The 72089-nt window shown below is 43.9% G+C and overlaps 1 protein-coding gene and 1 long non-coding RNA gene across 2 annotated transcripts in view; one reads left to right on the top strand and one right to left on the bottom strand.

Annotated features, from left to right (window-relative positions):
- LOC143273319 (uncharacterized) overlaps window positions 1-573 on the bottom strand; it is a 4717-nt gene extending 4144 nt beyond the window's left edge. The window contains exon 1 of the long non-coding RNA XR_013051315.1: window positions 1-573. This exon is cut by the window's left edge and continues 3855 nt beyond it. This is a non-coding gene — a long non-coding RNA (uncharacterized LOC143273319).
- Window positions 574-31288: 30715 nt separating this feature from the next.
- On the top strand, window positions 31289-47274 carry Nudt7 (nudix hydrolase 7). Its single transcript, XM_006974064.4, has 4 exons — window positions 31289-31445; window positions 33459-33612; window positions 42468-42626; window positions 46661-47274. Exons 1-4 carry the CDS (start codon window positions 31339-31341, stop codon window positions 47021-47023), a joined length of 783 nt encoding a protein of 260 aa, XP_006974126.2. The 5' UTR covers window positions 31289-31338; the 3' UTR covers window positions 47024-47274.
- Window positions 47275-72089: the final 24815 nt, after the last annotated feature.

Consider the following 72089-nt stretch of genomic DNA (forward strand, 5'->3'; position numbering starts at 1 on the left):
TGGGGACTCTTGCCAGCAGCCAGCAAGAAAATGGCGACCTTCCACCATAGGGAACTGAATTCTTCTAGCACTAGAAAAAGCAGAGAAGAGGACAGATGATGGAAACAGATGATGACAATGACATTGTCCTGTTAATTTCCTCTTGGCTGTGATGAAATACCTGACAGAAGTCAAATTATGGGAGCTTTATGTTGTCTCACAGTTGAAAGGATGTAGTGCATTACAATAGGGAAGACATGGCAGTTGGAGACCTGTTCGTGGTGGCAGAAGCTTCCTGCGGGGTTTGTCACACCTTAGATAATCAGGAAGCTCTCAGCTTGGGCAGGAAGTGGACCCAGAAATAACCCTCAGAGGCCCTTCCCCAGTGACTCACCTCCACCAGCCATGTCTCCCACCTCAAAGTTTCTACAGCCTCTCCTACACAGTGCCACAAGCTGTGGCCATGTCTGTGAGGGATTGTCTGGACTGATGATTGATGTGGAAGGGCTTAACCCATTGTAGGTGCTGTCATCCCTAGGCAAGCGGGCCTGGGCTGTATCAAAAATTCTGATTTTCCAGACGAACTTGGATTTCAGAACTCTGTCTCTGCATCCTTTGTGTGTGTGTGTGTGTGTGTGTGTGTGTGTGTGTGTGTGTGTGTGGGTGGGTGTGTGTGTGGGTGTGGGGGGGTGGGGTAGAAGAGTGTCTGTGTGTGGGGAGTGTCTGTGTGTGTGTGGTTGTGGTGTGTGTCTGTGTCTGTGTGTATGTGTGGAGTGAGAGTGTATGTGTCTGTGTGTTGTATGTGCTTCTGCATTCAGTAAACCCCGGCTGAGTGCTGAGACCCTGCTTTTCCTGCCTTCCTATTCTTAAAATCTAGAGAAAATGAATCTGTTCCTACAATCCTAGAGGATATCACCCTAACATTATCAGTCTTCACAGCTCTGACCCTGCCTCTGCGCCCCCTTTGAATACCAAACTAAGACTTTCACCCCTAGGGAGCTAAGCTGCATCCCTAACAATGCTGACAGAACCACTCAAGCCAGCTTCAGAACATGAATAAAGGACCAGTGTTATGACATATTGTGCAGGGGACCCCCCCCCCCCAGATGACTGGACCAGGGTGTCCCACTCTTGGGGGAAAACATGCCATGCACATGTAGCAGTGGGTGGCAGGCAGCAGCATGTCCTTCACACCCTAGGTGCTGCATCTGCACAGAAATATAATGAGTTCATTATAATAGTGAAGAGAAAGATAGGGAAAGATAGAAAGAAGAGAGAGGAAAAGGGGGGGTCGAGGGTGCACACCTTGTGGGAAAGGAGAGAAAGAGAGCAGAAGAGAGAGAGAAAAGGGAGGGGGGTTCCTTAAAATGAGCTTTTATGTCAGGATACAGGATGGTGCCAGGGGCAGGATTTCAAGGGATGGGTCAGAATATTAATATCCCTCCATTATGGTTATTATTTTTTTAAAAAAAGGTGAGTTATAGAAGCAAGTGGGGGAACAAGGGCGCTGAATTCCTGAGACTGCTTCAAGCTGACAAGGAGCAAAGTGGGAAAGGGGAACCAGGAGTCACTCACAGCAGAAGGTCTCAGGAATGTTCCTAGAGGGGGCTGAGAGAGCAGGTTACAGCAGTCCTGTTCCAGGAGCTTGTGGGGAAATGGCACACCAAATCAGGAGCGTAGAAGCCATGGCATCTGCTATTTCTCTGGAGGTCAGGCAGGCAGGAACAGTGAATCTGAGAAATATGCTTGAAAATAGGTGGGGTCAAAAATGGGCTCTGGAAACTGTTAGTTTTCAGCAGACAGGATTTCTTGACACAGTGGCAGAAGTTTTCCCAGGAACCTGCAGGCATCTGTAAGACAGCTGAAACAGATTTACATCATAGCAAAAGGGTTAAAAATCTTTAGAACCATTTGTAGTCAATGCTGTATATCTGAAATCTGTACCGTGAAGTCTGTGAATGAGGCATACCTGTCTGTAATATTAACAGGAAACATATCATTGAGCTATCAAGGTGCTTGTAATCTTGGGATTGGGTTTGTTAAACTGATACCCTAGTGTAGCAGTAGCGCCTGCGTTACCACTAACCGTTCACCATGTCTGAGCGAAGGGCTGCGGATTAAAAAATAGAGACAAGAGACAGCGAGTCATTCGTACGATTGGATGTCGAATGCCGTTTATTGAAAGAGGGAGGAAACCTTAAATACAGGCTTACAACACAAATGGAGGATCCCCTGAGGGCAGAAGTTCGCTACCAATGGTCTACATTCTAGACCCAAAGTTCTGCATTCTTGCATCTAAGTTGTTTACACCAAATACAGGATGTAGGAACAAAGAACCTCCGGTAAGCTCTCCGATGATCCTAAGGTGAGAAGGACACCGGCAGGGAATCTGAATAGGAAGGACACCTGGTCAGGCAAGCAAGGCTGCAGCCACTCACAGTCGGGGGTCAGGGCCCATGGCGCCCACAGGTCCCCCCTTTTTATTAAATGAGCTTCTGACTTAGGTTGCGTGGGACCAGCAGACCACCTTACCCGTCATAGAGACACTTGCCCAGGCCACACAAGTGCTCTGTCTTAGGTTGGAGGCAGCGGCCCAAGCATTACCCGTCTCTGAATACTCATTATCATACAGACTCAACCATGTGAGCTGTAGAGTGACTGCCGCCAAAGATCTCAAAGTGGCACTGGGCTTGCAATCTGTGCGACACAGAAAAGACCAGCAGAAGTCCTAACCCACCCATAGCCAGAGGGCTACAGGCAATTGAGCCATTCCCTATTTAAACGAGCCTTACCGCAAATAGGAGTCCTGTAAGGTGGAATCCTGAGCAAATGGAACTTGAGTTTTAAATAATTTACAACTTACAAAGCCAATTATAATGTATAAAAGTGGAATTAAACTTATCATGCCCAATAAGAAGAAAGATTAACTAACTGTGGTAGCTACTTTTGCTGCCAGGGTCTCCATTGTGCTAGCTGTAGTAACCAATTATGAAATAGCAATCCCAGAAACAATAGCAGCAGTGGCAACAGCGATGTCAGTGTCTCTTCTGGAGCGTGTGAGCATCATCTGTGTCTAGCTGCCACGGTCCACTGGCATGGACACGGCTCCAGGAACACGAACCACCAAGGCCCATTTTTCTTGATCCCAGCACTACTTAGGCTGGCAGGTCTGCAAGAGAACAACTGAGAGACATAAAGAAAACAGAAAACAAAAACAGCAAACAAGGAGCAGAACTAATGGCCTCAGTAATGGCTACATTCAGGCTCACAAATTTTGAGGTATCTTCAGAAAGGCTAGATGAATTTCAGGAGGCAAATAAATGTTGCACAGAGCCATTCCTGAAAAGTAGGTACTACACCAGCTTGAGGGGGGTTGCAAAATGCGAAAAGCTTAGCTGGCATGCTACTGTTAGCAAATGAAGTTCATTGACCTTCAGAGTTATCCTTGATCTCCAAGGTGTGATACATTCTCAATGTTTTTTGAAAAAAGTTACCATACATTACCTTCTGAAGAATCCAACCACATGGCTACAGTTCCTAGGCTTACAATAATGTTTGCCAAGGCTGGCCATATTGGGCTCTCAATCCCCATTGGCATCAGAAGGGGAGAGTTTTTTACGAAGGCCCAATAGGTCTCTGCCATGTTGGGATTCAGCAGCAGCCACAGAGCGTACACAGCGTTCAGGAACCCACAGAGGAATTTCATTGTCCTGCGGAAAGACACAAACAGATCCCCGGGCCCACACCAACACTGGATCGGGTCCCCTCCAAGTGCCAGTAGAAAGATCTTTCCATCGCACCAGAGGATGATTTGCAACAGGAGCCCTCCAGTGCTTATCTGCAGCAGATACTCCAGCAGAATCCACCGATAAAAAATTTAAAATATATAAAACAAGGGAAAGAATAGAATGTGGAGAGGAGAGATGAGCCCCTAACTCCCCCCTTTTTACTTTAGCAATATAAGTTTTTAAGGTACGATGGCAGCGTTCTACTATAGCCTGCCCTTGAGGATTATAAGGAATACCAGTCTTATTAACAATAGAAAAATCTTGGCAGAATTTTGAAAATCCCGTACTACTGTAGGCAGGACCATTATCAGTCTTTATGCATTTTGGCACTCCCATGTAAGCAAAAGCATGAAGACAATGATTCTTTACATCCTTAACCTTTTCCCCTGAATGGACAGAAGCAAAAATTAGAGAAGAATATGTATCAATAGACACATGGACATGTTGTAATTTTCCAAAGGAAGGCACGTGTGTGACGTCCATCTGCCACACATGATTAGGTAAAAGTCCTCGAGGATTAACTCCCAAATGAGGAACAGGTAAAAATTCCACACAAGTAGGGCATGATTTAACTATCTGGATGGCTTGTTCCCGGGTTATGCCTGTATGATAACGGAGAGATCCAGCATTAAGATGATAACGCTGATGCAACTGAGTAGCCTTATCAAAGGCAGAACAGACTAATGTGACAGCCATACGAGTAATGGCGTCAGCCCTCTGATTACCTTCACTTAGAGGTCCAGGCAATTGAGTATGAGCTCTGATGTGGCCCACATAAAGGTTATGTGAGCGAGACCATATAAGTCCTTGTACTTGCAATAAGTATTCATGAATGAAAGAAATGGATGGTATGTAGGCTGTTGTTTCCAAAGGCATAATGGCATGTGCCACATATTGACTATCGGTATAAATATTTACACTCTCATCAGAAAACATCTGTAAAGCAAGCAACAGCGCCTGTACCTCTGCCACCTGGGCAGAAGTGCCCTGGACTTTTATTCTCTTTACTATGTTACCAGAAACCACCACAGCAAAACCACGTGAAGTGCCATCAGTAAATACCACACAGGCCTGAGGAATAGGAGTCATTTGTACTATCTTGGGAAATATAACAGGATGCAATTTAAAAAATTGACACACATCATTGGAGGGGTAGTGAGTATCAAACTGACCCTGCATGGAGCATGTCAATATGGCCCAATCATTATCATTAGCTTGCAACCATGCTACTTGAGACTGGGTGTATGGGGTCACCACAATATCTGGCTCCTTACCAAAAGTTTGAACACTGATCTTGATTCCCTTAAATATAATCTGAGCGACAGCCTGTGGATAAGGAGTGATGATTTTTGCTGGAGAAGCTGGGGAATGTACCCATAAAATAGGACCTGTTTGCCAAAACACTCCAGTAGGTGAATGAGTAAAACAAAATATCAAATACAATAAGGGAGAATTAAGATCTATATACTGTACGTGAGCCTGTTTCAGGGCCTCTTGCACACGTTGTAGGACTACACGTCCTTCAGCTGTTAATTTACGGGGAGATGAAGGGTCAGGGTCGCCCTTTAAGACATCATACAAGGGGCGAAGCTGACCTGTTGGAATTTTTAAAGTGGGCCGAAGCCATTGAATATCTCCCAGAAAGGTTTGGAAATCATTAAGTGTGCGTAGCTGATCCATGCGCAGAGTAATCTTTTGTGGGCGTATACCCGTGCGTAACAATTCATGACCTAAATAATGATAGGGAAAAGATACCTGTACCTTTTCTGGGGCTATCTGTAAATTAGCCAAGCTAAGAACCTCTTGTAAATAAGAAAAGGCATCAAAAACAAGTTTTTTATCTTTAGCAGCCATTAATATATCATCCATATAGTGAATTCTATAAACACCTGGAAAAGCTTTTCGAACTGGAGCTAGGGCCAAAGACACATAAATTTGACATATAGTAGGGCTATTGGCCATTCCTTGAGGCAATACCACCCACTGATATCTCTGATAAGGTTCCTTAAGATTTTCTGAAGGAACACTGAAAGCAAAGCGAGGACTGTCCTCAGGATGCAAAGGAATGGTGAAGAAACAATCCCTCAAGTCAACCACAATTAAGTGCCAATGCTTAGGAATTGCCACAGGGGCAGGCAGGCCAGGCTGTGTTGCTCCCATGAGAAGCATGGTTTTATTTACAGCTCTAAGATCCTGTAACAGCCTCCATTTTCCTGATTTCTTTTTAATAACAAATATAGGTGAGTTCCAAGGTGAAGTGGAAGGAATGATATGTCCAGCATCTAACTGCTCCTTAACCAATGCATACGCAGCCTCCAATTTTTCCTTAGCAAGGGGCCACTGCTCCACCCATACAGGGTCATCACTCTTCCAAGTGATTTTTATTGGTTGTATTATTGAAGGCTGCTGTGCAGTGACCCCTACGGAAAAGATCCTAATCCTCTAGTATCGCCAGGACCCCTAGTGACACAGTTTTTGTCTGCCGCAGGGAGCGGGTCTCCTTGCAACATTTTCCCTAAGCCTTTGCCCGGGCAGTAGCCCTGACTCTTCAGCATCTGTTGTACAGGCTGTGTAGTAAGCACCGCTCCCATGCCATCCAACACATCCCGTCCCCACAAGTTCACTGGAATGTCAGGTAGCACAAAGGGTTGAAAAGTTCCTGCATGACCTTCCTCATCCTTCCAATTTAAAAGTAGCTTGCTCTGTAATGGCGACTGAGCTGTGCCGATACCTTGTAGGTGAGAGGTAGAATCTTTAAGGGGCCAAGCTTCGGGCCAATGTTTTAAAGAAATAACTGAAGTGTCAGCGCCAGTATCTAAAAGACCCTGAAAATTGTGATCATTAACTTTTAAATTTAGCATGGGTCTTTGTTCTAAGGTGGAAACCCAGCACGCTAGAGGGCCCGTAGAGCCAAATCCACCCTCACCTCTGTGTGGTTTAAGAAAAGGATTATTAGTATGAAAGCGGGGCATCAAAAGCAGTTGTGCTATGCGAGCACCCTGGGGAATAATAGTCACCCCTTTACCAGCCTCAACCATGATTCTAATTTCCCCTTCAGAGTCTTCATCTATCACTCCTGGAATTACTCTAATACCTTGCATAAGAGCGCTACTCCTGCCCAGAATCAGTCCTAAAGACCCTGCAGGTAGTGGACCCATAACTCCAGTACCGAGAGCCTGGGGACCCATCTGAGGTGTTAATACTGTTCTGGTGGAGGAGCAGAGGTCCAATCCTGCGCTTCCAGGGGTGCCTCTGATAAGGTCTTGGACAAAAAGGGGTTCCTTCGAGGAACAAACTGGATGGGATGGTGGGAAACTGGGGATGGGACAGGTGTATCCAGGGCTCCGTACACCTGGCTTTGGGGGGTCCGGAGCGGACCCCGCTGCCCGTTTCCCGACGGCGGTAACCTATTTCCCTGAGCATCAGCCTTAGATCGGCACTCATTACTCCAGTGATGCCCCTTTTTACATCGCGGGCAAAGTCCCGGTGTCTTTGCCGTTGCTTGGGCTCCAGGACAATTTTTCTTAACATGACCTTGCTGGCCGCATCCAAAACAGGTTTTTGGGCGGTTTCCTCCAGAATTAATCCCCCTCATGGCTGAGGCCATTACCTGTCCCATGATGTGATGCCCATCTATATCTCTACATAGTTTAAGATAATCATTTAAGCTCTTATTTTTATGAGGCCTAATGGCCTCCTTGCAATATTTATTGGCATTTTCAAAGGCCAGTTGCTTTACTATGGGCATGGCTTGATCAACATCCCCAAACACTCTCCCTGCTAGTTGAAGCAGGCGATCTACAAATTCTGCAAATGGTTCTGACGGCCCTTGAATGACTTTAGATAGTTGTTCACCAGCAGCTTTATTAGGTAGCCCTTTCCACGCTCTGGTAGCGGCCACACTAATCTGTGCATAAACTGCAGGATCATACAAAATCTGTGCTTGTAAAGTGGCATACTGCCCTGAACCCGTGAGCATCTCAAGATTACGAGCCGGGAAGCCTGCAGCAGCATTTCTATTAGCTGTAGTTTGACAATGTTCTTGAAACTCACTCCTCCAAATTAAATAATCCCCCCCAGAGAGAGCGGCGCGACACAGCTGCATCCAATCGCTAGGGGTGCAATTTGAGGCAGAAAAAGATTCAAGTATAGCGATGGTAAAAGGAGCATGGGGCCCATATGACATCACAGCTTCCTTGAGCTGTTTGATGCTTTTAAAATCTAGAGGATTGTGCTCCCTTTGTCTCTGCCCTTGAGCATTTTGAGTCTCTATAACCGGGTAAGCAACTCCCCCCGTCAATCCCTCCATGGGTGCGGAAGGAAGGACCTCCGTGTTGCAAAAGTCAGGATTATAGGTTGGAGGTCTATCCTTGCGAGAAATCTGTGATTTCCCTCTTAGGCATCTAGCATCCTTTTCTGATCTGACTTCTACATCATCACCCTCTAAAGATGACTCTGCAGAATCGGAAGACGACTCTGCCGAATCAGAAACATCAGAAGTTTGAAGGGTTCTGAGAGCCTCCTCTATCTGAGACTCCTCCAACACAGTTTTAGCTTCATTTAAATGTTCTTGGACTTCAATATCATCACTAAGCAATGCATCCTTAACCAAGCGCCACAAAGAAAAAGTAGCTAAGGATACGGAATCAGGTCCTTCTTTATGCAAATATTTCTGTAAGTCAACCTTGACCTGTTCCCAATCTGGTATATTAAATCCTCCGGAGACCAGAAACCAAGGACTAGCATTCTGGAGGATTTGAACAAAATCTTTAGCCGTCTTGCTCTTAATGATAGTGCCTTGCCGCCTCAACAGTCCAATTAATTGTTCCTCGAGGAGCGACTGTGAGCTAGCAGCACCCATTCCAATCCACTCTTACCGTAAAATGCCGGCCGGCCTTCCAAGAGTGTCCGTCAGCTGTTCCTTCTTACTCAAATCTCGGTCGGAACCTCCATCTGTAGCAGTAGCGCCTGCGTTACCACTAACCGTTCACCATGTCTGAGCGAAGGGCTGCGGATTAAAAAATAGAGACAAGAGACAGCGAGTCATTCGTACGATTGGATGTCGAATGCCGTTTATTGAAAGAGGGAGGAAACCTTAAATACAGGCTTACAACACAAATGGAGGATCCCCTGAGGGCAGAAGTTCGCTACCAATGGTCTACATTCTAGACCCAAAGTTCTGCATTCTTGCATCTAAGTTGTTTACACCAAATACAGGATGTAGGAACAAAGAACCTCCGGTAAGCTCTCCGATGATCCTAAGGTGAGAAGGACACCGGCAGGGAATCTGAATAGGAAGGACACCTGGTCAGGCAAGCAAGGCTGCAGCCACTCACAGTCGGGGGTCAGGGCCCATGGCGCCCACACCCTAGTCATCAAACATAGTCAGATCTGAGAAAGATAAATTTAAGAAGTGAGACAGCTTTCCAGCTACCTAGGCAGCAATCCAAAGTCTCTCCATGATCATTAGGGGACAGAAGCCCCACAGGCCCCACTTGTTCAGCTAATAAGCCCAGAAGATCTGACAATTTTTTTTCCTGTGGAGTAGAAATTTGGGGAAACTGACCCACCTTGACTTTGCAGTATGGGGCAATTGATCCTCTATTGTTCCACTTATTCACAGTCTGGACTGGATTTCAGCTTTTTGCTGTCTGTCTGGCTTTGCCATAAGCTTCCAGGTGGAAGTTTTTCTGTGTCCCTCTATCTTCTTGGAGAAGATACAGGATGCTGCCAGGAGCTGACATGTCTCTCTATCATCAACAGCTTTTATATTAAATGCCATATTCTCAGATCTCTAAAGGTGTTTGAGGACTGAGGGAACAAAATCTGTTAGATGTATAAATTAAATTAACTTTGAGAGCATGTATAAATTAAACTTGAATGTATAGGTTTCCCAGTTAGTTACAGCTTAATGAGGTTAGTAAGGACAGGGAGACTTATATTCTTAAACCTGAATAGACCTTGAGTAAGGAGAGACATTTTTAAGCCATTGGCAGTGATATCTGAATCTTTTAACATTTTTAAGGCCCTGTGGCTATATTTCTTTTACTTTTTCTTTTTTTTTTTTGTTTGTTTGTTTATTTTTTGTTTTTTGAGACAGGGTTTTTCTGTGTAGCTTTGCACCTTTCCTGGAACTCGCTTGGTAGCCCAGGCTGGCCTTGAACTCAGAGATCCTCCTGGCTCTGCCTCCCGAGTGCTGGGATTAAAGGCATGCGCCACCACCGCCCGGCTATATTTCTGATCTTTGAGTACAGCCAGATTATAATCCTGAATGACATATAGAAATAATTATTTTTAAGGTCATATAATACCTCTTTTGTTCGGCATAAAGAAGGACAAGTGTCTTATCTTATTGCAGAACCATTTTAGCCAATAAATATCAATAGACAATATTGGGTCCAGTTTCCTGATATATCAGTGGTCATTTGGTAGCCAATTTGTTCCCCTATGTCAGGGTTTCCATCCTTAACCTAGCCCTCCAGCCTATCCTGAGAACAGGGAGCACAGAATGATATATTCTCCTCCATAGCTGCTTCAAGCTGAAATGGGGTGCAGGCTAGTCAAAGGTAAGGAGGGAACCCAGGCAATGGGGTATTTTATCAGAAGTTTGTGGTCATCTGACCTGGCTATAGAGACAGGGAACAATTACATTTGGCAGGGTGGTCCACATCACATAGACCAGAGTCTCTGCTGGCATCTGTAGCAAGGAAAGCACTACAGGTTGTGGTCCACACCGCTGCTCCCATGTTTCTGCCAGGCTGCTGAGATGCAGACTAGAGATGAGAGTTAAAATTTGTGAATTTATCTGGAACCTTTTGGCCCATGGTCTTAGTGATTGGGAATGGGAGACCAAGAGGGAGAGAAATACCATCCTCAAGAATGGACAGGTGAGGAAAACTGAAAACTCATTTATCTGGAACTCACTTGACTTCTGTGAAGTAGAGCCAATGATTTCTTTTGATCCTGTGAAGTTTATATGAATTTTTATTTTATAAAAGGACATAAAAGTTTTAGATATATTTAAAAAAAATTATAGATTGGGTCAAAAGCATGTACATACATCTTTTGTTTAGAGAGAGCCAGGTACAGATTGGACAAGAGAGAAGTCTTTGGCCTGATGAGAAGTTTAAATTTATATTTTTATAACTGGTGTTTATATCCTGAATCATATCAAGAGACCTAAAAACTGCTCCCAAGGAAAGGTTCAAGATCTTTCAAATGTTTTCTTGCAATATCAAATATGAAGTACATGGCATTTTAAAAAGATTTCAAGTCTCTTAAGCATTACTATTGCCACATTATCCCAGCGTAGGGGCATGCTGCCCCCACCGACAACTGAGTCAGGCAATGAAATGAGCTGGCAAGTTGGCTATATCACCGCATGTGGAGAGGATAGGTCTCTAGGCTCCTCTCGAGCCTGAGAGAGGCAGCTGGGGAACGTCAGGCCAAGACCAGAGGACTTTGCTTGGCCGGTAAAACAATGTGTGGCATGAGGCAATTTCCTGACCTTTCCCCCATATAGACAGCCTGAGCAGCGGGTGCCCCACCCATAACTGAGTCAGGAAGTGACTTCCTGGTGCCCTTAGTAAAGATGGTAGTGAGGTCATATGACCTTTCCCCCTTTTACCTTAGCCAAGATGGCATCTGCCTGACCACGTGACAGCCCTTATCAAATATGGTGACTGACCATGGGGTCATGTGGGTGTTTTTGTTTTTGTTTTGTTTCCAAAATAAACTGAACAGGTAAGGAACATATAAACTGAAACATATAAAAGTCAGTCAGAAAGAAATATAGGTGGCCACATCAATCATACATTCCCATTCGCACACAGGAAATAGGCTTTTTAAAAGAAAGATAGAGAAAAGTTTTTCTGGGAAACTTACGGTTAATGAATTGGAGCTCAGAGGTCATGCTGTGGAGGGGACCAGGAAATGGAGTAGCAGTGCAGCCAGGTGGGAGAGAGGGATTTCCCCCACCCACCCAAGCCTTCAGCATGGTGAGAGCAGCCACAGAGGAACGGACCCAAGACATGAGTCGGTCGGCAGTGGTGGGGATATGGGGCGATAGGCACATTTCCCATAGTGAGGTAAAATCCAGTGGGCTGACCTCCAGCATCCCAGAGGGTCAGTGAGGACCAACGGATGGTGCAGGATAGCCGATGGACCATCATACCAAAAGCACAGGCTGTCTCCATATGCTGCACGAAAAGACACGTGGTACCAGTGAGCGAAACAAGACGAATCCTTACTTGTGGGAAAATGGCCAAAAGGGACGCTTACTGAAGTGGGGGGGGGGGGGGGGTTACTGATTATGCTGGTGTTGGATGAAGTGAGTGTTGAAGGTTCCAGGGCTCCTAGCGTGTCTCAGACTGCTGGTAGGCAGGAGAAATGTGCCAGGAGGACTTCTGCCGAGTCACTAACCCCAACATTATGATATATTGCGCGCGCGCATGTGCGAGGGAGGGGGGAACCCCAGCTGGCTGGACCAGGGTGTCCCACATGTAGGGGAAAACAGGCTGTGCAGATGTAGCAGTGGGCAGCGACACGTCATTCACAACCAAGGCACTGCATCCGTGCAGAAATGGGTTTATTACGAAAGAGAGATGAAGAGAAAGATAGGGGAAGATAAAAAGAAAAGAGAGGAAGAGGGGGGATCGAGGGTTCACACTTCGTGGGAATGGAGAGAAAGGGTGGAAGCAAGAGGGGGGGGGAGGTTTTTCCTTAAAATGAGGCTTTTATGTCAGGACGCAGGGCAGTGCCAAGGGGCAGGATTTCAAAGGAGGGAGGGGGGTGGTCAGAATATTACCAACCAGTGGAGACAGACTGTCAATCACCAAGATGTGCAGTAGTCAGGTAGCAAGCAATGTGAATCCAGAGAAATTTCAAAGTCACGCATGCAGCCTGTGACAGATTATTAAAACAGTTCTTCTAAAATGACTTTTTAATTGCAAAAAAACATCCTAGCCTCTCTGCCTCGACGAGTTTTGGGAAACATTTAGAAAGTGTTTGTGTGTCCTAAGAGAAAGGCTAGTATAAAAATTGCAAATCACTAGCACTTGGGCTGGCAGGATTATCCCCCAGCAGGCAGACAATCAGAAAGCTGCTTCTAATCTGCTGGGGTTTTCACAGCTGGGGACCTTTTATGCCTTATTCCAGGATGGAATGGAAATGAGCGCTGTACGCCTCTTCTTTTCCCTTTCACGGCCCATTTATCATATCAAAGCCCATTTGTCTGCATACCAGCCTCACCAAATTAGGTAAACAGGGTTCACGGAGGAACAGACAGCTGTTAGCAAGACAAGTAATCACAAGACACAAAGCTTCATTGCGGCAGCTGCCACATAAACACAGTTTTCACAAATATGGCAACTAAGACGCAGGCAGCTAATGGAGGGATCATCAGGGATGCTTATATTGCAATGGAAACCAAACCCCTGAATTCTGTAGGTAGTCAAAAAGGCTAGAGTGATCTAGCTCCACCTTCTTCTCCTAGCCCCGTTCTCCCTCTGCCCCTTCCTCCCTGCAGCCACCTGTGTCCTCAAGCTCCTTTGGAACTCCCACAGCTCTAGTACTTTGCTCCTCAACCAGCAGGACCCATTTGAGTTCTGCTTTCTGAGTCTACCTGTTCTGTTTAGCCTCCATCCTTTATGTCCTCTTGTCCAGCCTGCGCCTTCCCTGCTGATGTGTAAAATGATAGACTTATTTCTGAGGCCGAAGCAAAGAGGGAGAACCACTCGGGGCTATTTGATCTCTGGGTCTAACATCTTCTGCCCTGTTTGCTGCCTCTGATTTACTGAGTTATATGAAGAAATACACACCTGTCCATTTAATGGACAACTTCAATTATTCACTGTACATCTTGGGACCTAACAGATTCCAGATTCTTTCTTCTATTTTGAGAAGAAGAAGAAGAAGAAGAAGAAGAAGAAGAAGAAGAAGAAGAAGAAGAAGAAGAAGAAGAAGAAGAAGAAGAAGAAGAAGAAGAAGAAGAAGAGGTTTAGGGGTGGTATAATATGGCCAAGACTACAGAGCTAACAAGTAATTGTGTGAAATAAAAATCCAGGTATTAATATGTTTTCTGCACCTTGATAGTAAGTTTCTCCACCGACACAGTAAGACAGATCAAGCCAAATTGAAAAAGGGAAAGAATGGGTTTATTTCAAGCAAAGCAACTCCTGGGTGAGTTCTCCAGGCCCAGAGATCCAGGCAGGAGAAAACACATGTCTAAACTAAAGCAGGAGCTCAAATGCCCTATAGGAGGTAATGACATGTCCTCCATAAGCTGGGTTTGTGCTCAAGTGTGGTATCCTTTAGGTGGGGGTTGGGGCTCTGGTAACTTCAGGGGAGGAGCTGCCACAGCCCCCAAAATGTGGAGCTGGGCTTTTGATGCCTTTTCTTTGTTGGAGATTTTCTGAGGGGGCAGAGTTTGGAGAGAGAGAGATGAGACTTTCTCAATCAAGCAGAGTGAGCTGGGGATTTCCAGCCAAACAGGCATGACTTGACAACGGTGAATTAGGTTATTTATTTATTTATTTATTTATTTATTTATTTATTTATTATACTAAGGATCTATCCCAGGACCTGATGCACACTATCATGATTTTTCCTTTTATATATAACTTGATACTGGACCCAGGATTAAATGCATTTCATTCACGATTCATTTAATCACCCAAACAACCCATCGAGTGAAGCCTAAACATCATTTCTATTTTCCAGATGAGGAAAAAGCAACTCATAGGTAGGACATCTGCCCCGGGGCCACAAAGCCAGAAATGGGACCGAACCCAGATCCAGACACCACACTGTTCTTTCTGGCCTTCATTCTTGAGCATCACTCCACCACAGACCACTATTGAGATAACCTCTCATTTGCTGAGGTTTCACCCTGGACAGTGGTCACAATTCAAGGTTGCTGTTTTGATTTTCTTTTCTCCTACCTCAGTGCTGGAGATAAAACCCAGGCTTTATGCCTGCTTAGCAAGCGCACTGGACCACTAAGCTACACATCACAGCCCAAGACGGCTGCTACCTATAACAGTCCTGACAGAGAGGTGTTGGGTTCCAGTGTATCTGTCAAGTGAGGCACAATGAGGAATCAAAACTAAAATGAGGGAAACAAACACACACAAAAATGTAATACAAATCCCAGAGGGACTGAGGTCACTGGGAGGATGCTTCTAGGGAGTGTAGGCACCACAGAGATCTCAATCATTGTGGGGAATACGAGAAGATGTATGTATGCCCTTCTAAGGGCATTCCGTTCTGGCCGTTCCATGGAGACTGGGGATTGCCTAGTTTAATGAAGACACATAGGAATCATGGGGATTACTTTTACAATAAGCTTCATTATGGTTGGTGGCTGTGGTGCCAGCATAAGAAATGACCAGAGGACATCACTAAACAACCAGAGAGGGCTTATGTTAAAGGGTTCCGGAGATTCTTGGCCTCAAGTAGCTTCTATCAGATATAAACATGGAGGACAAGAAAGCTGTACTATTACAGGATATTTGCAGGGGGAAAGAGTGGGCAGGTTTGTGTTTCTTGTTTGTGGTTTGGGTTTGGTGTGTGTGTGTGTGTGTGTGTGTGTGTGTGTGTTGTTGTTTGTGTTTGTTTTTAGCTCACAGCTGTAGTTACCTGCACTGGGCTCACTTAAGACTGGCTCTATCAACAATCAGTTAAGGAAGTGGGAGGTGCTCATAACGCACTACTCTTTACCTCTGAACTATTGCCACTAGTTGATAGATTGTTGCTAGATTCTGGGAAGAGGGGCCACTAGTGTTTTCAGTTGTGGGCCCACTGCTGAGCCCACTAGGGCTCCAGTGGATACCTCCAAACCCATGATCATCACACGGATGACCCTGACTAATCAGTGGGTCACAAATCAAAATGAGTAGCCATAAATGTAAGAGAAAGATTGGAGGGGTGGACCAGAGAAGTGGAAGGTGGGAAGTGAGAGTGATCAACATACATTGATCTAGAAACAAATCTAATTAATTTTTAAAAGAGTCAATGGTGAGACTGAAAAATGCCATGTTACCCCTCACCATATAAAACAATCATCATTCATATGTATGGACAGCTCAAAGTGATAGGCTGCTGCTCATCCCAGGACTGACCCTTATGACATATGAAAAACCAGCTCAAATACTCTCCAATTTGTACCAGAAAATGCTCTCCCACTTACTTCATGTGAAATAACAAATTGTCCTTTAGCTATGCAAACAAATATTCAGATGTGTGAAGCACTAAGGAAGGCTTGATTCAGGATGACTGTGGCCGTGTTGGAAGAATTCAGCCATCATAACCAACCCTGAGGGTGAGGAGGCCTTGGATGGGAAATCATAGTGAGGGTAAACAATTGTTGCTGAAACCAGGATAGGCAGAAAGGCAGGACCAGAAGCATGGCAGATGAAACAGAGCAACACAGACTCCAAAAAATTCAACAATAGACCCTAAAGATTGAAAACTACTTCAGGAGCCCCGCACTAGAAGGGAAGACAGACTGAAGCCTCGGGGTCTCAGGAAGAGACTCCGACAGCTCACCTCAGGGCTAAATTGCCATCTTGTATATTTTTCCTGGCTTTGGGCTCATCATTTCTATGAAATTTTAATGCTGCTCCAGGCAAGATGGAGAATAACTGGGAACTTGTCTCGCCTCAGTTCCAGCCATGCTGTGACTAAAGTCATTTTCCTCTAACCCTTACTGTTTCCCATGACATACAGGGAAACTAAGGCAGTAGATCAAGCGCAAGTATCTGGTAAGTACCACAGAGCCAGGCCTGGCAGAGAGGAGGCGGCTGACAAGCTGGGTGGAGTCTTTATCAGAATCTGGAATGAACCAGGGAGGCAGTTCCCTGAGCATAGAGTGATGTGGCCAAGTCGTGGTAGGTTTCCCTTGGGTTTTCTTTCTTTTCATCAATATTTGACCAGAATGGCAGGAAATGCATATGCAGAAATGAAGCAAGAAGGAATAAGAAAAAAGACAGCAATCTGGGCAAGCAAGTAAGCCCAGGAACCTACTGAGCATAATTAGTTCACCACTTTGGAAGAGCTGGAGGCAGCAGCCTAGGGTATTGGTCCCAGCACACCACATCTGTTGGTAACCAGTTCTTTCCCTTGATGTCTTGTCTTGGGAGCATCTTCTCAACCTGCTGTGCCATTGAAATTCAAACATTACCTTGAACTTGCCTCTCCAGAGGGGATGGGAGAGAGTTGGCTTTCTAGAGTGGGGAGATGCAGGGATCCTTTCCTGCTTCATCACACTAGTTCATTCTCAGCCTTGCATCTCTTTATGTGGTCCTTGTTATCACGCCATCTAGCCACTTCCAGAGTCCCATGACCGTGCATGCACTGTCAGCATTCAGGCAAAATGCTTATTCACTCCTGGTCATTACATCCTAAGTACTCTGTGCACAGTGTGGCCACATAATCTGCGTGTAGCGTGGTCACGTAATCTATGCACATGCGTAGGGTAGCCATGTAAGCCCCTGTAGGCATGCACAGGGTGATCCTTAAAAGCAGAATCCACCTGTCCCCACCTCCTCCACACATTTTCCTGTCTGATAGGTCTGCTCTCATGCCCATCTGTCTTACCCCTCCCTTAATAAACTCTTAAAGTGGGTTTTGTTGTATCTCGTGGGCTGTTCTTGCACCCAGTAAATAACAGTCCTCAGACTCCACTTTTAGCCTCAGGCAGAGAGAGGACAACTGATGCCCACACACTTCTGGTTCTAAAAGTCATGTTGAGTAAGAAGAAAGGTATCCTAAAATGATTATAGACGTTGGACTGTGCTATGGTTTGGGTCCCTAACATCCTCTGATAGGCTTGTGTGTTTGGAATATTGATCCCTAGCTAAGGTGCTGCTGTGGGAGGCTGTGGAACCTCTGAGTGGTAGGTCACTGGGGACAGGACTCCTTGGGAGTCTATCATCCCCGTTTCTTCCTATTCTAACCTGTCTAACAGGGGTGGAGGTATTTTGATGAGACTCTTGAATTCCTTGTCTTTGCTCTCAAACTGCAGGGACAGTGGACCCTGGGAGAGTGCAATTCCCTTAGGAGTCTCATGCCTGGAGAAGAAAATGCATAATGCTTGGGCCAGTCACAGGGGAAACTGGAAAAAGATTTACCACTTACTTGTTAGACGACCTTTAAGGGACAGTGATGGGAATGGTGGGCAGGGCCACCTTCTGACCAGGTATGATTAGATATACATACCCCTGGCCCTGTATTTAAACCTATATCTCACTTCAGGATTCTAAAGATGGACTTGGGGGCACTGCTGAATCTATTTGTCTATCTTCTCAGTGTGACTAGATTGAGTAAACCTTTTTCTGCTTTTTTGCCATTAATTTGGCTGTTTTAACTGTATTATTGTGGATGGGTGGTGAAACCTGGCTTCTTGGGGGCACAGGCTGTATCTCCAAGTTCCCTAACACTATCACACTCTGCATGCTGGTCTGTCATGCCTGTGAGTGAGCCACAAGAGATATGTCTATGGCAATGGATGGAGCCATTCCAGCTGCCATGCCTTGATGTATTTTGTCACTGTGAGGAGAAAAGTAACCAATATAGAGTGCAATTGTTCCTATTCCATCTATTAGGACCCTACTTTGCAATCCAAGTTCTTCTATATCTCCCATGTTCATTGTCAAAAACAAGGAGAAAAACCCACCTCCAAAGGTAGCTGTGAAAAACAAATAATCCCATCAACGCAAAAGCAATGAATGTGAATGTCCTACACTGCCTATCGTACGCTTCTGAAACATACGCTACTGTTGCTGGTGATTTGCTGTTACTGCCCATGTCTTTCACATGGTGTAAGGAATGGACCACTCAGGTGACTCTGTCCGGCCATTAGAGGAAAGAAAAGTAGTGTCTTGGTTACTTTTCTATTGCTGTGATAAAATGCCATGGCGAAGACACCTTCCAAAAGAAAGCATTTAACGGGGCTTACACAGTTCCAGAGGGTTAAGCGTGATGTTAACGTGAAGACATGGCAGCAGGAACAGGGAACACACTGGAAATGACAGGGTCTTTTGAAACCTCAAAGCCTCCTCCAACAAGGCCACAACTCTTAATCTTTCCCAAAAGGTTCTACTAACTGGGGGCCAAGCATTCAAACATATGTGTCTATGGGGGACATTCTCATTTAAACCACCTTAAGCCGTAGCCCTAGGGCTGCTCTGGTTGGGGAGAGGATGCTATGGGGGACCCAATTTCACCCAGCTTACATTAAACTGCTACACAAGTTCAGAGGAGGACAGGGCTTATGAAACTATAAATACCTCCTTTTCCATGGGGCTAAACTAATTAGCCTGTGTCTGCCCTATCTCTACTTGGGGAACAAAATGTTGCTTTCAAATATGAAGGATTCCATTCAAAGAAACATGTTCTGCTCTTTATTCTTGTCTTGAAAGCATTGTCTGTATTCTGAATGACAAAGCAGGAGGAAAATACAGTTGGACATCCAGTGGCCTTGCCAGATGGATGACTCACCTCCTCTGTGAATACCCCGCTGACGTCATTTGTAAGGCCAGCATCCTCTGCCCTTCCAACAGAACTTCTAGTCACAGTGCATTGTGTCGCCTTTTGCTTCTATGGAGATAACATTGAAGCAAACTCATTTTGCAAGCAAAATCCTTTAAAATGGGTGACAGTGGACGCCAAAAATGTGTGTGTATGTGTGTGTGTGCACGCCATGTATACATGGAAGAGTGTGTGTGTGTGCATGTGTTTTACCCTTAACACTTTTGTGTTGGTAACCTGTCTTTAACTCCAATAAAGAGACTAGCCCACTCTCCATGCTGCCTCTTCACCAGCGAAGACCCCTTCCCTCTCTAGAAACACAAATATCCAATATCACACCCATTTTACAAGGTACTCCTGTAACTTCAGCCAGCTCGCCTCTCATCCTCCCTGTGCTGACTTCAACCTTCCCTTGTCATGTCTCAGTGCTGGGTGCCCACCCTTCCTTCACTCATAGCCATTTTCTGCATCATTGTTATTATTCTTTCTTCCTGTCCATCTCCCTCCTTCTGAAATGATTGCCTTCCTTCTAGCCCCATTGAAATGGTTCTTCACTTCAGTATCAATCAATAAACACACACTGACTACCTGAGGACACAGCAGGATGGGAACAGGGCATAGCTCCTTTTCTCTCATGAAGCTCAATTTTGGCGGTGGGGAGGCAGATTTAGGAAAACTGGGTATGTGTTGTTTCATCTGCTACTGAGTGCTAGTAAGAAAAAATGAGCCTGGCAGTGGTGGCGCACACCTTTAGTCCCAGCACTTGGGAGACAGAGGCAGGTAGATCTCTGTGAATTTGAGGCCAGCCTGGTCTACAGAATGAGTTCCAGGTCAGGCTGCAAAACTACAGAGAGAAACACTGTCTTGAAAAAAAAGAAGAAAGAAAAAATGAAAACTGAGACAGGGGAGGGAGTAAGAAATGAAAATACAGGGTTTTGTTTGTGTGCATGTTTTTGTTTTGTTTTGTTTTGTTTTGTTTTGTTTTGTTTTGTTTTGTTTTGTTTTGTTTTTTATTGGGAGTACCTCCCATAAGCTCATCACAAATTGGAAATATTAGAAGTCGAATATCTATTTAAGGGCCAGGTGTGATGGCACATATCTGTAATCCCATAACTTGAGAGGCTGATGCAGGAGAGTCTCAAGGTTGAAGCCAGCTTGGGTTGCTTAGTGAAAGCCTGTCTCAAAATACACTTTAGTAATTCATCAAACCCAGCAAACACTGTTGCCTGGCAATACAGGGCACCATAAAACATTGGTTGTCTCTTCTTGTGATCACGTGGGTCACTGGGATCTTTGTCTCACAAGTCATAGTTCCATTTCTCTTGAATGAACACAGCCTTTGCACCATTATAAAGTTAAAAAAAAAAAAACCCACCACTGAGTAAGACAACTTCAATTTGGGGACTGTCTATATTTTAGATTCTGTTTTGAAGAGCATCTGTCAATGAAACACTCCTTGATTCTCAGGGGCAATAATTCATGCTTATTTCCTGACCTTTCTCATGGCTTTCATTCAAAGTGACCTCTCTACCTGTACTGTGTACCAGTACAGACTTGTGTCTCTGGTCTTTTAGGGCCAAAAGAACTCTGCCAAGTACATTAGAGAAAATTTATGCTAAACGAAGTCAGTTTTAATTTTGTTTTTTAATGTTTATTTTATGTGTCTGGTTTTGCCAGCATGTGTGTATGTGTACCACAGGCATGTCTGGTATCTATGGAGGTTGGAAAAGTGTGTTGGTATCCCCTGGAAATGGAGTCACAGATGGTTCTAAGTTCCTAGTAGGTGCTGGGAATTGAACCTGGATCCTCTGGAAGAGCAGTCAGTACTCTTACCAGCTGAGCCATCTCTCTACAACATTGGTTCTCAACCTTTCTGATGCTGAGACCCTTTAATACAGTTTCTCGTGTTGAGGTGACCCCCAACCATAAAATTATTTCATTGCTACTTTATAACTGTAATTTTTCTGTTGTGAATTGTAATATAAATATCTAATATGCAGGATATCTGATATGTAACCCCTGGGAAAGGGTCATTTGACCCCCCCAAAAAGGATCATGACCCACAGGTTGAGAACCACTTCTCTACAGTCACACAAAGCAACTTTACAGCTGGACTTTTTAGAACTTGCATATAGGTTCTGAACATGCAAAAGAAGACATCACCTGCAGCTTTCCCCGATGCATTTCAACATTGGACAGGTAGTTAGAACACATTCGGGGAAACAAAAAAAGGGTTCCTCTTGGCACCACATCAATGAGTTCAGCTCAGACCATATAGCAAGCATAAAAAATGAAGTGAACTTCTTGATAACAGTTCATTGTTTGGGCTAACTATGAAGATCTTTTTTATATTAGAAAAGCCTCACCTAATGTGGTATGGTGTGGAATGGGGAATATATATATATATATATATATATATATATATATATATATATATATATATATATTCTTGTTTAAGAGACTGACTTAGGACTAGAGAGACAAGCCAGTAGCTAAGAGCTCCACACTGTTCTTGTAGAAGAACCGAGTTCTGCCCCTAGCACCCATATCAACAGACTCAGTTCTAGAGGACCCAATACTTTCCTCTGGCTTCTGCAGGCACCTGTACTCATGTTACCCCCCTACACACACACACACACACACACACACACACACACACACACACACACACACACACACACACAAACAAAAAAAAACAAAAAAAAACTAAAATTAAAATCTAAAAAAAGTGTCCTTTTGATGAAGCTTTCTTCTAATCTCCATTCAAACATTGCAAAAAAATGCCTTTAAGAACTTGCCCCAAGCATGAGTTTAGCCTGAGGTCTTGGTGCCCTTTGTTGAAGATTGGAGCAGACACTCCTCAGAAAACTGCAGGATAGCAGGAAACTTAGAAGCTATAATCCTGAGATTGTTTTAATACAGTAGCTACCGGCCACATGTAGCTATTTAACCTTAAATTAATTAAATGGGAGCAGATTAAAGAACGAGTTTCTCAGTCATTCTGGCTGCAGTATTTGTACTCAGTAGCTGCATGTGGTTAGCCACCGCTCTGCTAGGCACAGATGGAGAGTATAGTTGTCATTGCACCAAGTCTCATAAACTGTGATGCCAGCAATACCATCCTTCCACAAAATCAAACCCCTGCAATGACATCAGGATAACTCGCAATCTCACCTGCCTTCTTAACAATAGACACTGCCTCACACAATAGAAACTGCCTTCCCTACCCAACAAAACCATTTTGTGGCCAATCTAAGACAGCTAGACAAAGGTCATATAGGAAGCTAGAAGCCAGCAATAAGCTGACAGCATCCTTCCCAAAAGGCTAGTCCAACTTTTCTTCCCATGTGGTGATGCCATTAAGAGTTATAGAATGAGTAGGTGCACATTAAACGGCATTCCTGGAAACACAGTACAGATGGTGTGATCCTTTACTGAGGTTCCATGTAGCACCAAGCTAGACAAGAGATAGAGTCTAAATATAGGAAGAGACGTAGGTTGTGACCTGTGTTAATTCCATTTCTGTTACTGTGGTCCAGTACCCTTACAAAAGCAACTTAATGGAGAAAGAGGTTTTTTTGTTTTATTTTGTTTTGTTTTTGTTTTTTATGGCTTATGGTTCCAGAGGGGATACGTGTAGTCCATCACAGTGGGGAAGTGTAAGCATGGTAGCAGAAGCAAGAAGCAGAAATAGAACATGAAGTAGACCCAGGTTATAAAACCTCAAAACCCATCCTCAGTGGCAAGGCTCCACCTCCTAAAGGTTCCATAACCTTCCCAAATAGCTCCACCCTCTGGGGACCAAGTGTCCAAATATGCTAGCCAAAGGGGCCATTCCTCATTCAAACCACCACACCCTTTCCCTCACTGGCCTCTAAAGGTCCAAGACTTAACTGGGATAGAGTTGGGAGTTTATAGAAAGCTGACCCCCAAGATCAAGGTGAGTTCCCAGAGGGCAAGTTTCTGGTAAGGCAACCTCTGTTCCTGCCATGAAGCTAAGCTGCCCATGTGTCCTGGAAAATCCTGAGCCAATTTCACAACTAATTTCCAGGCTAATTGGGAGCAGAAGGCTCCTTATTGGGAGATACAGTCATACCATGATATGCCTGTTAGATGGAGCCTTCAATTTGATGACAAACTTCCTGGTACACTTGTCACTGGTAATTAAGTCTTCTTGACTATTCCACTACACAAAGATTACAAGACAGAAAAGCAATCGGACATCACCAATCTTCATCTTGTTTCCAAAGGTGTGCAGACAATGAATTGTGTGAACTGTGAAGGCAACACACTGACAGAGGTGTATCAGTGTATGGCTGGCCTGGCTCAGGGATGCTCAAAGTTTTAAGGCAAGCATATGTCTGCTTTATTATCACATCATGAATATTAGACATTCTTGGAAATGTGCTATGCTTCAAATCTCATTTGGAGCACCTGGAAATAAATTCCCAGTCTTTTGAAGCCCACAGCTGTTCTGCAGTCATTTCCTCTGTAATTCCTATGTAACCTGTGCTGACCAGTTTTATGTCAATTTGACACCTGCAAGAGTCATTTGGTAGGGGATACCTCCATTGAGGAAATACCTGCACCATACTGGTCTGTGAGCAAACCCTGTATTGCATTCTCTTGATTGAATACAAACCCTGTGTTGCATTTTCTATGATTGATGTGGGATGGTCCAGCTCTCTGTGGGAGGTGGGTGTCACCCCTAGGCTGCTGGTCCTGGATATATAAGAAAGCAGGCTTAGCAAGCCAGTAAACAACACTCTTCCATGGCCTCTGCATCAGTTCCTACTTTCAGGTTCCTTCCCTGACTTCCCTGGATGATAGACTACACGTTGTAAGATAAAAAATAAACCCTTTCCTCCCCAAGTTGCTTTTGGTCATAGTGTTTATCATAGCAAAAACTAAGGCATAACTTTTGATGATTACTTAAGACCTTTCTTCAGAAATTAAGGTCAGTTTCTTTTTCCTAAATCTGTGGCTATTGATGTCCAGTCTTTTAATTCTTTTCTCTTTTCTTCTCCTTCCCCCATTCTTCTTCAAGATAGAGTCATATGTATTCAAAACTAGTCTTAAGTTTGTTGTGCATCCAAGAATGACCTTGAATGTCTGATCCTCCTGCTGCCACCTCCCAAGTGTTGAATTGCTGGGATTACAAGCATTTACTACTGTGCATGCTAGAGATCAAACCCAAGGCTTCATGCATGTTAGGCAAACACTATACTGATTGCACATCCTCAACTCCTTTAGACCCACATTCCACTTTCTACTCTTCAAAAAATGCTGTCTGTTTCAGAATCATTTCAGGGTCGCAGTGCAAATGCAGTTCTTTGGACTGCCCCAGGTCAGCATCCCCATGGCTGGGCCCGCTTTGCCTATGTGTGGAGATTATTGTGTGAACTCTTTGGCTCCAAGGTCCTTCCAATCAAGGGTAATTATAGATCTCTGTAACATCAACGTCCAGTGAGATGTCTACCCAAGAACTGGCCTTGAATGGACCAAATTCATATCTTTCATTTTTAATGGGTCTCTTAAAAGATTTTTAAAAAAGAGATGAGTGAGAGAAGCTTCTGCCTGGTGTGAGCAGCAGTTAATTCAGAGACTCATAACTGATCAAAGTACTGAACATAAAGGACCATTGACCACTCAGCTCTACACTGGACATCTATATCACCCTTCCCCAAGGCTCAGGGAACATTGAGGAAGCGGGGCCAGAAAGAACATAAGAGCATGAGAATGGAGAGGAGTGAAATGCTGCCTTTTGAACATGCTGTGGCCGTCCCACCTGTGAACTCACTATGGCTGCTCAGATGTCCAGGACCGGCACACCTGCACAGGATCTAGCCAACAAGAGCAGCCAACATTCAACAGGCCATACCTATTGGACTCAGTGGGTTACAAAAATAATAATAATCATCATCATAGGAGAAGATATGAAGGGCAACGAAGAGGGAGGGGAATGTGTTATGGGGGCTTGGAGGGAGTGGAGAAAATCTGGGGTGGATATGATCAAGTTAGATTGTTTACATGTATGATATTGTCAAAGATAAATAAAAGATGCCCTTTTTTTTTTTTTTTGAAAAAGTGAGGCCAGAGAGGTCAGCTGACAAAGTACTTATCACACAAGAATACCAACCTGAGTTTGAGTGATCCTCACACTCCCATAAAAAGCCAGATGTGGTAGTACACACTTGTAATCCCAGTGCCAAGAAGACAGAGACCAGAGCATCTTTAGGGTTGCTGGCCAGCCATCCTAGATAGACTGGTGAGCCCCAGGGACCTCTCTCAAAAACCAAGGTGGGCAGTGCCTGAGCAGAAGTGACAACCCAGTTTGTCCTCTGGCCTCACACACATGTGCACACCTGCACACCCCTACACATACACCCCCCACACACACACTCACGCACACAAACTGATAAAATAAAAATTATGAAGTCAGAGCCATATTATGTAGGAAGCTCTCCACTCACATCCCACTTTCTACAGCAGTCCATTCATCAACCCTGGCACCTCTCCTGAGTTGGGCCTGCCCATGTTCTTAAGGAATGGTACCTTATGGCTGTTCTTTCTTCTCTCTGGGGCTACCATATCACCAAGGTGTCAGGGCAGGTGGCTGTTGTTTTTGTATTAAATACAGTGGCTGCCCCGTAAGCAACTGCTGTCCCAACAGGGAATTGCAAACTCCACAGCTACCAGCAGCAGTTTGGGGTGGCATGGGCCACAGCCAGGTGGGAATGCTGTTCCCTCAGGCACTAGCCCTATCATGGCTGCTAAGGGAAACTTTATCTAAATCTATTCTATAGGACTCAGGATTCAAAGGTTGAGGTAAAATCCTGCTTGTTCAGAGAGGCTGAATAGGAAATAGTTAACTTCTCTCCTTACTCACAGCTCCTGAAAAGAGGGCATCCTTCTGCTCAGCCCCCACTGAAGAACCCTCGCTACACTTAGTTCCTCCCTGCCACTTCCTGTCAGCTAGTTGCTGACTCAGCCTCCTGACCCCAGTTTAATTTTATTTAATCAAACAAATGTAACACAATCAAATTTTTTTTACACAGTTAAAATAATATTCTACAACAGGTGGCTTTATCCTCTCAACATTAAATTCCCCCCATTGGAGCTTCTGAATCAAGCCTTTGACCTTTGTAGCAGAATTATCAGAAGTTTAGGAACACATGGGTGAACTTCATCTCAAAATAAGAAACTACAGGGTCTATAGCAATTTGAAACATTTCATCTGGAGGGAAGTTTGTTAATACTGGGGAAGGGCTACAGGGAGGCAACATAACTTAGGAAGTAAACCACTAGTAAAACTCAGGAAGTCCCTGAAACTGAAACACACGTGAGGCTTCCTCTCTCTAAGGCTCGTTAAGTACTAAAGGCTGCTGACAAGACTCAGACCAGCTGAGCTGCCTGGAACACACTCATTCTTTTGTCCGGCTGCCTGCAAATGGTGCAGAGAACCCCCAAGGTTCCAGTTTTCATGAGCTATCACCCATGCTGGGGAGAGCTTTTGGTCATGGAGTTGCCTTTGGGTCATCCTTGCTTCAGTTTGTGACTCCAGTAAACACATTGCTTTATCAAGTGGGAGTTGGGGAGTGTCATCACTTTGGCGGTCAGTTTCCCATCTGAGGTGAACAGACATTTATGTCACATCCACCCAGGAAAAGTGTCCCGTAAGAGGGACTGATTAGTCCTGACAGTACCTATTGCCACCATGTTATTTTGACATCAAGGGCTCCCGATCCATTTGTAGAGAAATTCCTAATTATAACCCAGTCCTTCAGGATCCTCTCAACTCTTTCTCCTTCCAGGGGAACACTCAGTGGCTTAGGGTGAGTTGGTGGGAGTAGGGGGGAGGACAAGCCTCACACCCATCAGAAATCTATGTGACATGTATGTGTGTGTTTGTCATGGAAGCCCTCTCCTCAGCCTGCCTCCAGGACCTTGGCTATTAGTGACTGACACACCGCTAAATCCAGGAAGGAATGGAGAAGACTCACATTTCTCTGAGCATCATTTTCCCAGCGTCTTATCTTACTGTGTCTGCAGTCTACCAGGGTTCCCACCCCACTGCCCACAGCCAGGGGAATTAATTGCTTCCCCACTGTGCTGCACTCCCCTGAGTTCTGAAGCCCCTTTGCCTTGCTGGAGCTTTTACTGGCATTAGGCTAATTGTGAGTTGTGTTCTCTTCTTCAGGTGGCCTTTGCTCCTGAGGGCTTGTTAATGTTTTCTTTAGCTCAGCATCACCCAGATGGGTGGTCTGCTGGTGAAGCTGACCCTGTCTCCTGGGGTGTGCTTCTTTGAGAGGCCTGCACCTGTGGAGGGTGGCTTTTGGGGCCAACCTGACCTTTTTTCGGCAATGTTTCTCTCCCACACATTTTTTTGAATTATGTTACTACCAGTAAATAAATATGTGCAGAGCTACAGAGCGAAGTCATTGCTTCTAAAAGATGCTACCAGTTGACTTTGAGGTTCTGTTACCCACCTGAGTGCTTGCTCTGTGTGTGTACGTGCGCGCGCGCGCGCGCGCGTGTGTGTGTGTGTGTGTGTGTGTGTGTGTGTGTGTGTGTGATACATTTCATAGTGTGATGCTACAGCCACCTTGTGCTACAGCTTGCACCCTTACCAAAACCATCACAAAAGCTGAACATTTCCTATGTGTGGTGCCTGTGAGTGTGAATTCAAGTGCATATGTATGTGTGGGTGCGCATGCATTTGTGTGTGAAGGCCAGAGGACAAGCTTTACTTTCCTCATTGTTTCCAGCATCTCCCTGATACCACCTGATCTCTCACTTTGAGCCACAGGTCTTCCTAAAACCCAGATTCCTAATTCCTCTTCCTTGGGAAAGAAGGTCAATGGCCATCTTGACCTTCTTGACGGCCAATGTCTTTCCATGCACTTCTAAGCTCTACAACTGCAGCATGCTCTTTTTTTTTTTTTTTTTTTTTTAAATTTTTATCCCAGGCATACTGAACAACTAGGCTCTCTAAACAAAACTCCATAGCCAAGCTGGCGTCCGTCTGCTGTCCCCTCTGCCTACAGTGTTGTCTTTACTACCTCAGACGCCTTAGTCCAGTTGGCCAGAACTAACACCTGGCTCTACTGTTTACTTCTTGTGTGACAATGTGAGGGCACCTGGAGCCTCTTAGTCTCAATTTTCTCATCTTTGGGCAAAGAGTCAATCAATAGAAATCTGAAGAAAAGAGAATTCCCAGACAGTAATTCTCAGCCTTCAATTCAACCCTCCAAACCAGAGTGATTGTCCCTTCACACTCACAGTCTACACATTGTGAATTACTAGAGAGGTAGGTTGTGTTTATTGTCATTCCTCTAGACTGAGAGGCCTTGAAGGTCAGGGTTCCATGTCTCAGTCATGGCCTCATGCTTCTCACAAGCAGCTATGCCATGAATATTACATGAGGAGTCATTTATTTCTCCCTCATGGTCAAACACACTTAATTCACAGGCCATTTGTTTCTCTGGGGCATGGTGAAATGCATGGGCTCAGAGGTCAGACTGATATAGCCTCAAACCAGAGCCCTAAGACTCGAGCTCGATATTTTTATTTTCTGATCAGCAAAGAGAGGGTGGCAATACCATTATAGAAATAATTCTATTTATTGTTGCTCTGATGATTTTTCTGTGTGTGTGTGTGTGTGTGTGTGTGTGTGTGTGTGTGTGTGTGTTGTGCATGTGTATGCTTGCATGTGTGTCAGCGTAAGTACATATGTGCAGGTGCATTTGGTGCCCCTGAGGTTGATGCTGAGAATCATCCTCAACCATTTTCTACCATATTCATCAAGCAAAGGTCTCTCAACCAAACCCACAGAGCTCATTGATATGGTTAGTCTTACTAGTGGTCTGGTAACACTTTGTCTCCACCCTCCCAGGCTGGAATTATAGGTGGACCACTGTGCCCACATGGCATTTATGTGGGTTCTAGGGATCCAAACTGTGGTCCTCACTATCAAGAGTTTCAACCAATGGGCCATCTCCCAAGAGTTCTGCTCTGAGAATTGTCACTGATGTATGTGGAGTGCCACCATCAGTCTTATGAAAAGGTTATGGTGTTCTTGGTTTAGACTCTTCCCAGATTTTCCTGATACTGCCCAGATTAACCACAGGGTGCTGGTTTGGTGCTTTTGAAAAGTCGTGGGAATAGGAGTTGGAGAGCTGACTGAGCATTTAAGAGCACATATTGTTCTTCCAGAAGACTAAAGTTCAGTTCTCAGAAGCCATATCAGGCAGTTTGTCTGCCTGAAATTCTAGCTCCAGGGGATCTGATTCCATTTTTGGCTTTCATAGGTACCTGCAGGCATGTGGCACACATGAAAACAGACTTACACTTATATACATAAATAAAAACAATTTTTTTTTAAATCTTGGGAACTATGGTTCTACTGTTCCCTTAGCCCTAATGTGACTCTCATGAGTCCTAAGTACCCTTGCTTTTATGGAATTATTTTTACATTAAAAAAATACATATGAATTTATTTTTTACTATGTTGATACAAAGATGAATGTAATTAGTTTTGATTCATTTTTGTATATTGCTTAATTTTACATTAAATCTTTGGGTTTTTAAGAAAAAAGAAAAAGTAGAAAACATGAATTTGGGAGGGGGATATGGGAGGGTCTGGGGGGAATAGGAGGAGGGGTATGGGAGGTAGATACGATCTAAATACATTGTATTCACCTATGAAATTATGGAAGAAAATATAAATTTTAAAGCACATTATTAAGTATATGTGGCAGTCACCCTGCCCCACCTCCGAGTCTCGGTTCCCAACAGTCTTCCTGGCACACTCTCTTATCCAGTTCCATCTGAGGTGATGGCACACTCCTCTTTCTTCCCGAACTGCTCCTGGATCCCCTCATCTCTAGGCAGTTCATCCCTGATGTCAGCAGACATCAGCATCTACTTACCTCTGATCACCCTCCTCAGACTCAGCAGGTGTGCGCCCTGGGCAGGGTCTACACAGCAGCAGAACACTGGAGACACTGATATTGCTGGTGGGAACCCACATGTGAGAAACCCTGCTTTGGCCAGGAGCGAGGAGCTCAGCCTGGTTGTCCCAGCCCCCAACTCTCCACCCAGCCACCTTTCTCCCTCCCAGCTCTCCAAGGACTACAAGTCTCTGGCTTTCCCATGTGGCTATTTGATTCATGACCCTCTCCTCTATCCCACTGGTCTTTTCTGTGTGCAATCTGCATCCAGAAATCGCAGGTGCTCACAGCCAGGTGTCAGACCACTCTCCCCTCGAATTGGAAGGAGATTCAACTCTCCCCTAGCCTCACCAGTGCAGAATCTTCCTTTTTCTTTCTTCTGTCCCCTTGGCCTGACTGACCTTGACCTCATGGCAATCTTCCTGCCTCAGCCACTCAGAGTGCTGTTACAGCAGGCTCCACCATGCCTGGCTTGATTCTTCACTTAAAAAAAAATTTGTTGTTGTTATAAAGGCAGAGGGCAGATTCGAGGAGTCAGGGAGATAAGTGAGATGGGGATGTATGATGTGAAATCCACAAAGAATCAATAAAAGTTAAAAAAAAAAAAAAAGATATTTGTCACTGGGCTTGCAAAATGGTTCATCAGGTGAAAGTGTCTGTTGCCAAGCCTGCCTACCTGAGTTCGATCCCCAGAACTCACAGGGTGGAAGGAGAGAACTGACTCCTGCAACACACACACACACACACACACACACACACACACACACACACACACACACAAACACAACACGCACTAATAAAGTGTAATATTTTTAAAATCAAATATTTTTTTACAATTGCTCGTTGCAAATTTTCTCAGAGGCTCCATGGTTTTGAAGAAACCCAAACTGCTAGAAAGCAAACTGTTTTAGTGTTTTCAGCTTTTTAAACCCTGTCAGCGCCACATTGGGATCTAACTCCGCCCCGGACACGCCCCACCTCATAGGCCACGCCCCTCCCAGGTCTGACACAGTCTGGCTTCTTCTGAGCGTCCCGCCTTCAGCTTCTGCAGGCGTAGTCCCCGCCCCTCACTACCCAGGGCTAGGTCTGCTATGCGCATGCGCGTGAGGACGCTTTGCTTCCTGAAGTCCCCAACAGCTGGTAGCAAAGATACTACGGGGCCAATGCCGCGACCTTGTGGACTCCGAGAGCCTGTCAGGTAAAGCCCTCCGGCTCCAGACACTAGAGCCCGACCTAGCCGGGCTTCGACCCTGGCGCAGGCCTGAGTCTGACGCCCTGCAGTTCAGGCTTCTCCCGGCTTGCCTCCTGGATGGCCAGCTGGGACTTTGCTCCTTCTGCTCCTGGGGACAGAGTGAAGGTTTCCCCTAACAAGAGTCACACACTTGCAGGCTTGTCCTCATCCCCCAAGGTCACTGCGCTTCCCTTTTGCCAACCTGTGACCCTCTTCAGTAACCCATGTCCCCACAGCAGAACCTCAGAAACCAGCGATAGCCAGACCGCCCTGCATCAGCGGGACCGGGTACAAGTTCCTGGGTGGCTGCTTACACTCATGATCGTGGTTCTTGCTCAAGGCACTACTCCCAGCCTGGCCTCGCATGGTCCTGATATTACCTACAGGGCTGTCCTGAGAATTAAACACAGAGTCGGGTGCGAGTCCTGATCAGAGCTGTTGCTCCCGCTTTAATGATCGTCTCTAGACTTTGGTTTCTCCTGCTGCCTCTGGGCAACGCTAGGGGCTCCTTAAAAAGCCTCCCTGGGCAGAGTTCTCGCCGCTTGGCTAGTTATCTTTTCTTAACAGAGACCTGTGCACTGTGTGCCCAATTTCAGTGACTCTTTCCAGGTCATTTGATTGGTTTGCAGCCAGCACCTTGCCACATGGAAAGGGCGGGGGGAGGGGGTGAAAATGAGCAAACATCTCAGTCACAGCTAAGGGTGCTAACTGGCCACTTCGTCTTCATGACTACCCCCAAACAAGTTACGAACGAGGACTCTGAGGCTCCAGGAGATGATGTCATTTTTTTTCCATTTGTAGCCCAGACTAGTCTCAAAATTTTGGCAATCCTCCTTTCTCAACTTCCCAAGCACTGAGATTACAGGTGTGAGCCTGGCTCCATCCATTTTTGAGATGAAATGAGTTCTGGCTGACCTACACATCTGCTTTTGCACAGTTACACTACAGAATAGTGAAAACCAATGTCCACTTTCTATGACCATCGTGACAAAGTCCTAAGAGCTGTATGGCTTAAGTAACAGCAGTTTATTCTCCTCTTGGGTTTAAAGGCCAGTCCATAATCAAGGCCTCAGCAGGAACACAATCAGAAGTGTCTGGGGGCACTAATTTGCCTCTTCTGGCATCTGGTGGCTTTTGGTCATCCTGGGCTTGTAACTGCAGCACTCTGGTCCCCATCCCCATCTCCGTGTGTGTGTGTGTGTGTGTGTGTGTGTGTGTGTGTGTGTGTGTGTATCTGTGTGTATCGCTGCAGCCTCTTCTGTTCCTTTAGAGACACCTGGCTTTGGGTTCGTGATCTTATCTCACGAGCCTTAACTACTTACATCTGCAAAGCTCCCATTTCTGAGTAAAGTCACAGTCCCAGGTTCTAAATTGACATGAATGAGGCCACTATCCCACACCCTGTGCAGACCAGCAGCATTTGTCTGAGGGACCCAGAAAGAGCTGCAGGAGAACACTGCCATCTGTGGCGACGAGTCTACATTTTTTTGGCATAACCTTTGGTAATGGTACTCAAAGCACAGTCTCCTGAGCTGCCGCAAAGGCAACATCATCACTCAGAAGTTGGATCAAGTGCTCCTTCTGAGGTCTCACCTCAAAGCCATTGAATCACAGTGTGGGGTACATCCTGTCATCTATTGAGAGCACCCTTCTCCCAGATTCTGTGGATGTCTGAGTTTAGTAATTACTTTTACAGGATATCTGGATTTGAGAACACACCTTTCTAAGCATACTCATGTACACAGCTACGGACTTGGTGTTTTTGCCTCATCCATTCTTGCCAACGACGTGCAGTTTAAGTACTGTGATTTCTGCCAAGTTATTGGGAAACTATAATGAGACTCAGAAGTGAAATCCAAGATACACCCCTCGCCCTCATCCCCAGCACCCATCCCACCACACCTACAAATAGAACAGCGGGACTAGGGGCTTTCTGCCACAGCTCTACTCTTACTAGAGATCTTGCTGTCTTTGTCTTAGGAACAATCTGATAGATGATGCCAAGGCCCGCTTGAGAAGGTTCGATGTGGGAACCAGATATTCCCATTTGTCTGCTAATAAATACTCTGTCCTTCTGCCATTGCTGGTCAAAGGAGGAAAGCTGTACTTGCTGTTCACTGTCCGCTCAGACAAGGTAGGTGACAAGAGGCTCTTGTGACACCTTGGGGCATTTAAAAGCACACATCTGTCACTTTATCCTCATTTCAAAGCTACCATTCTCAGATGAACTTTTGAAATCATGGTGTTGGAGGGGTAGTGGAAGCTGCAGGGTGAAATAGGGTTTTGTTTGGTGATTTTGAGATACATGGTTGTTCTCTAAACCAGGCTGGCCTTGAACTCATGACAATCTGCTTGTCTCTGACTCTCAAGTGCTAACTTAAGTTTTAGTATTCATGTGTGTGTGTGTGTGTGTGTGTGTGTGTGTGTGTGTGTGTGTGAGAGAGAGAGAGAGAGAGAGAGAGAGAGAGAGAGAGAGAGAGAGAGAGAGAGAGAGAGAGATGCGTGTGTATATGATTATGGAGGCCAGAGGAACAGAGGAAGACATTAAGTGGCCTCCTCTATCACTGTCTGCCTTGTTGCCTTGAAACAGACCTTTCACTGAACCCAGGGTTCGTGTTTTTAGACTAGGCATGTCCCGTATGCTGCAACAATCCTCCTGCCTCCACTCCTCTCAGAACTAGAGTTACAGGTATGCACAGCCATGCCAGCATGTGGGTGCTGGAGATACAAACTTGCACAAGCAAGCATTTTCATGCCTTGAGCCGCCTCCTCAGCCAACTGTATCATTTTTAAAGAGGTTTTAGAAAGAAGAAGAAGAAAATCAGTGAAATAGAAAATGCTTCAGACCAAGGTTACTTAATATGGGTGCTTAAACAGGATTCAGGTCTTTGTTGATGAGTCTTCTTGTGCACTGTGGGATGTTTAGTGTCGTCTTGATTTCTGTCTCTAGCCATGAGAGCAGCACACATACACAGGCACATCTGTATGATGACATCATATCTCCAGACAGTGCCAGTAGTCCTGGCAGAATAGGGATGGAAAATTACTCCCATCAACAATGACTGATAGACTAGTCCACCCAGGTAAACTAGAGCTCATTGTTAGCAGCCGAGGCCCTGAAGCCAGCTGCCCACGTTGAACGCAGGCAGAAGTTAGGGACCATCTCACTTTACAGCCATACTGGACTAGGTGATCCTGTCTCTTCCATGCACTTCTGGGTGCAGTCGCCCTTCCTTGATGTTGGGAATATTCCCCAAGAGAGTTGAAGAATAGTTATTTCAAGGTTATCCCAGGTTAGAAATAGTGTACCACAAAGTAGCATGGTCTTTCAAGCAGAATAGTTAAAAATGTCTCATTGACAGCACATATATGTACATAATAAATACATAAATAAATAACAGCTGTGGACTCAGGGGCCACAGAACTGTGGAGATCCTTTTCACTGTGGGCCAGGCGAGTGACACAAGTCCATGATCAAGATCCAGTTTCCCAAAGGAGACACTTAGCTAGAACTAGGGAAATGGGGTCTGTTGTTAGCTTTCCTCCCAAGCCCAGATAAAGTGTTTATAACACCCCCACCGTGTGTGTGTGTGTGTGTGTGTGTGTGTGTGTGTGTGTGTGTGTGTGTGTGTGTGTGTTTTGATTATCCCATATAAGACCTAAGCCTCTGGCCAATGGGACTCTGATTTTTTTATTGCAGCCACAAGAGTTATGCCTGATGATTATAAGAGTCAGTTTTATTTCTCTATTTTTAATTTTTAAAGATTTGTTTTTTATGTGTGGGTGTTTTGCCCGAATGAATGACTATATGTGCATCATGTTTGTTCAGTGCCCACATAGGTCAGAAGAGGGCACTGAATTCCCTAGAACTAGAGTTCTAGGTGGTTGTGAGCCACCACGTGAGTTCTGGCAACCGGGCCTGGGTCCTTTGCAAGAACAGCAAGTGCTCTAACCACTGGGCCATTTCTCCAGCTCCTCAAGGTCATTAAAAAAAATAATGTAACTGGGTGGTAGTGGTGCACACCTTTTATCCTAGTATTTGGGAGGCAGAGGCAGGTGGATCTCTGTGAGTTCGAGGCCAGCCTGGTCTACAGAGCAAATTCCAGGATAGTCTCCAAAGTTACACGAGAAACCCTGCCTTGAAAAAAACAAAAATCAAATGAAAAAGTTAAATTTTCGTCATTCTGATTGCAAGCCTTACCGGCCTGTGAAAGAAGGAAGCAATGTGTTCTTCAACCAGCCATGCAGGTCCCCTCAGGGCTGCCCAGGCCCTTCTGCCAAGCTGGAGCTCTGACACGGGCTTTATTCATAATGCCTCCTTTTACATTTTCTGTAGAGACAGGGAGGTCTCACCAAATTGCCCAGACTGGCCTCTAACTCACTCTTGTAGCTCCATCAGGTCTTGAACTCACCATCCACCTGCCTCAGTGTCCCAAGCAGCTGGGATGACAGGCTTGTACCACCAGGCCTGGTTCTGGAAGGTTCTTTTTATTTTTTTCCTTTCTTTTTTAAAAACCATCTCTTTTTAATGTGTGTATATAGGAGGAAGGGCATGCATGCCATGCATGCAAGCGTGGAGGTCAGAGGATAATTCTGTGGTGTCTGCTTTCTCCTTCAACCTTTGTGAGGCTTCCATGGATCAAACTTAGGCCATCAGGATTGTACCAGAAGTGCCTTATGAGAAGAGCCATCTCACTGGCCCTGGAGCCAAGTTTTTAATGTCTTAGAACCTCAGTTTTCTGGTGTCTAGAGATGAGACTGAAAGCTGCCCTGTGAGCAGTGTGCAAAAGAGCAACACTATCTCAGTCACACTAGTGTCTGTGCTCCCTGAGATTGAACGCTGTCTCAGTTCACACTAGTGTCCATGCTCCCTGACATTGACTGAACACTGTCTCAGTTCACACTAGTGTCTGTGCTCCCTGACATTGACTGAACACTGTCTCAGTTCACACTAGTGTCTGTGCTCCCTGACATTGACTGAACACTGTCTCAGTTCACACTAGTATCCGTACTCCCTGACATTGACTGAACACGGTCTCAGTTCACACTAGTGTCTGTGCTCCCTGACATTGACTGAACACTGTCTTAGTTCACACTAGTGTCTGTGCTCCCTGACATTGACTGAACACTGACTTAGTTCACACTAGTGTCCGTGCTCCCTGACATTGACTGAACACTGTCTCAGTTCACACTAGTGTCTGTGCTCCCTGACATTGACTGAACACTGTCTCAGTTCACACTAGTGTCCGTGCTCCCTGACATTGACTGAACACTGTCTCAGTTCACACTGGTGTCCGTGCTCCCTGACATTGACTGAACACTGTCTCAGTTCACACTAGTGTCCGTGCTCCCTGACATTGACTGTCCCTTGTTGCTTTCTCTTGTTGCTCAGTCCAGCATAGGTAAAGTCTTCTTTCAGAGACCTGGGGTCCTGGGGCTTGTGACTTTTCAGCTGGCTGGAGGGTTTTAGGACTAGGGTTCAAGGGAACATTAGGTTTTGGGTAAGATATTTATTAGAAGAGTTAATAATCATGGGCAGACAGACAGACAGACAGCATGGTAGAGGCTCTGATTTGAGATCAGGTTCATGAGGCATACTAAGGGATGTTCTTCTTATAGGTCTGTGAAGACAGGAAGTTTTGGTGTCAGTCCAGCTGTTTCAGAGGCCAGGCAGCCAATGGGAAAGGAGGAAAAGGGTCTTGCATCATGAGGAAGGTGTGAGACACCAGAAATCTGAGAGAAGTGAAGGGGAGGGGCGCATCAGTTGATGTGTGTACCCCTTATGTGTGGGTGGAAGTAAGTTTCTCCATGGTAGTCTGGTAACCTGAAGTAACCAACTTCACTGGGAAAGTGAGAATGTGTGTGTGTGTGTGTGTGTGTGTGTGTGTGTGTGTGTGTGTGTGTGTGTACACGTACAAATACATTCCTGAATACAACCTACTCAATCCATATTATGTTACTCATACACATTTTGAGGGCTGACCATTTGGTGTTGGATCACCACTTGATGTGTGCTTCTCTGGGGAAGACTGTTTCCCCTCTTCTCAGTATTCATCGTCAGTATTCCATAGTTGCCTGCAGTCCTTTGTGTAGGATTGAGGCCTTCTGGGCTTACCCCCTCCTCTTTGGCATGTCTGTTGGTGTTGTCCTTATTCAGCTCATGTTTAGGCCATCATCACATTGGTGAGAGCTTATGAGTGTCTCACAGTAATGTCAGAAGCTACCCTGGTGTTTGAGACCATCTCTTATTGGCCTGGGGCTCACCAAGTAGCCTAGGATAACATATATGAATGTAATAACAATGGACACAAAAAAAGGCCATGAATTTAAAAGAGAGTAAGGACGGATATATATGAGGGTGTTCTGAGAGAGGAAAGGGAGGGAAGAAATGATATAATTCTATTATAATCTCAAAAATAAAATAAATAAAAAAATCAAACAAAAGAACCCAGTGTAGACAGCACCTAAGGAATGGTACCAAAAGTTGACCTATGGCCTTCACATGCACATGTAGACATGTGCAACCACACAAACATGCACATGTATACCCATATAAACATATACACAGCTTATACTATTTACAGAGGGAAAAGATCCCATGCCTAGGAAGAACCCTTTCTGGTTTCAACAGTCTATAAAAAGTTGTTTTTGTTTGTTTGTTTGGTTGGTTGGTTGGTTGGTTGGTTTTGTTTTTTAATGCACCTGCTTGCTTCAAAACAGTAGAACATTTGCTGGGAAGGGAGTTCTCAGGAATCCAAAAGGTCCTTGTTCCCTATTAATTGGGGTCGAGATGGAAGACTACTTGAATGAATTGCCATGCTCTGGGGTCTCTTTGAAGGGCTTTCAAAACATATTTTAAATCAAGTCCCTATTTCTATCAAGTCCAGTGAGTCCTTGTGGGTGCCCCTGTCACCAGCTACCGCAGAGTTGAATGTGCAAACAATAAATCACATTTTAGAGGTAACGGAACAGAAGGTGTATTTTTAAGTCTTTTATAAGACAGGCTGTGGTAGACAGAAAATGGTCCAGCCCTCCTTTCCCTCCTCTCCCATCTGTCACTGATGAGAAGATGTGTGAGGCCATAACTGCCGAAGCAGCTCCTGTAGACCTCTTCACTTAGAGCAGGGAAGAACTACAAATGTTTTATGTTTTCCAAAGACTTACCTAGGGCTGGGGATGTATGCATGAAGCCCTGGCTCAACCCTCAGCACCACAAAACAAAATAAATGAATGAATAAAAATAAAAAGCTTGCTAAAACAAAGTCTTCAGCTACAGCAGTTAAATCAAGTTCCTAAAAGCCTTAGTACTCTCAAAGTGCTGTTACAGAATGCCCTATCCTGGATGGCTTAATGAACAACAAACATTTCTCATGGCTGTGGAGGCCACCAAGTTCAGTATCCAGGCATCTGCAGATCAAGTGCTTGGTCCTGGCCTCCTCTTTCTAACTCATAGATGATGGTTTTCCCCTGTGTGCTCCCAGGGTGAGCAGAGCAGTTGGTAGAATCCAACCTCATTGATAAGGGCCTTGCTCCATTATAAATTTCCATGAGCCTCACCTCCAAATGGCATTACTTTGTGACTGAGGATTTCAACATACAAGGAAACAGGTATTTTGACCAGAGCAGGCTCCTAGCTTTCCTTACACAGCTCTGTCAACCCAGGTGCTTTGGGTTGCCAACAAGACCTCTTGGTTGAACTCTGAACATCAAGAACTGACTTTAGGGGTTCTCATTACATCCCCCCGTCCGGGAGCTAGACACAGCTCCATGTGTTGCAGCCTCAGCTCATATGACCGCCCTGTGGGGTAGCAGGTGCACACTGCTGTGATCTTTGTACACAGTTGGCAAGAGGCTGGCCTACGAGTCTTGCTGAGTCAGGCTTTCTCAGCAGATGAGTGGGGAGGACAGTGGACATGGGTAGGAGAAACTGGGTTGGCTGGCTGAGAAGTTGGGTGCCACAGAAAAGAGAATGGTGAGGGCTGCATCTTTCAGACATGAACAAGGAGGACATTACGGGCATGAGGACACATTGTCCGAAAATCAGAAAGGACTGGAGTCAGAGATGTGGGTGGAGAAACAGGGAAAGAGAGGGCCCTGTTCTTCATGTGAGTGAGCAAAAATAAATGGAGATGTTGAAATACACGGCACCAATGGTGATGGCTCCTCGACCCTACTGTGTTTTAGCAAACTCTTACTGATTTCTTTAAACTTACATGGGAGCGGGAGTGTGGGCATGTGTGCACCATGGCCTAGGTAAGGTAGCTAGAGGACAACTTTTGAGTCTCTTCTCTCCTACCTTGTTATTGAGACAGGGTCTCTCTTGGCCTTATCCCCTCAATTCCCAGCTACAGGATCCAAAATCTTGCTCTTGGCGCTTCTGTCAGGTTGTCTCAAATTCTGCAGAATGATTGATGACTCACAGGGGAACCTTCCAGATTCTGGACTGTTCTCCTGCCTCGGCCTCCCATCCAGTTGTAAGAATTCTGAGGTCACAGATACATGCCACCATACACAGTTTTGTGTGTGGATTCTAGGAATCAAATTCAGATTGTCTATGGCCCTAGAGATTCTAAATAGATGGTGTGCTGATTAAGAACAAGGCCTCTGGAATTAAACTCCAATGTATAGCTCACTATGTAAACTTTGTCAAGTAACTTAACCTCTAGGCGTCTTACCCTTTCTGTGAAAATAGAATAATAGTAGCCTAATGTGGTTTGTGTGCCCATTAATAGAGATCATTTGTGAAAACAAAGGAATTGCTATTCATCCATATTCAGACCTGTGACAACATGGCAAAACCTCACAAACAAGATGCTGAGAGACAGTGAAGGTTGCATGTCATATGATTTCATTTACATGAAATAATCAAACTGAAAATCCATTTGGACAGAAAGCAGAGAATGCAGCTGAGTGCAGGGTGGGGGTGGGGGAGCTTTAATGAGTGTGGTTTCCTCTTGGAGTGGGGAAAACATTCTGAAAATAGATATTAGGTATGGTTCTACATCATTATGAATTTATGAAATGTTCCTGAATTGTTTGTTTTAAATTGGTTAATCTTATATTAATTTCACTTCATTAAAAATGCTTTAAGATATAATAGCTTGTAGGGTTGGTAGAATGCTTACCTAACATGTGCCAGGTCCTGGGTCCAATCCCCAGCACTGCCTAAAACAGGGCATAGTAGTGCAAATCCTAACTGCTGCACTGGGGAGCAGGAAGCAGGGAGGTCAAAGGCTCAAGGTCATCCTTGACTATATAGCAAATTTGAGGCCAGACTGGGCTGTATGAGACCCTGTCCCAATCTTTCCCCACCACACATAACAGTTACAGAAAAATTCCTGTGAAACATATGCCCTGGATATGGTCAGTACCCATAAAGGACTTAACAAAATCATCTATTGGTAATACTATCTTTATAGTATCCTTTCTTTTAGCTTTTACAAATCCTCATTGGTGTCTGTCTGTCTGTGTGTTTATATTAGAAGCATGTAGAGAAAAATCAGAAGTGAGGGAAATTCACAGTTATTAAGGTGTGTGTGTGTGTGTGTGTGTGTGTGTGTGTGTGTGTGTGTGTGTGTTTGAATGCATGTTCAGGCCAGTAGTCAACACCTTATTTTTTGAAAGTTTTCTTGACATTTCCTTTAACAGTTTGGGGCAGGGGAAAGGAACCTTTATACATGGCTGGTGAGAACGTAAACTAGTCCAGTCAGTATGGAGGTTTAAATTGTTTTTTAAAAGATGTTCCATACAACCCAGCTATTCCACTCCTAAGTATTTAACCAAAGTATTTCAAACTTACAAATCACAGAGATACTTGCACATCAGTGTTTATTGAAGCAGTAGTCACAATAAGTAAATTATATATATATATATATATATATAATGAATATATATAAATATATATATAAATATAATGAAAATTGAAATAAATGAAAGAAAAGCAAAATCATACCATTTGTAAGAAAATAAATGCAACTGAACTTAATCATATAGTGTTTTCTTTCACTTGTAGTTCTTATATTTTATATAGACACATAAAATCATGTGTGTATATATAAAAGGAAAAGAAAAGCTGATTAGGGAGGCTCTGGAAACTAATGGGAGGGAAAAGAAAGGGGGCAGGAGGTATAGGAGAACTATGGTCTACACACATTATAGACATAGACGTATTTTGTATAAATAAAACATCTAAAACATATCAATGAATTGAAATTAGTAATATTTTTATGAACATGGGAGTTTGCCAGACAAAATAAGCCTACATCCTTCAGTATGTTTTTTATACAGTTTTATTTTAAGTACACACATCATTTATAAAGTTAAATTATTATTTCCATCAGGGATATTTTCATGTTCTATATGTAATAAATGTAATATGTTAAAAATCACATCTAAAGGATATGTGGTAAAATATAAAAGGTAGCATGTATATTAGATGAATAAGTAGCAAAATTTAATATTAATATTGACTAAAAATATTATAGGTTTATGAACTAGGAAAAACTATGTAAAATATATATTTCAGATGGGGAACAATACAGAAAATTTTCTAAACAGACATTTTCCAACCTTTGTAATAAAATTATTAGTTTAAGATATATTTGTGGGGTGTGTGTGTGTGTGTGTGTGTGTGTGTGTGTGTGTGTATGCATGTGCTTGCCCACTTGTGCAAGCAAGCACACGTACCATGGCATTCATGGGAGGGTCAGAGGGTAACTTTCAAGCATCGCTTTTCTTCTTCCACCATATGAGTTCAAGATTCAAACTCAGGTTGTGCCCTCCCTGTTGAGCTCATCTCATGGGCCCTGGTTTTGTTTTGTTGTTATTTGTTTGTTTGTTTGTTTGTTTGTTTTGGTTGTTGTTTTGTTTTTAGCATCCAAGGAAAAACATACCTTGCACATTGTAGATGTGGAGTTAATATTTGTTAAATGACTAAATAGTTCTCAAATTGAAACCTCACTTTGTAACTCTGTTCTTTCAATCCCCAAGCTGCGAAGGGCACCCGGAGAAGTCTGCTTCCCTGGAGGAAAGAGGGACCCGGTGGACATGGACGACACAGCCACTGCTCTCCGTGAAGCCCAGGAGGAGGTGGGGCTGCATCCCCACCAAGTGGAGGTGGTCTCTCACCTGGTGCCATATCTGCTTAATGTAAGGACCGTCATGGGCCCTCCCGAGCTCCTAGGGGTTCCACATTTGTTCCAACATAATTCCCTAGAGCACGACGCACAGAGACAGGATACCTGGGTCCTCGGGTGAACTTGGCCCTTCATGAGCTCTGTGGCCCTGGGTAAGCTCCTCCCACCCCATCCAGAACGAGAGGGGCGCTGCCTCAATGATTTTCAAACTGGGTGCCGTGGAACACTGAGTGTTCTCAGAATTGCTCCACTCATGTTCAGTTTGTGTGTATTTTTCCCCAGCGTACATTTTATTTTGAGAAGTCAGTTGAAAAATAATATGCTATTGTGCAACATACTAAATGGTGTCCCTTTGGAGGGGCCCAGTGTTTTCAGTTTGCTCTAATGTCACTCGTTTTGGTGCACACCTTAGGATACAGAGCCCTCTTGTCAAAGAACTGGGGGGCTTTTTATCCTCAGCCTCATCTCACATACCATACTACATTTGATTAGTCGCTGTGGGCCTTGGGTCTGTGATTATTTCTCACACTTCATGTTGCCGTGACCCTGGCAGTTTTAAGCTATACTGGATGCCCTTCAGTTCAGGTACCTCATGGTTAAGGACTTTATAAAAAGATTTTATTTTTATTTATGTGTATGTAGGTAGCAGTGAATGTGCCTACAGGATCCTCCAGAGGCCAAAAAAAGGGTGTCAGATCCACTGGAGCTGGAGTTTATAAGTGATTGGGAGCGGGAGTTAAAGGCGGTTGGGAGCTACCCGATATGGATGCTGAGAACTCAAACTCTGGTCCACTGTAGGAGCAGCATGTGCTCTTCCAATGCTGAACTAGTTCTCCATGCCCTTGGGAAAACAAGATCATTTGACAAGATGCCTAAAACCTGCCAGTGTTTGTCACTGCATTCCTGTATGAGTCAGGAGTTCCTTATTCCATAAATCCAACAGCACAGGAAAACCTGGAGCTGGGATAACTAGGTCTCACTGGCTGTATCGTAACAAAGCCAGTTGTGCAAACAGACTTTAGGAATCACCTGTTGATTTTAACTTGTATACCAGCATTATTTTATCAGTGGAAATGTACCATACCCCTTTACCTTCATGTCCAGAATGACGACAGATTAGTAGTCATCTGTTCTCATGTCCCCACACCCCGTATCTTCCATGGTTGATGCCTGACAGCTATGGTGCATTGGTCATAATGAAGAAACAGTGTTAGGACATGATTGTGAACTAAACCCACACTTTCTTCACTACTTTTCCAATTGCCTTCTCTCCTGCCCTTGACCCCATCCTACTTACCAGATGGCATGCAGTTGTCAGATCTCTTAGTCCCTGTGACAGTTTCTCCTGCTACATTCATTGTGACTATGGTAGTCGCAAGGTTTACCATTCATGCGTTTTGTTCAGTGTCCTTGAATTTGAGTTTCACTGGTATTTTTCTCATGATTAAGCTGGTGTTACGGTTTGGGTGAGGAAGGCCACAGGGTTTGATGTCCTTCCCACATAACCACAGAACTAGGTACAAAGAGTTTAATATTCTCTGCAATGGGCTTTCAGGAAAAAATTATATTAAAACATCACTGCCACCAGTGCCTCGCAGCTGGAAAACTGGGGCATTAGATTGTCCTTCAGTTACAGTTTGCTTAAAGTCTCAGTGGTACTGGACTGTAAAAATCAGTGATGCTGAGCCCATCTTTCTTCACTGAGCCTATTTGAAAAGTGGAAAGGACACATTTGAGAAAGATTCAGTATGGAATAAGCTGGTGGCCACTCCATAAACATGTGCATGCATGCGTGCGTGCGTGCGTGCGTGCGTGCGTGCGTGCGTGCGTGCGTGCGTGTGTGTGTGGTGTGTTGTGATTGAGAAAGACAGAAGAGACACATGGAGAAAGATTAGAGACAGAGCTATAGAGACACACAGATACAGACAGACAGCAGACACAAAGAGAAGAGAGTATTAGAAGGAAGGAAATGTGGCAGCTGTTTCCTCTTTAGCTGCATTTTCTAATGGGGGTGATTTTCAATTAATTTCTGCAAATCCCCCAACGCATTTTAGGGAGCTGAGTTTAAAACTCTATTAACTCATTGATGTAAAGCAGTTAGAAGTTTCTCAAACCAGAGTAGCTTCATTTCCACAATCCCTGGGAGCGCCTGAATTGTATGTGGGTGAATGCAATAATGGAGTTCACAGATGCCTCACAGTAACCTTTCTGTTACTCTAACAAAACTGAGCTAATCAACTGATAGGGTATGATGGTTAATTTTAAATGTCAAATGCCACAATCTAGAATCACCTAAGTAGAGAATCTCAACTGAATTATCTAGATCAGATTGGCACGCGTGCGTGTGCGTGCGTGCGTGCGTGCGTGCGTGCGTGCGTGTGTGTGTGTATGTGTGTGTAAGTGTGTGTGTGTGTGTGTGTTTGGTGGTAGGAAGTGTATCTTAGTAGTTAATGGATGCAGGAGTGCTCAGCCCACTGTGAGCAGTGCCATCCCCTAGGCAGGTGGTCCTTGGCTGTATAAGAAAGCTACCTAAGCATAAGCCAGCCTGAGAGCCAGCAAACATCATCATCCATGGTTCCTGCTTCACTTCTTTGGCTGTGAAGTGAATTCCTTGCTCTGGAATAATGCTATGCGGACTAGTAAGCAGGCCCTCCTTTGAGTTCCTACCTTGATTTCCTTCAGTGATAGACTGTGAGCTAGAATTACGAGACAAATAACCTTCTCTCCCCCAGTGACTTTTGGTAAGTGTTTTATCACAGCAGTAGAAATGACATTAGAACGGTATAGTTCAGCTCATAGTTTTGGAGGTTTGAGCCCCTGGTTAGTTGGCCCCATTGCTTTGAGAGCTGTAGCAAGGCACTTCATTCTGACATACCCTGTTGGGGTTCTCTTGAGACCTCGTCACCCATCCTTCCCTCCCACTATGCACTTCTGCTGGCCAGCAGCTCTCTGCCAAGGACTCGCTGTTGGGTGACTGTGGATGACCAGCTGGACATCCTGCACGGGGTCACAAACGTTGGGCTGACTTCCCGCAAAGCTGTCCTCCACCAGCATCTGGACCTGAGCCTGAAACTTAGCTCCTTGTCTCTAGCTGGAGTCGCCTCCACAACACCCGGCCTGCTTTCTTCACCAAGCTGTTGCCCTCCCTCCTCAGCCCCTCACCAGTTTCTCCTGGTAGCACTTTCTGAAGAAACTGCTCACATGTCAATTCTCCGCTCACCACCTACTCTGGGAAACCCATGACCTCCAAGAGTGAGCCCTTACCCAGGACCCAGCATGGCTGAGGCTCTCGGTAACCTATGACCCCAGATTTATTGCCCTAAGGCTATTTAAGGTCTGTTCGCCCTTGTCTCCTCTCTAGCCAAAGGTTGTTATTCACCATGGATGCATTTAATAGTCTGACCTATTTCCATTCTGAAACCCTCTTTGGCTGCCTCCCCCCATGGGAGGTCCCCACGGGCCTGTTTCATCTTCTCTAGACTCCCTCCTCACAATGTACCTCCATCTGGTTTCCCCAGTATCTTTTCCATGATCCAGGAACTTCAAATTAGAGATCACATCTGGGTTCAGTCCCAGCCTCTCTTGCAGGCTTTCCAGTAGAAGTGAAGATGGTCCATTCAGCAGAAACTCTGAGTCATTTTACAAGCATTTGTGCTCATAAATAAAACTATCCCTTCGCAAAACAAATATGTATGTTATGAAAATAGAGTTTATAAGCAATTATAAAGCTTACAATTTTGTGTGTGTATTTCCCCCTGAATATAAGTATGCCAGAAGTAATGTTACTTTTTTGTTGATAAGACATCACACCTCTGTCCTCACCAAGAGGAAAAGGTGTGTGACATCAGTCCAGATGCCAGCACAGGTGGAGCATCTCTGTTACGTGGGGGACATGGATTTGTGTCAGGAGTATTCCCACCTCCTGGCCCACCTAATACCATATATCATAGCCTTGGGCTTTCCTCTCCTAGAAGTGGCGTGAGTTTAATCTTTGAAACCATATGTGGCTGCACTTTTTAATGTGTGGATTTGGATTTCTGCTTTCAGAATGATGCACTGGTAACCCCAGTAGTGGGTTTTCTAGACCACAACTTCCAGGCCCAGCCTAACGCAGATGAAGTTAAGGATGTGTTCCTTGTGCCTTTGGACTATTTCCTGCATCCCCAAGTCTACTACCAGAACCACTTCACACACTCTGACTACCACCTTGTTATACACTGCTTTGAGTATACAGACCCCGAAACTGGTCTGAAGTACCTAATCAAGGGAATGACTTCGAAACTGGCCGTGCTGGCTGCCTTGATTATTTTGGAAGAAAGTCCCTCCTTTGAAATTGAGTTTGATCTCAATGACCTGATACCGTCTTGTGAAAAGACCTTTCTTCGTAAATACCCTTCAAGCAAGTTGTGAAGCCATCAAAACCCAAAAGAACATCGACAAGGTCCTTGTGTGAGCTTCTGCACAGAATGACAATGTCAGCCAGTGGAATCTGACAGGTGCTAATATTTTCCTGCAACGCAGAGGTAAAAGCCTTGCCTGGTTTCCAGACTGGGAAAATGCATCAGCAGGACAGTATAATTTTATCCACGATGCCAATATTTTTAGTTATTTTAGGGGTATCTGACACATAGTTGGCACTTAATAAATATATGTTGAATATATGGCTGTGCAATGTTCATATCACTTTAAATATATTTTTAATCCATTGTTCCTCATGACAGAAACTTCTGGCTAACCATTCAAGCCTACCCACTTGGGACTAGGAAGATTGCTCCACTTATATTGGAGTTATCTATATTGTGCCTGTCTTGCAAGCATAAGGATCTGGGTTCAATTCCCGTCACACATGTAAAATGACTCAGGTGTGGTGGTGTGTATTTGTAGTCCCAGCACTGGGACACAGAACCTGGCATCTCTGAGGCTTATTGTCTGGGCAACGTACCCTATTTGGCAAGCTCCAAGTCGATGAGAGTCCCTGTTTAAAAAAACATAAATGTTGGCAGTGCCTGAGAAACAACACCTAAGATGGTCCTCTGACCTACACACACACACACACACACACACACACACACACACACACACACACACACAGAGTTTACCTTCCCTTGATTCTATGACAGTAGAGTTTAAGCTGGGTCAACAGACTTCTCCAGGATCTTTTGCCATTAAATACGCCCCTGGGATTTAGTTTGGGGCAATGTGATATGGGGGAAAGATGACATTGTGAGTCACATTCAATTTAAGAGAGAAGACAGCTCCCTTGGAGCCCCATTTCCCATCTTCTGTGAGCTGCAGCATGGCTATATCTACAAACCAATCGTGACCAGGTAGATGCTGGGAGGCCCAGCTCTCTCTGTGCTTCATAACATGGAAGATGCCCTGTTCTCTATCTGATCTTATTTGGAGACGGCCTCGAGGCCCGGATGCCTGACTTATCTCTAGTATGACTCTGGATGCAGTTCTCTGCAGAAGCTTTCCCCCTGCTGCCCATATGGTAATTAGGCATGCGCTAGGAACATTACAATAGGACCGTGCTTTCACAGATGATAACTAAGACTGTACTAGGAGCTTTATGATAGGGGCGTGCTGTTTAATGCAAATCAGGTGATTCCCCAGCTACTGTTCCCAGTCCTATACACTCCCTGTACTCTGGAATAAAGCTGAACTGACTCACTGAGCCATCTCCCAGAGAGCTATCTCCATGCTCACAGGCCATACAAAGTTCTCTGTCATTGCTTCTGCCCCTTGTCCTCATGGACTGGTGGCCAACAGGCAGTAGGGGAAAAGGGGACCCCCACAAGTAGATGATGAAATTCCGTAAGGGAATGGCAGAATGCAAAGAATGGTGAGCGCCTGGTTCTCCAAGCGACTCTGTGAAGCAAAGCAACCCTTCAGATCGAGCTGTCGACAGAGGTCAGTGATGGAAGACAGTAATAAAATCCTGTCATCTTTCTGCATTGTAATTTGGGGCCCTCTCATTGCAGTACTGCTGCAACCCTAAATAATATACTATAATACTTGAATATGACAAGATGAGTATTCACCCAAGCTCAAGGGATCGCACGCAAAATTGACATCCCAGCTCTGACTCGTGATGTGAAAATTCTGTGATGTGCACAGAATGTCATAGGCCCAGGAGGGGGCAGGTGCCAGATACCCAAAGCAGCTTAAACAGATGAGCAGGAGAGGCGGCCTATGTGCTTCCAAATATAACCATATAACCAGCCATCTCCCAATATGCTGATGGCAAATAAAACCCCAATTTCAAATACAAATCTTAAATCAGAAAGACAAGCATTCCAAACTGCATGCCTTGAGATCTACCACCTTCTCCGTGATCATCACCATGGACCATGCTTCGGTGCCAGTGGAGACTTCTTTGTTTAATTGAGATATTAACTGTGCCAAGGGCAGAGAGGCTGGTAAGTGAAGCCCTAGAACCACAACTTTATGATGCTAATTTCACATCCTACTGAGTAGTAGTATTAGATTTTCATAACTATAGCTGAAAATCTGATGCCCACACTAAACACGTCAATCTGGCAGGGAAGTGTTCATTGCTGCTGAGGGTTTTTTTTTTTTTTTGCCCCCTCAAATTTGGCAGAAGCAAATACCCAGTCTACTTCTTTATGCCCATAAATGTTTAAATGGTGCAGATCTGGATCCAACCAGGAAAGCAGATGTTGGGTGAGCATTCCCATTAACATTCTGTAACTAGCCCTGCATGAGCAGGCCTGAGCCATTTCTGAACAATTACAGAGGCATTTGCAAATGTGTATTTACAATCTGACAGCGGTGTAATTGCTGGGGAGATGGCTGACCTCTCCGGCGGTCCAGAAAGCCTCCCCTTCACACTGTTTGTTGACGTGAACTCCACTGGCCTTGACTGCTTTCTGAAAGGAGTTGGGGCAGCTGAACTCTGCAACCTGAAGACACCCAAGTTTGAGTGCTGGTTATTTATTGATAGCTGCATTATGGTCCCTGTCCTTTACTAATTACAACTATGTTCAGGGCTCTAATTAAATATCCAATCGAGATCAAATACAAAGAAGCTGTTGGGGGCTGGAGAGAGAGCTTAGCGGACAAAATTCTTGCTGGGCAAGCCTGAGGACCTAAGTTCTGTACTTAGAACCTCTGTTTTTTAAAATGTCAGACATGGTGGCACTTGTTTGCAGTCTCAGGGCTAGGGTGGTGGAAGCAGGCAGATCCTCCTGAGGCTCACTGGCAGCCAGTATCATGAAACAGGCAGACTCCAGGCCAGTGAAAGATCTTGTCTCAAAACATAAGGTAGAGGACTCGGGAGAGGGTTCAGAGAGTAAAGTGTTTGCTGCCCAAGGAAAAGGACCCAAGTTTAGATCCGCAGAACCCACATAAAACCTGGGCATGGCAGTACAAGTCTGTAACCTCAAGTGGACGTCAGGGGCTTGCTTGCCAGACAGTCTACTTGAAATGATGACCTTTAGGTTCATTGAGAGACCACCAAAAACAGAACAGAAGTGATTGAGAAAGACATGTTTAGGTCAGTCCCTGGCTGTCCACGTGCAATCATGTTGGGGGACTGCACCCGAATGCACACCATCACACCATGCCCATATATACACAAGGATGGATGGCAGTCACCTAATCACCTAATGCTCAAGGCTGTCCTCTGGCCTCCACATACATGTGCCTAATACACACACACACACACACACACACACACACACACACACACACACACACACACACACACACTGTTGGCCTGGTGCAGACCTCAGGGAGTCTACAGTGCTACTGACCAGATTAGCCTCAAGTATAATAGCAGCCACAAGCACATACTGCTGAAGACCTCAAAATCAGAAGGACCTGGACCTTGTTTTTGCATCCTGTCATTTATTGTAATAAGAACCATCTGTTGGAATTGATGCAGACACAGAAGAGCAACCTGTTTGCCAAGTTACAGAACAAGCCGATGTGCCCATCAATAGATGAATGGACAAAGAAAATGTGGTATACACATAAATACAGTTTTCTTTAGCCATACAGACGAATGAGATTATGTCATTTATAAGAAAGTGGGTGAAACAGGAGAGCATAAGGTTAAGAGGACTAAGACTCAGAAAAACGAATGTCACATTTTTGTCATGTAATCTCATTGGGGTGGAGGGGTGAGGATACATAAAAACAGAAGAGGGGGTATGTCCTGGCTAGTTTTATGTCATCTTGGTACAGCTCAAGTCATCTGGGAGGAGGGAACCTCGACTGAGAAAATGCCTCCCTAAAATTGGACTACAGACAGGCAAGCCTATAGGGTATGTTCTTAACTAGTGATTGTTGGGAGAGTGAGATTGTTGTTCATTGTGGATGGGAACACCCCAGGGCTGGTGGTCTTGTGTTCTATACAAGAGCAGATTGAGCAAGCCAGTAAGCAGCACCCCTCCATGGCCTCTGCATCAGCTTCTGCCTCCAGGTTCCTGCACTGTTCCACTTCCTGCCCTGACTTCTTTTGATGATGAACAGTGTTATGAAAGTTTCAGCAAAGTAAACCCTTCCCTCCCCCAGCTGCTTTGTTCATGGTGTCTCCTCATACCAAAGTGACCCTAAGATGGGGAATATTTGGGAAGAGGCAGGGAACTAGCAGGAGAGGAAGGGGACCGAATAATGCAGGTGAATTGGTCAATGAAAGTCATGGGATGCTCAAACAAAAATTGCATTATGAAACCTGTTACTTCATGTAATAATAAATATACACTAGGGTTTTTTTTTTTAAGAAAAAGATCAGAAAATTAGTACTTCAGTTCATAATTCCTAGAAGAAGGTACCATTTCGGCCACTAGTGTTCCATGCCAGGATTCCAGTACTCTGTGATATGCAGGGTTCAGTGTGGACTGTTCAGATAACTTGAATCATTTCCTGTCTCCACTCTCTGATTTCATAAGTGGTTCTTCCAAGGAGACAGCCTCAACTCGGTATTTCTATAGCCCACAGCACTGGTAAAGAAGAGGGTAAGAACCCAAGTCTGACATTAGGATGCTTAGGCATGAGTACCACCTCCATCATCACCAACCCATGACCCAAACCCGTTTTCCACTCTTTGTGGCTTCCCTACCACACAGAAGGATAAACATTCCTGTCAGGGATGTTGTCCTGGTTTACTTCTCTGTTGCTGTGGGGGAAAAAAAAAAAACACTGACCAAAAAGCAACTTGAGGAGGAAAGGATTTATTTATTTCACCTTATACTTTCAGATAACACTACTAAGGAAGTCAGGGCAGGAACTAAATGGGGGAACCTGGAGGCAAGAACAGAAGCAGAGACCATGAGGAGTGGTGCTTACTGGATTGTCCTCCATGGCTTGTGTAGCCTGGTTTCTTATACAACCCAGGCCCACCTGCTTGGGGTGGTACCATCCACAGTGAGCTGGACTCTCCTGGTTCAGTCATAAATCAAAAACGTTTTCTACAGGCTTGACTATTGAGAGAGGCAATTCCTCAACTGAGGTTTCTTTTTCCCATATGTCTCTAGCTTGTGTCAAATTGACAAAATGAATAAATACATATACTAACCAGCACCGATGTCAAGGTATTAAATAAATCAACATACATGAGGCTCTGAAGTAAGTATTTACTTTCTTGTTAGCTACTAATTGTGGCTGTTATTTTGTGGCAGGATGGTTGTACCCAAGCTCTCATGCTTGCTAGACAAGCACTGAACCATTAAACTACATCTCCAGCCCCGCCAACAGTTTACCCAGGCTGGCTTTGAAGTCATCCTAGAGCCCAAATAGGCCTTGAACTTGCCCTACTTCTGCCTCAGTCTCCAAAGTGGCTAATTATAGTATTGTCATACCTATAACATATAACAATAGCAATAACCATTGTCATAGCTCTAGCTTTGACATGTAAAAAGTTTAAAGCTTTACCATTTTCCTGCACTTGGGGTTCTAGAACTTTCTCAGTGTAGAGCCCTTCATACCTCAGTAATTTTTCCAAAGCTCATCTAGGTGGAAAAACAACAGAACACCACTTAACAGTTTTGTCTGTTCTACAACTCCACCCTAACAACTTAGTACGGATTTATGTTCTACTAGCTTGGTAGCCTTTTGACAATGCAGTCTACACACACTGGGAGAAAAATATTCCCATTTCAGCCTTAACCATGGGGTTTATTACTTACAAGTCAATAGAAGGCTTCAGTAAGTGGCGTCATATGGTAGAATAGATCCACATAGAGAGGAGGGGCAGAATCAGATTGGGAATGCAATGCCAGCTTTTAGGAGAATGTGGTAACTAAGCTGAGGCTGGTGGATGAGGAGATGGCATCCAGGCCAGTGGGAAGGTGGTGTTGATAATGGCGACTAAGATTTATTAAGTACAGATTGTAATAGTTACTGTTGTGTCCCTGTGACAAATATTCCACCATTTAAGAGTGGACAGATTGATCTGGGTCCCTGGTTTCAGAGGGGTCCAACCCATTGCCACAGTGAAGAAGGCTGCAGAGAACCCTGGTCCATGACACTGGAAGTACCTAATAGTTGCTGATCAGGTGATAGCAGATAAGGACGCAGGGAGGGCAGGCCTGAATGAGCAGTTGAGTATAAACTCCACTGCCCCCTCTTTCCCGCCCCTCACACCATGACCTATTTCCTCCAGGTAGGTCCCATCTTCTAAAGATTCCACACTCTCCTGAAAGAGCGCAACCAGCTGGAAAGCTAGCACTCCAAATGAGCCTATGGACAAAACCACCAGACTTGTTATACGCCAGCCTTGTGCTTTTATGACTTCATTGAACCCTCACACCATTTCTTTTTTGTGTGGCAACTACCAATACGGTGCCCATTTTTAGGTGAGAAAACTGCTAGAAGGTCAGGGTTGCGTAGTTCATGAAGAGCAAAGCCAGCATCAAATCCAAACATACGCATTTCAAAGCTCCTGTTCCTCTACTCTGCTCACTGACTCCAAGATGAAGAGGAACTGGAAGGTTAAATTTACACTGCCTTTGGATCACCACATGCATGAAGGAAACACACTAAAAAGCTAACGAAGCAGAGAGAGTGTGGAGTTTGTTTTTGCCTAAACCGTGTCCTCCAGTTTATTCCCTGGCATTACACACAGTGAAATGAGTAATTAGCTAGGGTGGTTTTAATTGAAATAGAACATACCAATTAATAAAAAGACAGTGCTGGCATACTTGCTAATTTCACATTTCATTCATGCCACCAGAGTTTCAGTTAAAGAATTGGGATGGACTCAGAGTTAGAGAGATGGTTCATGGTAGATAGCAAGTACAGCTTCTGCAGAGCAGCTGAGTTTGATTCCTAGTACCTGCATTGGGCAACTCGTAACTGCTGGTAACGCCAGCTCCAGGGCATCTGATACCCTCTCCTGGTACTTCCACGAATACAAGCACGCACACACACACACACACACACACACACACACACACACACACACACACACACACACACGAGGTAGGAGGGAGAGAAGAGAGAGAAAATTAAAAATAAAAAATAAATCTTAAAAAAATGAACTGAATGGGGCTGGAGAGATGGCTCAGAGGTTAAGAGCACCGACTGCTCTTCCAGAGGTCATGAGTTCAATTCCCAGCACCCACATGGTGGCTCACAACCATCTATAATGAGATCTGTCACAGTCTTCTGTATACATAATAAATAAATCAATCTTAAAAAATATTTTTAAAAAAATGAACTGAATTTGGTCAGGGAGAGGATGGAGGGAGAGAGGACTGGGAAAGACAACTGGAATCAGGGGCATCTCTGGGAGAGCTAGAAACCTAGAGCAATGGAAACTCCCAGGAATATATGAGGGTGATCCTAATTAAAACTCCTAGCGATGGGAGATACCGACCCTGAACCGGCCATCTCCTGTAACCAGGCAAGTCTTCCAGTGGAGGGATTGGGACCCCATCACATCCATATAACCTCTGACCTACAATTTGCCCTGCCTACAAGATGTGCTGGGGTAAAGGTGTTGCAGAAAATGTGGGAGTGGCCAACCAATGACTGGTCCAGCTTGAGATCCATACCATAAGAGGAAGCCCATCCCTGACACTGCCTGGAAGGCCAGGACCCAGAGGCTGGACAGCCTAGAGACCTAGGATAGAGCCAAACATGACTGGTAAAAGAAAAAAAAAGTCAATGAAATGATATTCTGCTCTACTCCTACTGCCTAGCCCATTTGCCATTAGAGAGGCTTCAGCCACAACTGATGAAAACAGATGCAGAGACCCACAGCCGAACATTAGGCAGACTTCAGGGAATCCTGTGGAAGAAGAAGAGGAAGGATTAAGGGAGCCGAGGAGCTAGGGACACCACAAGAAAACCCACAGAATTAACTAACTTGGGCTCACATAGACTGAATCACCAACCAGAGAGCTAGCATTGGATTGACCTAGGCCCTCTACACAATGTTACAGTTGTGTAGCTTGGTCTTCTTGTGGAACTCCTAACCGTGGGTGCAGGGACTGTCTCTGACTCTGTTACCTGCTTTTGGAACCCTTTCCTCCTACTGGGTCACCTCATCCAGCCTTAATAGGAGAAGAGGTGCCTAGTCTTACTGCAACTTGATATGCCATGGCTGGCTGATACACAGGGAAGAGAAAGGAGGAGGAGTGGATGGGGGGTTTGGGGAGGGACTAGGATGGGAAAATGTGATCGGGCTGGGGAAAATTAATTAATTATTAATTAATTAAAAATTAAATAAAGTTTTAAAAAAATTAACGAAATGGGAAAATATCCAACCGCCTTAAACAAGGTGATTAAATATAGCCCAAATAGTTGTTCATTTTCCTCTCATTGCTAGTGGGTTTACTGAGAACAGCATAAGGTTTCAGTGAACTTCTGGAATGTTCACCCACCACCCATTCACAATTATCTTAGATGATCCATACAAAGGGTTCCTACTGGGGACAACAGGTCAGGTCATCCATGTGCACTCTAACTGCCTTCCCTTCTTGGACTTTATTGCACTATTCTGCATATCAATATGACACATTAATTTGTAGCCCAATTCCCTCCCAAAAGGAATGATTTCCATACTGTGAGACTCCTTCATCCCCTGACTTCAGGTTAATGTCAACAGCAAACCTAAAGGTAACTCAATTTGATGACCGGGCCTGTGACTTCTTTGGGCCTTCTTAAATAACTTCTCCAAATACATTTGATTTCTCCAAGACTTTGAACTACACCAGGGATAACACATGTTTGAGAAAGACTTTAGAGTGAGTTCAGCCAGCCAGAGTTGTAAGGTCAGACAGTCAATAATTAGAGTAACTATGTCTCTACTCTAAGCCAGTGAGTCCCAACTTGTGAGTTGAGACACCTTTGGGGGTCATATATCAGATGTCCTCATATTAGATATTTATATTATGAGTTATTACAGTGCAGAATTATGAAGTAGCAGTGAAATAATTTTATGGTTGGGGGGTCACCACAACATGGGGAACTGATTAAAGGGCCACATCGTTAGGACAGTTGAGAACCACTGAGAGTCTAAGCAGCGTTTGACCTGTTAGGGAGCCCACCACATAAATCTGGGAGAAGATATATTTTCTGAAGCAATTTAAAGTTCCTCTTTTTAAAGTCTCATACTCAAGTCCATAAATTTTTATTTTATAGGTGTGGAGTTGGTTTGATATTTCCTTGACTATTACTTTCCTCTTTTTATATCTTTGAGTACTTACTCCCCACTTCATCATGGCGTCATTGGCAGGTCTGTGTCGTTTTTCTTTTCATTTATTATTAACATGAAATTTTAAGTTCCTGATGGTTTTTCATTTTTGCTTAACTCCCATGTATTTCCTGACTCAGGATTCATTTCATTTCTTCCCACCAGCCTTGTTCCTCTTTTACATCTGCTGTATTTCACAGGCCCCAGAAGGCCTTCTGAGAAGTGGCCTACATTTTTTTTTTTTGCTCCACTATCAATTTGTATAGCCCTACATCAGACCGAACGATCAACCGGAGATAGTGGCAACATTTTGTGAGCATCCTTAACCTGTGGTAAGCATCCATTCTCCTGTCTCAGTGAGTTAAATAATTGCCACAGAAGGACACATCTGAATCCTAGCCCTGGTGTTTGCGTGAACTTACTTGGAAACAGTCTTTATGGGTGTGATTAACTTGAGGATCTTGAGGAGGGTCCTAAGTTCAGTGACTGTCATCTTTATAAGTGAAAAGAGAAGGAGGCTCAAGCCACATGAAGACAAAGACAGAGTTCAGATTGCAATGCCACAAGCCAGGGGATGCTAAGAGCCTCCAGGATGTGGAAGTAGCATCCCTTAGAGAACTTGGAGAGACTAAGTTGCTGCGATGCCTTCATTTCAGACTTCCGGCTTCCAGGATGGAAAGAGTACAGATTTTTGTTGTGCGAAGCCACTGAGTCTGTGCTAACTGGTTAGGATGAACTGTATGTTCACCCCCTTTCTTAAGTAGCTCCCTATTTGTTGGTGCAGCTTCTCCTTCGCCTTGGGATTAGCAGGGAATGGGCCGCTGTTGACAGTCTAGAGATTGGCATGCAGCCTAAGCTCAGTTAATCGATTTAATTCCAAGAAATCCTTTTGGGATTAGAACCAAGTGGCACCAGGGCCTATTTGTCTGATGTCTGGAAGGGACAATAAAGTCAGTGTCCAGACTGGGACAGAGATGGCAGTCAGCAGTGTGTCCTGAGGATTTTGGGCTCTCCAGATACTCTGGAGGCCTGAGTTTCATGGTTTCCATGAAACATACCTATCTTTTAGGGTATAATTCCCTAACACGAAAGCTTAAAAAGATTTCTAGACCTTTCCTCAAAAAGTATATATGTAAACAAATACGCATGTGGGTACAGTATAACATGAAGAAAAAAGAGAAAGAAAAAAGTATAAGGGCTTGAGGAAAGGCTGACCACAGACACTAGACATGAGTGATGAAAGAGGGCATGAAGTGAATTATTGAAATAGTTCTAGATCGGCCATGGACTTTTTGTTTTTGGTGGTGAATATGTGCATAAAACATATTCAATACTGAAAGCATACAAGTTAATGGGAATGAAGTTCCACAACTCTTTTCTGAATGCTAATTTCAATGGCAAAGTAGTTCATTGACTTGTATAGACTCCTGGTCTGGTTAAGTGTGTTGTGAGTGATGTTTATATTTACCTGAAAGGTTTTATAGTAAAGTTTATTTAAAAATTTAAAGTATGCTACCATATTACAAGTATACGTCCTCATATCCTCTGACCCTCCTCCCCGCCTTCTTTCTCATACTTTTTCATACTTTGGGGAATTTCAATTGTAATCTTCTTAACTCACACTAGACCTATCCATGGGCAGAATTTTCTGGAAGCAACATGCTGTGGTAAGAAAGGCTCTGAAGGCAGAAAACCCAGAGTTAAAATTCTGTCCTCTTCGCTAGCTGTGTGACCCACTGGGCATAAAAGAAAGAAAAGTGGAAATCGTGTATTTTCACTCCTGTTATGAGATGTAGGCTCAGTCAACATGGAACCCTTCCTTAAGTTGCTTTTCTCAGGGTATTTTATTATAGCCGCAGGAACAGAAACTAAGAAATCCAGAAATATCTGGCCTGCAACACTTTCCAATATTGCTTATCTCACCAACTCAAAAACTCTGACCGATTCTTGACTATGTGTTTTATTTAGCTTTCAACTCTTTTCTTCTTTTCTAATTATTAAATTTTTTAAATTTATTTTTACATACCAACCAGTTTCCTTTCTATCCTCTCCTCTTGTTCCCTCCCTCCACCTCCTTTCTACCCTCCCTCCCCCCATCCACTCCTCAGAAAGGGTGAGGCCTGCTATGGGAGTCACAAAGTGCAGCATATCAAGTTGAGGCAAGACTCAGCTACAGTAATAAAAACAGCTTGGTATTGGCATAAAAACAGACACATGGATTAATAGAATCAAATAAAAGACCCTGATATAAGTCCATATACCTATAAACACTTGATTTTTCACAAAGAAGCCAAAATTATACAATGGAAAAAAGAAAGCATCGTCAACAAATGGTGCTATCATAACTGGATGTTGACATGTAGAAAAATGCAAACCGTTCCAAATCTATCACCCTGCACAAAACTCAATGGATCCAAGTGGATCGAAGACCTCAACATAAATCCAGTCACACTGAACCTGATACGAGAAAGTGGGAAGTAGCCTTGAACTCATTTGGCACAGGAGACAACTTGACATAAGTACGGTGATGTCAGGGACCAAAGCCTCAGGCCCCTGGGAAAATGACAAATACTTCCCTAGGCTAGACTCAGGGAAATGGCAAAACTTTCCCTTCTAGTCCAAGTGTGAATCGGTGATGTTGTGTGTAGAAAGTCCACCATCACTTTCTCCCCACAGATGTTTATGGCATAAAGACTGCACACATCCCTCAGGACGTCATTTACTCAAGGCTTCCTTGTCTTCTCACACTTCTCTATCCAATAGGTCACCAAACCCTGCACATTTCACTCTCTGACCATCCTAGTCTCCTACATCCCTGCTTTCCTGAATCAACTGAGCGTAAGCCTCCAGGAACTCCTGAAGACACATCTGTCTAGCAGCTGTTCCTTAGAGTCGTCATTCCTCTCCGGCAATGGTTACTTTTCAACATTTACATAGGACCCCAGTGTGTGTGGTGTGTGTGTGGTGTGTGTGTGTGTGTGTGTGTGTGTGTGTGTGGTGTGTCTGTGTGGTGTGGTGTGTGTGTGTGTGTGTGTGTGTTGTGTGTGTGTGTGTGTGTGTGTGTGTGTGTGTGTGTGTGTGTGACCCAAAGCCTTCTCATTGTTTCTTGTAATTACAAATTCTCTGGTCTCACTCCTATGTGACTCCACCTGTGTAGTGTATCCTTCGTCCCCCCAGGACTCACCACCGGACTTGGCCTTGGTTCAGTTCATGGGTGCTATAGGACTTCTTGACAAGCTGATCCCTCTACCCAGGATTTTACATCTTCCTGTGTCTTTCTAACTAGTTCATTACTCTACTGACCCCTCTATCAGCTTCCTTAGTTCAGTTTCTCTTGGTACCTATCCTTCATGACTCCTGCCCCAGTGATATCATGGTATTCTTTGTTCACTTATTTTTCTTGACATCCCCTCTCCCTCCAGATTTCAGATTCCACAATAGCAGGATCAGGTCTCCAGTTTGATCCACTACTGAACTCTAAGCCTTGGCACTGGACTTGGTCAATGATTTAGGCTCAATGGATACTAGTTAAAATTTTAAAATATAACTTAATGAGAGATAGCTATTTGTAATCAAATAGAAGATTTCACCTGTTATTAAGTCTAAGAGAAACTCAGTCAAGATCTTCCCAATAGACTGTCTCCAGTACAAGTCAACCTCAGGTTGCCAAGCATTGCCATCAACCATCACTACTTCACTTAATGTGTAAAATACTCTATATAAAGTGCTTCCTGGAAAGTAGACAAGAGTTAGCAGCTCTTGTCTTTAAGCAGTGCTTATCTTGTAACTTAGTCATGTTCACACTTGACTTTCCAGAAGGAAAAAGTTAGATCTTCTTCATCTGTTGTGGTTTGACTGAGAAACTTCCCCCATAGACTCCTGTGTTTGAACACTGGGTCCCCGGTTGGTGGTGCTGTTTGGGAAGGTTGTAGAACTTTTTAGGACTTGGAGACTTCCTGGAAGAAGTATGTTGTAGGAGGGGTAGGACTGAGAGTTTATAGCCTCTCCCCACTCCAATTTGCTATCCTCTGCTTTGCATTTGTGGTCAAAGATGTGATCTCTCAGCTTCCTGCTTCAGCTGCTTGCTACCATACCCTCCCCCACCATTATGGATTTCCCCTCTGGAACTGTAAGCCCGAATGAACTCTTTTATTCATAAGTTGCATTTGGACATGATGTTTTATTCAAGTAACAGAAAATGATAATACACCGTCCTTCTAAAAAAAGGGTCTAATTCTTGGATCTGGAATCTTTCTCTACATTTTGTATATTAAAGGTGCCACTGTCTGCCTGTGGTGCTGTTGAGAGGGAGTGGACCCTTGAAGAGGGGGGGTCAGCAGAAGGAAGTTAGGTCATTGGGAGCATGGCCTTGAAGAAGATAGTTGGACCTGGCGCCTTCTTCTATCTTTTTTTGCTTCCCAGGCACCATGAGGTGAACAGGCCTCTTTCCTCGTCTGTTTCTTTGTCTTTCTGTGATAAGATACTCTGACAAAAGCATCTCCAGGTTTATTTTGGTGCACAGTTCAAGGTTACAGTCTAAGTGGAAAGTCACAAAGGCAGGAGTTTGAGGCAATTGTCACATCACATCCACAGCTGAGAAGCCGAGAACAATGAACTCAAGCTAGTACTCAGTGCAGAATCTCTTGGTCATCTTGTCACTCCTGATGTAGATTTAGGGACCATCCCCCATCAGTTCTATATGAACTTGACCTATATCCTTATTATAACTTTAGTGTGAAGCTCAGTGTCCTGGAGATTTATTCCAACGCTTCAGGGCTTCTATTTCGTCTAATCACCTTCAGGTTCATTTCTACTTCAGTGATTCTTACTTCTGTATCTCCAGTTCATTTTATTCCCCTCTTTACATTAATGTCAAGCAAAATCCAAGTTAGAGAGCACTTCCTCTTGATTACATTAATATGTTTTTATGTAACTCAGTGAGTTGAGTTAGAGGCACAGGACTATTAAAGACCATTTATACCACACCACACAAGAATAGAATCTAAATATTACATTTCTCATCCTCAAAACTTCCTGTCACAGACAGATACTGAGTCCTGATTGCGCAGAAATGACACATATATTCTTCTCTTTTCTCTTTTATTTACATCCACCACTAACACCATACTCACTTCCTTTGAAGTACTGTATCTGTTTGACATCTGGTATTTCATGCCCATGAGGATTCATCTTCTGCATCCAATAAGCTTAGCAGTGAGTTGTCCTAATATAAGCATTTGTTTGTGCTACAATGATTCCAATTACATTTTTCTCACTTCACTGGCTGTTTTCTAATGAAATGACCAGGGTCAAGTGAGGACAGGCTTATGCCAAAACCCATGGGCACTGGATTGGAAAATATACTTATGCAAAATACAATTTGATGTGCAAATATGTATTTTTTTAAACAAGGTTTCCTGTGATCCATACCTTCACATGTCCCATCTCTATTTCACAGCAAGTCTACTTATTCTATCTGCAATTCAGAACTAAATTAATCTCATGCCTCCTATTCCCTTGCAGCACCTTCTCCCAGGCCCCACCACATTCACACTTATGTAACTAAAGGTAACCTGGACATCCCGAGTCTCCTGCCTCCACTTCCCAGTGACTGGGCTTATAGGTATACACCATCAGGCCCTTATTTTGCAAAGAGAGAAATGAGCCTAAGACATAGTAATGAAACAAATGATAAAAGTAGGTGTGAGCTTTGAAATAATTTGCTGCAGCAGAGAAGTCTGGGCTTCCAAGAAGCAATCAGGGGAGGGAAGAGGCAATGGCTTTATTAAGGAGCCTGAGGGCAAAGGATATTGGGAAGAGAGAGAAGAGAATGTGAAAAATTTATACCAAAGAGTAGCGGGGGCAACTTTAAGAGGAGGTAAGAGAAATAGCCTTGATACAGAGAAAAATAGCACTAGGTTTTCAGCCAGGGCAAGTGGACCTTGCCTCTGGTTCTGCCCATTAATAAGCTGTGTGTGTGACCTTGGAAAATAAATCTATGATGCTGAACCTAAGGCTCCTTATGTATAAAGTCAATCTGAAGTATGCAGTCTTTAAACTTCTGTTGAAAACCCATTCTGGATTTGTCCAGCTACATTTGACTACATGTGAGTACATGGGCAATTAGGCTTAATGTTTTACACAGGAGAAATGTGATTGAGACAAAAAGAAAACAAATACCTCTTTCCCCCTACCATTTGAAACTAGCATTATGCCAAGAGTTTATTATGTGAAAATACCATTTGGTGGGGTTAATTAAAAATTCTGACATTCAGAGCAGGGATTTGAGGAAGGAATGTGCAAGTCTAAAACTCTGGGTAGCATTAGACAGGCCTCTAAATGTTGGATCGTATTAAGTATAGTGTTAGGCATTAGGAAGGGGACATTTGGAGGCCAATGTTTCAAAGCCAAGTGCTGGTTGGCTTTGCACATTTCGTTTGAATTATAGCATGTTTAATAGGATTTAGCTGCGGCGCCTCTGCTTAACAATCTGTTTCCTTGGCAATGCAGTCCACAGTAGGGCAAAGGGCATATGGAAAGCATGGGCTATTTGGTAATTTAGTAAACAAAATAAATAGGATAGAATTTCATTCAATGTACACCTTTGTATCCTTATTCCCCCTGCACATGAAGAGAAAAAAAAGTGCGTGTGTGTGTGTGTGTGTGTGTGTGTGTGTGTGTGTGTGTGTGTGTAGGGGGGAGGGGGGAGACCAGTATTAAGTACGTGCTAGGTTCTTAATAAATGGAAAGTATTGTTATTACTAGAAAACATTTTTATACTCTGCCGAGTGCTTGGAAGAGATACCCAAACATGTTGTTCTATTTGTCTCCAAATGTTCACCAAACAAATTAAGTATCCATTCTGTATCTCCACTGGTATTACCTCAGTCTCTTCTGCTCCCATGTCTCCCGTCTCCACTCCAGCACAAGTTCAACTGCAGTTCACACAAGAGCATCCTGTTCCTGCCATGCCCCCAGGGCACCTGCTTCCCCCTCCCTCCCACCTGGACCTACAAGTTTGCTAGCCTTCCTCCCTGAGAGCCTTCTCTTCTTCCCTGCACTTCATGCTCCACTCAACATTGGGGGCCACGTGGCATCTCCTCAAGCCTTGCACCACTCCCGGTGCCTTGCAGTTGTATAAAAATGAAGCTTGACCTTCTTCTCTCCCTTACAAGACGACACATTCTCGAACCTGCTTAGTAACTCCTGCTCTTTGAATCCTGCGTAAGCAGGCTGATTTAATTTGCTCCAGAGCACTTTTGCACCCAGTGTCCCCTCCCCCCAGAATGGTCTCTACCCATCATTGGCACTGGTCTCCTCACGTCAAGAATCAATTTTAACCATGCAATATACTTGTCTATGCTGAGAAACTCTGACATCACTCTATTGTATACGCACATATTAATTTCCTACCTTCTACAAATCTGTTATTTTGAGTAGTTATTCATGTTTCCCTTTATTGCTTACACCACAGTAAATCTCTGTGAACATGGCAACTTTTTATTATATTTTATTTTCTGCTAAAAATGTAAATAGTCTTTGAATGGATAATTGAGTTGGGTTTTTTTTTTTTTGAAACTAAGTCAAAGTCATTTACAACAAAGAAGTAGCTCCTTATAATACTGAAATCATATTAATAATTAGGTAAAAAATATTCCCAAACACTATGGCTTTTATTTGTACTATTTAAAAAAATATTAGCTGGGCCTGGCCAATGTTGAAGTTGGACTTTCTGTTCAGTTCAACTGATCACTACTGTGGTAAGCATTTGATATGACTAGTCACTGGATGGCTTTGTCACATTGACCCGTTTAGAAAAAGTGATTTTTAAAACAAACAAACAAACACACACATTTGTTTTAGGGGAAGAGTTTTGTGACTTGAAAATGTTTCCCTTTTCCTTTTGTTTAAAACCATATCAAATATTCTATTACAGTGTTGTTTAAAATGTAATTTGTATGGCTATACATAAAGTATTGTTTTAAAATAGATATTAGCTGGACATGGATTAACTTAGTAACCCTAGAGCATAGGAAAGCCAGGGGGAGAAGGATTAACACAAATTAGAGGGTAGATGTAGCCATTTAGTGAGTATGTATAGGCAGTGTGGGCCCCTGCCTCTAAAAAATAAAAGGATAGATCATTTGCTCTGACCTGGGCTGATTTTATAATCATTTATGTATTGTTACATTTTATATTTGTTAATACATTTTTCTTGAACCAAAAATATTTCATTTATCCTCAGCCATTTATCCTCCCTCTATATTTGTATGCAGTGGGGAAAAAAAGACACCAAAGAACTTGAAGTGTTTTTAGAATTATAGAATATTATGAAAAACCTATATATCTATTCTTGCCAAGTAATATTTTGTTGTTGTTGTTGTTGTTGTTGTTGTTGTTCTGCTTTGTTATCATTGTTGTTATCATTTGAGACAGGGTTTCTTTGTGTAACAGTTCTGGATGGCCTAGAACTTGCTTTGTCAACCAGGCTGGCCTCAGACTCACAGAGATCCACCTGCCTGGGCCTCCCAAGTGCTGGGATTAAAGACGTGTGCCACCACTGGCTGTCCTTGGCAAGTAATTTTATATGTATCTCTGTCCTTGGAAGACTAGTTGCCAAACTGCTAAAAGTTCCTAAGACAGGTCCTGGGATTGTGACTACTCCTTATGTAGTTTGGGTTTTGGTGGGTTTTTCTTGTTCTCCACTTCCTCACTTTTCCAAAATGCCCCCCCCCCAGGAGGTGAGGACCAAACCCAGGGCCTTGCACCAAGCACTCTACCACTGAGCTAAATCCCCAACCCCTCCTATGCATCTCTTTGATAGCCAGAAAAAAAAAAAAAAAAACTTTTAAAAACAGAAATTCTCAAAGGTTAAAATTCAGAAGGACTTGGTGTTTGAGCATGAGAAGGAGTTTTTAAATACAAAAATTCTAATCTCTAAATTTAAAATTGCATAGCCATATGTTATGGGAGAAACACTGAAAAGTGCAAGTCTCTGGACAGTGTGTAGTGGGGCTAACCGTTCCAGTTCCGTATATGGAATCATAAAGGCATCTAAATTAAGAATCAGCATAGCCTGGAGATAGAGCTCACTTGGTAGAGTATTTACCCAGCATGCACTAGGCATTAAACTGGGCCTATCAGCTCACACCTGTGATTGCAGCTGTCGGAAGGTAGCAGTCGGAAGACCGGAAGTTCAAGGGCATCTTTTCCTACACAGTTTGCGAGAGAAGAAGGAGGAGCAGGGCAAACACTGGGTCAATGTACGTTGTTGTGGATTTCCTTCCTCTTTTGTCTCCCTTTAGACATCACTTAGGGGTGTGCTGAAGAAGAAGTCATGGGCAGTCACTTGATCCATGTGGGCAGAGGAGGAAAGTCTTTGGAACCTGTGTTCCATTAAAGCATGCGCTCCATGTTTAGTGTTAGCAGTCTTCAAAATGAGAAGCAGTGCCTCGGGAAGTGAAGGTTCTGACAGCTTTTTCAGTCATAATATATTCTCCAAACAATCCTGTTTAGCCACTGTCTCAATATTCAGATGAGGACCTGTGAAACTGTCAAGTATTTGTTCCAGGAGTTTTGTTCCTCCAGAGAATCCCTAATACGAAATAATAGGAAGCAAGAATTCAAATTCTGAATTCCGAATTCTCAGCTACTGAGTTCAGCTGATGTGATCAAGTCTTCCATGACATGGCTTCATCTGTTTGGGTAATACCACAATAGAACATTCATGGATACCAGCCCATTCCTCCTCTGTTCTCCCTCTTCCCTTGTTCCTTGCACATCCCTAACATCACCCGGTACTCTACTGTGTCTTCAGTTTTCATCTCTGCAGTATAAATTGTCCATAAATGAAACATCTGAGAAGCCTGGGGCTTTCTGTGTGCAAAGATCATGTGTGAAGCAGGATCTCTTCCTCTCTTGTGTCTCTATTTTCATCTGTTAATATATATGGGATAGAGTCATATGCTGAGAAAGCAAACTGACCCCCCCCCCCCCACAGTAGGACCCAGCAATGTCCAGACATATCACAACTGAGAGGGGCCTCTGCTACAAATGAGTTGCCAAGAGAACACGGGCAGTCTAGGAGAAAGCCCTTTGAGGAGGAATATAAGCTCGTTCTGGCTGGAACCTAGGAGTAAACACCTTGTGATTCAAAGAAGAGTGTGGTGCTTTGAATTTTCTTTGCTGCTTTGTAGGGGATAAGTGTTTTTATAGAACTGCAAGTATGAACCCCTGAAGGCTCTGCTACCCCTGCTGCTCACTTGTCTTAAGCAGTGTTGATGCACATTCCATGATGATCATCCCCTAAGATTCGCTCGTTAAGAAGGGAAAAATGTAATTATGAAAAATGTCCAGTCTGCTCCTGTGGTAGAGTAGCTATGTCTGCCATGTGTGACATGGCCATCTGCATCATGGAGAAGTGATTACTGACAACTCGTAGAATAGGGTGGCCCTGCAGTCCCAGCAAGGAACTAAGCAGAGCTTTATAGCTGATACCAGTACAGCCATAGCCATGCTGCCAGGAATGGTAATAAGGATGCTAATACTCCCTCTTAGGAAGGAGAGAGGGTCACCAGATCCTCATCTAAGATTCCCGACCTGTCTTCTTACTGCCCCCAACTGTACTCATCATGAGAAAAGATGTGCTAGAGGAGGTGGAGGCTGACTGAGGTTGGGAATCCTCGGCTGCACAACTTTTCATGAGCTGTCATTGTGTTGGGGTTGAAAGCCTTTGACCATGCAAGCTGCCTTTGAATCATCCAAGCACTAGTAAGTAACCTTATAAACGTTGTCTGGCAATCTGGGCTTGGCTGAAACCTTCCTTTGGTCTGTTGGTGCCTTGGCTGTGGGATGAATAGATGTTTCTTTGAGAGTTTTAAGTATCCTGATCTGAACATATGGATCTAGAGTGTGATTAATTACGAATGAGTATTTGGAGAAAATATTATGACTAAAAAGTAATCAGGACCTTCATTGCCCATGTAATTGCTTCTAAGCTAACACAAAACATGGAATGTATGTTTTAATTGTACACATGGATTCTAAAGACCTTCATACTTTGTTCACATGAATCAGATAACTGTTTGTCCATGACGTCCTCTTCTACCTACTGCTGTTGTAAAGTGAGGTCTAAAAGAAAACAAAGAACAAATCAAATGAACAATAATGTACATTTCTGTAGTGCTTCTCTCTGATGCTTCACATACACACCCATGTTCATTGTGTAGGCCAAGGTTTCCTTGTATTTCTGATCCTCTTGTCATCACTCCTGGATGAAGGGTAACAGGTGTGTGCCAATATGTCAGGCTTATGCAGAGCTGGGGATGGAGCCCAGGGCCTTGTTCATGCTAGGTACACTCTCTACCAACTGAGCTCTCTCCTCCACCTACTCTGGTTCTTAGTTAGTAGTCCTTACAATCAGATGCAAGACTGAAACAGTCCTAAGGTGGTTTACCGACTTTCATTGTTTCCCCAGAGTGTAAGCCTATTCAAATGAGGATTGCTGTTACTAAATGTGTAGAGTTTCTTTTGGCCTCCAGGGCCAGGGATTCTAAGGACCAGACCCCCCTTTTTTTTTCTCTTACAGATACCCCAGTCCACTGATATTCAGATCCCTTGTATAGAATCACAGTATTTGCATGTCATCCATCCACAGTCTCACAACTATTTTTTGTTAGAGTATTTACAATATCTGGTGATGGTTAATTTTAACTGCCAACTTGATACAACCTAGAACCACCTGGAAAGAGAGTTTCAATGAGGGGCTGTCCACATCAAATTGGCTCATGGTCATGTCTTTGGAGAACTGTCTTGATTCCCTTCATTGATTCAGAAACACCCACCCTAAATGTGGGCAGCACCTTCTGGTAGTGGCCCAGAATTTTTTAAAAATCCATGGAAAAAGGAGAGCTTCTTGTTTTTATGCTGGCTTTTCCTTCACTCTTGGTGGTGAGTTAATCTACTCTATTGCTGCTGGTGGTGATGATGATGATGGTGGTAGTGGTGGTGGTGATGATGATGATGATGATGATAATTCCTTTGCTGTTACCAGCTTCTTCAGGCTTCAGATGTGAACTAAAGACCAGCAGCTCTCCAGGCCTTCAATGCCAGATTGGGACTGTGCAGGCCTCTAGCCTCATGGAATGAGTAAAACCAGCTTCTTGGCTTCTCCAGTGTGGGACAATCATTATTGATTGCCAAAACTACCAATCTAATAAATCCAATTAGCCAATCTAACAAATCCCCATTAGTATATTCATTCTATCTCCATTGTTCCCCTAGAGAGAACACTGGTGAATGCAGCACCTAATACAATGTAAATACTATCTAAATAGTTATTATGTTGTATTATTTAGGGAATAATAACACGAAGTCTCTATACATATTCAATGGACACATTTAAAATCCCATTTTTAATCCATAGCTAGGAGAACTCACAAAAGCAGGCCTCACAGATGGAGGGGACTGATGATACGTCATCATACCATCCCAAAGGAAGCCGAGTTTGTTTGCTTTCTGTTGCTTTGGTAAACACCATGATCAAAAGCAACCTAAGGAACAAAGGGTTTATTTCATCTTACAACTCCCAGGCCACAGTTCATCACTGAAAGGAGTCAGGACAAGATCTCAAGGCAGGAACCTGGAGGCAGGAATTGAAGCAGACATCACAGAGGACTACTGCTTACTGACTTGCTCCTCATGGTTCATTCAACTTGCTTTTTTTTTTTTTTGTACAACTCATGACCATCTTCTCAGAGGTGGCATCGGCTCTAGTGGGCTGGGCCCTCTCACACCAATTGAAAAAACACCCCGTAGGCCCACAGACTTGTCTAAAGGCCAATCTAATGGGGGCACTTTCTCAACTGAGATTCCTTCTTCATGGATGACTCTAGTTTGGGTCAAATTGACAAAAGCCTGGCATCCAGTGCACATCTCACAACACCTCTGTTCGAATTTCTTCTCATAAAACCCCATGCTACTTGTGTTGCCTCTGTAGCAGTAATATAGACAGGTCAAAGGAGACCATAGAAGTGGAGAGACACTATTCCAGTTAGCTCTGAGAATTCTAGGCCACACGAAGTTCAGAAGACCTCTAGGGGTGACATTTAAAAAAAAAAAAAGCAAAGCAAAACAAGGAGCCAATCACAGAATGGAAACCAACTACCTAATAATTCCATCCTTTCCTCTCGTTACTGCAGGCAACCTAACAAATGCATTAATTTTGTCTTCCAGCTAATAGCACATTGGGAGATAAGCTCACTAATGAGCATTTTCATTTGGAACATGAGACTGTGGATGTTTGCAGGGCACACAAGCACGGTTAAACTGCTGCTTCTGCTCAGCTAGTCCTGAGAAAATAAAGTTGCGGTTCTTACACTAAAGTCATCAAATAAATTCTCTTGGCTATGAAGACTTACTCAGCCCTCCAGGATAGCTAAAAGTAAACAATTAAATTATCTCAATCTACTCACATTTTGCAGCAAACCATTCCCATATAGTATTTTCACTCTCTTGCTCTACAGCCGAATCTGGCTGAGTTAATGAGAAATGAACCATGCTGTGTATTATTTATTTCTCAGATTATCCCCCAAACACCCTAAAGTTTGATCAATAAAAATGAAACCTTCAAGGGGCCAACATTTCAAAAAAGCAATACCAAAAGCACTTGGAAGATACAATTCTCTTGGCTGATTTAAAGTCCAAAGAAATGCATCTACCCTCTCTCCCTCCCTCTTGCCATTTCCCTATCCACAGAAGCAATCCTCCAAGGAGGATAAAGATGAATGGCAGCCATCCATTTTTGGGAATCTGCTCATTCAAATAAGGACTCAGTTGACACCACAATGCTCTAATGTACAGAATTGGAATCACAGTCACCAGCTTTGAAGGTTTAATGGTATTGATCTGAAGTGTGGATACACAGATTATTGCCCAAACTCTGATTGGCAATTAAAGTTTCATTAGCATACAGTCCTGGAGAGTTGAGAGTTACTACAGGAAGCAATGCCCTGAAAAGCTTGAAACTTGAACAGAGCCTTTCAAGTTTCAAGAAAAATATATGTATTCACTGTCTTCAGTTCTGTATCTACTGAGGAGCCCATCAGGCTCCAAAGGATAGTTACAAACCCCTGGTCACACAGATGATGCTGGTTAAACACAATGTGTCTTAGGCTGGAAAGATGGCTCAGTGGTCAAGGCATTTGTTGCTCTTGCAGAGGACCTGGGTATGGTGATATATTGTGTACCCCAATAAAACTTATCTGGGGAAAAGAGGATAGAGCCAGTCACTAAATTAAACATAGAGGTCAGGCAGTGGTAGCACACATCTTTAATCCTAGTATTCGGGAGGCAGAGATCCATCCAGATCTCTGTGAGTTCAAGGCCACACTGGAAACAGAGCCAGGCAGTGTGGCACACACCTTTAATCTCAGTACTTGGAAGCACACACACCTTTAATCCCACGAAGTGATGTCAGGGCAGAAAAAGATATATAAAATGTAAGGAAACAGGAACTCTCTTTAGACTGATAATTTCATAGAGGAAGAACTTGCTTCTCTGATCTTTCAGCTTTCACCCCAATATCTGGCTCTTTTTTTTATTAATAAGATCATTTAGCAATTCATGTTATACCTGGGTTTGTTTCTCAGCACCCACGTGGTGACTTACAGCCATCTGGAACTCCAATTCCAGGGAGTCTGACCTTGTCTTCTGACCTTTACAGGTACCAGACATGAACATGGTATACATAAACACATGTGCAGGCAAAACACACATACAGATAAAATAACTAAATCTTAAAAAGGAAAATTAAACTCTGTGGGTCTCAAACCAAAATAAACAGTTTGAAAGGGAGTTTTAGGGAGAAGGGGTTAACAAGATTGGGAAGGAGACCAGAGAGGGTGGGAGATTACAGGAAAAAGAGTGTACTTTAGACATGCATGAAGTTATCAAAAGACAAATTCAATTAAGAGTTTTAAAATAAAAAAATACATATATTATGATTATTGTAATAAAATACATCGCTGTAGATGTCAACAATAAAAAAATATTCACCATCTGTCCCTTAACTAAAAAAGCTTGCTAAACTCTCATCTAGATGACTTTCTCTCCTTTTTATATTTCACCCTCAGTGCTAGAGAGACGGCTCGGTTGTTAAGAGAGTTTACTGCTTCCACACACGATCCAGGTTCAGTTCCCATCACCCACATCAGGTGGCTCATGGCCTCCTGTAACTCCAGTTGCAGATCTGATGCCCTCTTCTGCACTCTGTGAGTACCTTCATAAATTCAGTGCACATAAACTCATGCAGGCACACATGCACATGAACAATACTAAATATTTTCTTTAACCTGTATCAATGCCAAGAGATTGGAAGATGCTGTTGTCACTCTCATTCTACAAATGGTGAAATGGACACTCCTAACATTGTGAAACCCCTCCAATGGAAGGAAGGATTCAGTACACTGCTTATTAGTTATAGAATTTGCACTCTTAATGAATCCACAGTGCTTTCTCCCTAAAGCTATTCTACCACTGCCTTTCCTCCCTTCCAGGTCATATCTGCTGTCAGATATTCTTTTAATTTAGTCTGGGGAGCCAGAATAGGAGCCTCCATCAGGTGGATGGGTAAGTAGCAAGTGGAGTGTAAGAGGGAGGGAGAGTCCCTCTGCATTCCATGTTGTGTAAACACTAGCCAGCAGTCAAAGATCCTACCCATGACATGAGAGCTTTTCTGCTTAAACTTTGTATTTCCTTTCTCCTGATCTCTGAAAATCTGGTTAATGAACTTAGGAAAAATTCAGGGACATA

Source organism: Peromyscus maniculatus, chromosome 5 (assembly GCF_049852395.1).
Source record: "Peromyscus maniculatus bairdii isolate BWxNUB_F1_BW_parent chromosome 5, HU_Pman_BW_mat_3.1, whole genome shotgun sequence".
NCBI classification, from domain to species: domain Eukaryota; kingdom Metazoa; phylum Chordata; class Mammalia; order Rodentia; family Cricetidae; genus Peromyscus; species Peromyscus maniculatus.

What these genes read in the sequence shown, in the direction of transcription:
- Nudt7 (XM_006974064.4), top strand. Translation starts at nt 31,339, where the DNA reads ATGCGCATGCGCGTGAGGACGCTTTGCTTCCTGAAGTCCCCAACAGCT. An exon ending in TCACTGTCCGCTCAGACAAG is followed by an intron (nt 33,613 to 42,467) that starts GTAGGTGACAAG and finishes TCAATCCCCAAG; the next exon opens with CTGCGAAGGGCACCCGGAGA. An exon ending in TGGTGCCATATCTGCTTAAT is followed by an intron (nt 42,627 to 46,660) that starts GTAAGGACCGTC and finishes TTCTGCTTTCAG; the next exon opens with AATGATGCACTGGTAACCCC.